The following is a 60,948-nucleotide window of genomic DNA, read 5'->3' on the forward strand; positions in this document are numbered from 1 at the left end:
AATGTTTGACGTAAACTATGGTCAGGTAGGATTTCTGTCTATTGCTTGCTTTGTGCAGATGGCATTGGCATCATCACGCTGCAAGCATCGCCACAGTAGCACTGATAGACCTACTTCTGAACAAATACTCCATATCCCACATAATTTACTGGTCTGTCAGTAAATTCATGGCATGAACTTGTTTCCGGTTCTTGTCTATTTTTGGCCACCCCTTTGTCTAGCAACACAGCCCTTTTTATGCATTAATCCATTTCCTCGCCTTATCTAGTAATGATTTTTTTTTCTATGTCCTGCTGCTTAAATTACTATTAATGGTAATTCTTTTCTAAAGGTAGGTTTATGAGCGTATGGAATACTGTGCAACATATTGATTTAGGCTTACTATTTCTGACCTGCTTATAGGCAGTTACAAATAGAGCAAGCATTATTTAGACATTTAGCTCAGATGGTTCCCTATGTGCCACCATGTCACTCCAGTTAAATAGATCATTATATTCATTTTTCCATTAAAATGAATTAACAGTGTGTTGCATGAAGTCAAAACTAAAGCTGCTCTGAGATATATGTATATGCATGTTACTGGTACGTCAGTGTCCCTTTTAAGTAATAGAAATTTCCAACCCAATATCTGTTGAGTAGGAATTCAGGGAGGGCCCGTACATGGGCAGATAAGCTGCCGACATAGTCTGAAAGGGTCTGATGGCTGGGTGCTTTATATTGGATTGGAAAAAAAATTCAGAATTTTCTTTTGTCTTTCCCTTATTGAACCTTAGGTGGTTGATATTATGAGAGTTAACGTGGACAAAGTCCTGGAGCGGGACCAGAAGTTGTCTGAACTTGATGATAGGGCAGATGCACTGCAAGCGGGTGCATCCCAGTTTGAGACCAGTGCCGCAAAGCTAAAAAGAAAGTACTGGTGGAAAAACTGCAAGGTATGAAACCGGGAAGATCAAAGATAATGTTTATTTGATAACGGGTGATGTCTCCTTTAGCCAGCTAATGGGGTTGCCTCTGCCTCATCTGAGGAGGAAATAGCAACATTGCTCGTGTTATCTTACATAACCCTTCTCCAGTGGGAAACTCATTAGCTGATTTTTATTTATAAACTCTACAAATTATTTATCTTTAAATGTTACTGATTTTTTTTTTTTATAGATGTGGGCAATACTGATAGCTGTAGTTGTGGTATTAATCATCATTATCATTGGTAAGTATGATTTCTTTGCAATGAATAGCAATCATACCCTTAGGTTGATGTCCCACGGAGCGGTTTAGTCAGCCATGTTAGATCTCTACTATTGCAGGCGACTAACTGCTCTGAAATTCCTTTGCACTGGCAACAATAGGAGTTGCAGGTGGAAAGCCCTTTGCATCGCTTCGGTTTTCCAAAGTTGCCTGCAAGAGAAAACTTTGCGTGACTTTAGAATACCAAAGCGATGCAATGGCTTTTCCACCGGCGACTCCTGTTGTTGCCGGTGGAAAGGCATTTTGGAGCGGTTAGTCCCCCGCAATTGATCTCTGAACTGCTCCATCGGACATCAGGGACACTTTCTGCATTTTGCCCATTAGTACCAGTGATTATTCCCTGAAAATGCCATAGCCATCAGGGCTCTGCTACATGGGCACAGGCATTCACCATGGTTTTTGGGTTTTTTTTTTCAAACTATGGATAGTTAGACATGCCAGACACCATCACAGGGATAGCTCAGTAAGTACTTGCTACAAGTAGAGACATAGTGGACATGCTCCAATATACCCCTTTACTCAGACACAATAACACTGGGTGGTTTGTGAACTATAACACGTGATTCGGACTTAAATGTATTGTATAATAGGAGAGCTCCTACAAGTCTAATCTGAGTGGTGAAATTCAATTAGAAAAAAAGTCACAATATTCTGGCTTAGTTCTTTGTGAAAGATGTAGAAATTCTTTAATATAGAAAATTTCTTGCAGTAAGACAGCTGCAGTTTGAGAGATTATTTGGGTAGCATGACTGTATAGTACAGCATGCGACACTCTGCCTGCTAAACATGTATGTTTCATGTTGTAGGCAAATCCAAAGGGGGTGGCTGCATCACTAAAAACCCTTAATTAATTTAGCATATTAGAAATGCATAAGACTATCTGAAAATAATAAGAGAAATTGCATTCTATAAATCTCAGTCAACTCTTCTACATGTTTATGTAAAATGAAATTAGCTCCTTGAATATATTAAAAGAAGCAAAACAACAACAGCAACAACCTAATGATGCCATTATATTCATGAGCAGCTGTGGTTAATGTGCTGCCCCTTAGTCTGCATTTTCTAATCCTGTTTTTGTTTTACAGTGTGGAGCGTTTCCTAATCCTTCGGGAACATGGATCCTAACTGAAGCCAAACCAGTTGCTGCAGTTTTTTTTTTTTGGGGGGGGATTTTTTTTTTTTTTTTTTGATCTCTGAACCTGCTGTATTCAAGAGTTTATATTCTAGCACAAGGAAAAATGTTAGTTTAGAGTTAGTGTTTCTTGTTTATAGTGTTAAGTGCCTTAAGTGAAACACAACCTATTTAATGCCAAACTAATGGGCACAATGAGCACTTCACACTGTGTCTTTAAACAAAGTTGAATTTGAGTTTATTAACTTTGCCCACTTAAATTCTTACATGACTTGTGGTGGCATTTATTTGTCATTTTAAATTGACTCAGCCCTGAGCAGAGAAAAGCATCAGATTGTGCGCTTAGCACATTGTCAACTTGTGGGGGATGCTGTGGTTTCTGACCTCCCAGCAACCTGATTAACTGGTATTGTTTTGAAGCAACTGGAGCCTCTTAAGATACAGTTCTATAAACTGTGTCAAAACCAAGCAAAAATCTAACCGTAAAAAATGAAATCATTTTATATCATTTAAATGGAGTGCCAGGTGATAAAGCATGCTCAGGTATTTGTAGAAACACACTCTACTAAAGGGAAAACCCGCCCTAGTTTTAATAGACAATAAAATCTAAGAACTTTGTTTTCTAAACTTTGCTCCTCTTCTTATATTTCTATTTTTCTATTTTTATGCTCTATTGCTTGCCTTGGTGGCCTTCATAATAATGTCCAAGGAGAGAAGAGGTGACCTGCATGTTTACAACCTGAGACAAAATAGAAGCTAATTTGTACTTTATTAATTGGGAATATTTCTACAAAGTTAACCTTTAAGTGAAACTGGGGTTGAATAATGCTGGTCATACATTGAAGGATCCTCTTAAACAAGTGGATCTTACCCCTGATCTGTCCACCTTGAGGTGGGCAATATCAGACTGATCAGACACTCCCTCACCTGTACTTAACTAACAGGTTGTGCCTTTGGTTTATGCAGCCAATCACAATTATTATATTTTATAGAGGTTAAAATACAGAGTATTTATAGTGTTTGTGCCTACTGCCTTTTAGGCTAGTGTCCCACGGAAAGAGTTGATCCCTGCGATAGATCTCTGCTACCACGGGCGACTAACCTTTCCACCGGGGTTGCTTTCTGAAGACACGTAAAGTTTCTTCCTGCAGAGATCTATCGCAGGCGACTAAATCGCTCCGTGGGACATTAGACATAGGGTAAAAATGTCCCAATCCCATCCTTTTATATTGGCTTATTGTTTAAAGAAAATTTATATTTCTTATATATTTTATATAAAACAATGAACATCTGTGCGCCCTCTTCCTGGACCATTTGGATAGGTTTGTCTATATAAGTGTATGCCAAAATTTGCCTTCTATTTGCAGCATTAAAACACAAATAATATCCTAGTGTCACAGTCTAAGGCTTTGCTTTGAATTTGCAAACACATTTAATTCACATGTAGTGGGTTCATTGGCCTACCCACAGCATTCATGATTATGTTCCTACTAATTCTTACTCTACACAGAATGGGGGGGGGGGGGGGGAGTTAAATTTCTGTGTGTACTATTACTATATTGTTAATTGCACCTTTTTGGAGGGTTTTAGAGTGTTCCTTTTAATAGCTACCCTTGTGTTCTAGAAGCTGTATTTGTTATTCTAAATCCATCTACCTCTGATGGAAAGAGGTGATGCATTGTATAGTCCAGAGCACTTTTCTGACTTTCAATTCAGTACCCCTGGTTAATTAGGGCTCCTCTTGGCTCATAACAATGTGACAGATAGAACAAGTGCTATTTCAGCCACAGTTTCATGAATTTATGTGGTAGAATATCTGTTAATCCCAGATTTTAATTATAATTGGAGTAAGTAAGAAAGCAAATAGGCCTTTTCCACTGTCAGCTCAAGTAGCCTTGATTCTGGGGTATCAAGGTACATAAACCCATCAGATTCTCCTAGTTGGAAAGTTGGAAATAACTTGCTGGGCAACTGATATTGTATGAAATTGGTGTGTACCTAAATGAGCCAATACTATTGCTTATAAATTTAGGAAGATAAAATGTCTTTGCCCCATTATGGGTCGAGCTGGTGCTGGTCTTAGTGTGTATTACGGAATTGGGTTCTATTATATGGTATTAGATTACAAAGCCTTAAGCTGCTTCTGCACTTTGTACTGGATTTGTGTTTTCTGGCTGTAAATATACATGGCAGCTTTAAGTGGTCTGTAGTGCTCTATAGTATATTACTTTAGATTGTGCCTTTTGGTTTAAGCAGGAATGTTAGATGCACTGCTGTCTAGGCATTGGGATCTTTTTGTGCCAGCATATTCAGGCTGAGGAACAATCTGTACTGTACAGAAGCCATATCCTTTCTGCTTGGCAATAGGCTAATTATATGTTGCACTAGAACTGGGAGTTCAAGGAAAACATATATGGATGGAGAGACTGGTTAATCCAGTTGTCGCATGCATTGTGGGAAAGCACCAGCCTGCCTCTTTTTGTAAACAGTGATACCATGTAGTGGTAGGTAGACTGCTAGATGAATGCTTTTTTGCTGTGGTCTTTCCATTTGCACCAGTCATTTTTACTATTTTGCCAAAGTTAGTTTTTTATTTAAAGCCTTCATGCAACAGCTATTTGTATTTTGCCGTTCCGTTTTTGTGCAGCTCATATCATTTTTTGATGGTTGTATGTAGTTGTTTTTTTGTTCCTATGGGGTAAAAGTGCCACAGAATATATTTATAGACAATATATCACCCCCCTATTGAAAACTGGGAACAAATAGCAGCTACAGGTTTCCATGATGCTTGTGTTGCCTATGGCCAGTAAGACATTATTGGATGCCTTTGTAATGGAGCTGGGTAGATATAAAGTTCAGGTGGCTGACATGGATTAGACCCAGTCTATATTCTCTCAGGGTACACAAGATCACAAGTTGTCAGATGCAAGTGTACCAGAACAAGTGATGCTGTTAGCTTCTTGATGCACTGTTATGGTCCTTGCTATGCACCCAACGTTATCAGGTTTAGTCCACCTAGGTTGAGTCCCCAACCATAAATATAACCCAGTAGATACACCAGCTATAATATTGCTTTGCCATGAGGGCTTTATTGCCCCATTACTCTACAATTTACCAAAGTGACCTTTCCAAATCTGCATTCCACAGAGATCCAACGTGCCAATTGCTATTAGTAAATACCACTGACTTGGGTGACAGTAATTAATTGATTTTTCAGTTTATATATGAAAGTACCATTGTTTTACCCAACCGTTAAAAATTCTTTAGGTTTTTTTTTTTTAAATTTTAAGCAGATTCTAAAATATGAATTTGAACATATATGCCATTACAAATGCTTGCACTGAACCAATTGACAGCCATAAACAGTAGTGAAAGGAAGTCTCAACTTGTTTTGATGTTGGAAGCTTTAATTCTGCAAAATCTGAAGCAGCAAAAGTGGCCAGCCAGTGGCCCACGGTTCCATATAACAGTGGAATCACCCTGCGCAGGTTGAGCAGCATCTGATAATGCAATTCTTGGCTTCAAGTGCCAGTCTTTCTCTATGTAGAGAACTTCAACCACATTTATTGATATTTATATCTAAGTCAACCTATATGATGGTTCTGTACTCTGTTTATTCTTTTGTGTGGTATTTGCCTACAGCATATCCTTGTTACTACCATTATTATCATTAAAGCTTTTTCTGTGGAACTAATCATTTTGTACACTGTGCACTAACATGAATTTACTGTACGGTTAAATAAAACTGTTTCTGTGAATGTGTTTCTTTACTTCTTTTTGACAGGATGGAGAAATAGCAGTACAGTGTGTGGCACTCATAACCCTCCTCTTGTGCGCAATGTGAGTCAAATCCCTGGGACAGTCATTGGTGCCCCTGACTGCCCAGAAATATTTCAATGTTAAATGCTTGAATAAAACAGAAATAGTTTGTAGGTTTGAATCTTTAACCCATCACTACTGAAGAGGTGATGTATCAGTCACAGTCACTTTCTTATAAACATCACCATTAAGGAAGTCATGTAGCAGCAGCACATACTTCCTCTTTAGCCAAATACTCATATAATAAAAAGGCAAAGTAGAACATTATGATTAATTGAGCTAATAGCTGTATTTGTGTGAATGTGAGAGCAGTAAAATATGCCACTTTTATTCAGATTTTTTTTCATTTCTAGTCATTAATTATGCAACGATGCTCTAGTTTCCCAGTGATTCTATGTAGGCTTAAATATGGGTCACTTTTTATTTTATATAAAATAGAGTTTGTATAACATTTTACAGTGAACTTTTGCTTTTAAAGGGTAAAAATTCCAAGTTTACAGGCAGGGTTTACACTCACCTTAATTGAAGCATTTTATATAGTTTGGTTAACCTAGACATTTTTAATATTTTTTATTTAAACCTCAGATTGGATTTTGTCATACTGTTATTTCAAATGCAGTCTGGTAGGGCAAATGGTAAAGGTTTGGATTTGGCATGGGGAGTCTAAGGCTTTAGGGCCCAGACAGATTCTTATCACCCATGGAAAATCTCCTCTCTCACAGGTGATAAAGCACCCAAAACACCTTCCCCTCTGGAAGCTTTTTTTCCACATTTTACTGTTATTGCTCAGGATTACCCAATTTTAGTAGATGTGGGTGGGTAGGTATTTTAGGGGCTTTGTGGCCCACCAGAGAGGAGATTTCCCAAGCATGTCTGTCTGTCATAGCCCTTACAGATGCTGTAGTTAACAGTACCTATAGTGCCAGCCGATACACCATATCAGACAGCGCATCAGTATGTAAGGAAGTGAAGAAGAATCAGAATAATAAAATGTGTCCTTTTTATGTGTGTGGCTGGCTATACAGTAACTTTCTCTTTGGCTCATGTTTGAATCGGTTGCATAATGTGGAGGGTTGACTAACGTGTCTGATAATATCATGAGGCAGTTTTTTTCAAAAGAGCCCATTCACCTTCTTTTCAACAGTGATTTTACCCCAGTGCGACCACAAGGCAGGTAGGGTGGGGTTGGTGGCATCCGTTCTGCCATCACAGGTATTGAGGACAGAAGAAGCTCTATTTTTTTTTCCATAGCAACCTATACATTTTCATTGATGTTTAGCCATATGTTAGCTTGCATAGATCTTTACAATGGGGGGAGTTTATGAATAAACCATTTATGACCCAAAGAACTTGGTTGCCAAGATAGGCTTTGTTCCATGGCTGTTCTACAAAGCTGCAGAAAGCTACTGACCATGCCTACAAAAAGAATATAAAATATAAGTGTGTGTAACCTGTAAGTGCATCTAGCCCTCTCCTGCTACTGTGCAGCTGGTGTTTGGAGAAGCATGTCAGTAAGCACACTCAGCATTAATACTCCTACTTGCCTAATAAGGATGTTCCAGAAAGCTCAGATTGAACAGATGACTAATGTCTGTCTTTACACAAAAGACTTCATATATTCGTTTTTCCAATTAGTTTTTCATTTTTCCGTACCTAGAGTGCTGAAGCACATGGATATCACGGGCAAAGTCCAAGTGTACATCTATTGCTCTTCTGAATAATGCAGGGATCCCTGGAGTACAAGATGGAACTTTACACAATTTGAACAGACAAGTTGAACCCCTTTGGGGGCTTAGACTTAAACCTATAACGGAAAGGCTGTTTTACAAAATTAAACAAAACAAGAATATCTAAAAATCCAACTGGGGGTTTAAATATATACACTTACCCTAAATTCAAATTGTATGCATTTATTTAGATGCTCACACAGGTCTTATGTACATAGAAATTACTTTATTTAAAGTGAACAAAAACGACTAACGTTTCGGCTGGTACCCCAGCCTTTGACAAAGGCTGGGGTACCAGCCGAAACGTTAGTCGTTTTTGTTCACTTTAAATAAAGTAATTTCTATGTACATAAGACCTGTGTGAGCAGTGCCTGAATTTGGGCTATAATTTGTTTATAATATGGTACTTGCACCCAGGCGAATTACTTCGTTTTTTACGTGAGTGCCGGCTTCCTATGACCAACATTTATTTAGATACAAATATGTAACAATATGATATCGCACTTTTGGTTGTCAGCTGAAATAAGAATCCCCAGCACATGCTTATAAGCAGCCAATCCGGGGAGGTGACACACTTTTCCTAAATACTGTGGGCTTTGCTGTACATGGGAATATGTGATAGCACAACATTAAATAAAATAAGGTTTAAAATCTGGGGTTCAGGGATTAACAGTAATTACACTTTTAACCCTTAGAAGGTTTGTGGCAGAAAATTGACAACATCCTGGCACTGGAAGGGTTAATCATGAATCCTGTAAGGCTTCCAGGTACCAGTTTGTCACAGTATATTTTTTGCACAGTATTTCAGTGAAGGCCTTGGTACGGACAGCAGAGTCATTCGATCACATCTGTTCCACTGTGTCAATATGAATTAAGTGTAGCATCTGGTAAATGTCAGGCCCTACATGTGATGCATATACATTCACAGGCAAGCAACTAAGGGACCATAGCACCCAGCAATAGTACCTGAAAGCATGCTTCTTCCAGCCCATTTTCATTTGGTAAAGCTGTACTAGTTGTTAACATGGGATAAATAAATTATTAGGCAGCTATTAAATCAGTTGGTTTTGTATTGTGTATATGCATTAAGGTTCATTTCTATAAAGTAAGAACTGAAGCCATGGAACATCCCTTGTCTGGGACTTAATTAACAAGTTACCCAGGAACATTATTAATATGCTAATTTGTGAGTTCAAATGGACTAGAGAGAAGGTCACTATAGCACAAGTGAATGGCAGGGTTTTTTGCATAATTGGCTGAAATAACGTAAGTCTTGCGCATTTCCCACTCTACTGATTAGGTTGGGCGAATTTCTGAATTAAAGTGACATTCTACTGTGGGCGGGGGGTCGCTGATGGCAAACAGTATTGGCAGCTCTGCACTATTCAAATAGCAGAAAAGAAAAAGTAAACCAAGTAGCTGGTAAAAGTTGAAGATGTGGGGCATCCCTGCTTTAGTAACTAGAAAACTGAGATGCATTGGTATCAATGAATAACATTGAAGTACAGCATTATATAATGAGCTTTTTTACATAGAAACACAATGTAAAGTAATGTGTTCTATTATGACACTCTGTGACAGATATACAGTAAGTAGGAATGACTCACCCAGGCTGCTGTCACTTATTTTCCCATCCCACCTACAGGCCACGCTTTGTGTCTCTGCAGCCCCACGTATTTTTGACCTTTTACTATTTCAAAGGAGCACTGTCGTTTCTTCCTTTATTATCAGTCACTCTCATAAACTCCTTACACACAATAAAAGGACACAAGTTTGCTACAATTCTACTTTTATATGGGTTGCCTTTGTTTCATAGTGAGACTGCCAGGAGGAGATGTTTTCCAGTGGTATTACCTATATGGAAGACCTTGGATTACAGGTATTTGCTGAGGAACCTGGTGTGTGTGTGTGTGTGTTAAAGGAGAACTAAACCCAAAAAATGAATATGGCTAATAATGAAATATTTTATGTACTGAACTTATTGCACCCAGCACTGCCTTAGGGGTCCTAGCCACCTACAGTGGCCAAGTCGATGCCACACCCCCCTCATTTAGCTTTTTCACATCAGAGGCCACTTGAGGCTAGTTTGTCGACTCGCCTCATGGTGGCAGTGTCCCTGATTGAACCAGACTAAAGTTTTACCATCTCAATTGCAGAAATGATCCAGGACTTCAAGCTTATCACAAGGGGTCACCATCATGGAAAGTGTCTGCGACACTCACATGCTCAATGTGCTCTGAGCAGCTATTGAGAAGCTATTGAGAAGGCCTGTAAAAAAAGCTGATGCAACAGGGCTGAATATTAATTTCTGATGCTAATTGCACTGATTTCAGAGCTGCCATGTAGTAATTAACTGTATTAATTAATCAACCTTAAAGGAACAGTAACACCAAAAAATGAAAGTGTATAAAAGTAACTAAAATATAATGTGCTGCTGCCCTGCACTGGTAAAAGTTGTGTATTTACTTCAGAAAGTCTACTATAATTTATATAAATAAGCTGCTGTGTAGCCATGGAGGCAGCCATTCAAAGGAGAAAAGGCACAGGCACATAGCAGATAACAGATAAAACACTATTGTATTCTACAGAACTTATCTGTTATCTGCTATGTAGCCTGTGCCTTTTCTCCTTTTTTCCAGCTTGAATGGCTGCCCCCGTGGCTACACAGCAGCTTATTATATAAATTATAGTAGTGTTACTGTAGCAAACACACCAGTTTTACCAGTGCAGGGCAACAGTGCATTATATTTTTATTACTTTAAAGCTCTTTCATTTTTTAGTGTTACTGTTCCTTTAAATTGTGACATATTCTGTATATACAGTATATTGAGAGTGGGTCCCTAAGCTCAGGTAAGTGACAGCGGCACAGAGAATGTGCAGGGAATCAGATGAAAAGAAGATGAGGGGCTACTGGGGCATCTTTGGGGGCACAGGGCACACCTGCTAAAGGGCTGTGGTTGCCATGGCTAGTACAAAAATCCAAAACATAATTTACAACAATTTTAGACTACTTCTTTAGTTAGGCTTTAGTTCTCTGTCTTGTCCGTGTCTTGGAAATCTACACTGAACATCTGGTATTAATAACCAAAATACCTAAATGTATTGACCAGTGGTTGAAAACATAAAAGCTATAAAAAAAAATAACAAAAGTTCCTTAGAATTGGCCATTCTATAACATACTGAACATTTACTTAAAGGTTAACCACCTCTTTAAATGGAGAGTTTGTTTAGTGTAGTGGTATTGGTGTCCACAGGAAATATTACAATAACAATAGGTGCAAGGTAATATCAGGTCTGGTTTATAAAAAATTAACTAATTGGCAAAACCCAGCAAAGCCGCTCCCTTACATAACTTTGTAATTAGTGGGTATTCTTTCAATGTGTAAATACAAATATAGGATCCTTTATCCAGAAACCTGTTATCTAGAAATCTTCAAATTATGCAATGACCCTCTCCCATAGACTCAATTTTAATTAAATAATTCAACATTTTTAAAAGGTTTTTCTTTTTCTCTGTTACAATAAAACTTAGATATAGAGCTTAGATGTAAGACAAGACAAGAACTAACAACAAACTTAAATAGGTTTTCCTGTACATTATGTACACATGCCAGCCTCTCTATTGTGCTCTATGGTATCTTGCAATAGGAAAACCCATTGCAGCCAGTCCTCAAACATATAAGGTGGTTTATTATATATCAGCATCATGTGTGTTAAAGAATAAATCAAATATTCAAAAAGCAAATATCCAATCTGAAAAAGCAAAGCCAAAAGTTCAAGTAATCTTAGATTACTAAAGTGATACTGTATGACATGCCTGCATAATTGCCTCATTTAAGTTGAGCATGTGAATCAGTTGGTGAGTCACTAACACTGCCGGCCTCACCTGAACTGAGCCAAGTACATCTTATGCTAAGGCCCCATGCGGTGCTGCTTTGGTGGATACAGCACTTGCTCATCCAAAGGAAAACACAAAAAATCACTGATGTTTGGGAAAGATTATGGTGTTGTTCCATGCTTTTCTCCTTTAGATACCTGCAAGTATATGTTCCTTGACTGTAAAATCAGTCCTCCTAACACCATTGTTTTCAATAGTTTGACTATAAAATAGTACTAGGCCGGCCTGCCGCCCTAGAACCTGGCCTTTCCACAAATCTGGGCCTGCCCTGGAAAATCCCAAAGGCCATGTGGGTGGGCACATTTGCATAGGCATTTATTGCTGCTGCCAGATCTAGACTGGAATTTAAAATACACCCTGGCATTTCATGTACAAAGAGGCCCAAACAGCCTCCTGCAGGCCCAATAAATAGTGACTGTCTATGGCATCTTTCAGCAGTCCCTCTGGCATTTGCCAGAATCCACAAATTTCCAGTCTGGGCCTGGTTGCTGATCTGCACATTTTATCATAGTTTACAGAGAATTCTCATAATTTTCCAACATTTCCTAAATGTAGTTTCACCAGTTAGGCCTGTGAAATACCATGTGACAACCCCATCCCTTCTTCGCTGAAGCTCACAGTCTAAGGCAGTTATCCCCAACCAGTAGCTCAGGAGCAACATGTCGCTCACAACCCCAAAGTTTTACTCCATGCAGAGCCTCCTGCAGGCCAGCAGTCCACATGAGGCTACCAATAGCCAATCACAGACCTTATTTGGCATCTCCGAATATTTTTTTTCATGCTTGTGTGGCTCCCCAACACATTTTACATCTGAATGTGGCTCATGAGTAAAAATAGGTTGGGGATCCCTGGTGTAAGGTCTCTATCACATTCATACACACACCATGGTCAATCTTATCAGGAGCCAATTAACCCAACTCTGTGTTTTTTTTTGCTAGAAATTCCCCAAAAGAGTTTATATTATATTAATGATCTCTGACTATTATTTACTACACTGATTACAATGAAGAGGTTTTAACTGCAAACTAAGGAACTTAGGCAAAGGTTTATAGATGAAGAATACAGGAGGACATCAATGGCTGGTAGGGAGACCTTATAATTTCTATATGCCCTCTATGTAATAAAAGACATAGGAGTAGTAACCGATAGCAACCAATAAGATGATAAGTGACCAGTAAATTCTTCCTGCTGATTGGTTGCTATGAGTTACTGCTCCTTGGCAAACTTAGTGCCTCTTAGTATGTAATTAAGAACATAGTGATGTGATGATACATCTCCACAACCATTGCTAACTGAAGTTCTATGGTGTTTATCATATTAAAAGCAATTGATTTAATTTAACATCTCTATGTCACACCATATATGGGTATCAGTCTGGCTGTATCATATTGCCTCTCTTCTTCTCTTTAAAGCAAAAATTTTCTTGCTGGCGTCATTGAGTTGTTATGAATGTAAAACTAACTATTGTCATTTGCCATGAATGGGAATAATTACACCATTGAGACTACACATGATAGGAAGCTGACAAGTGTTTATGAAAGGACAGGGGCAGCCCTTCAAATAGACATGTAAATCTACTTCTTTCAAAACAGAAGATAAACAGAACAACAATAAAATCTAGTGAAGAGCACAGTAGGGGTACTTATGAATAATTTCCCCTATAATGGAACAAATACATGGACAGGACAGAAGATAATATCCCAGAGAATAAGAGACATAATTTTACTATGTCATGAGTCAGATAATGAATCAGCATTGGCTTTGTGTAAGTGTAATAAGGTTTTTACAATGTCGGGAATGGATACTGGGCCATAACTTCAGAAGTTGCAGACTGCAGGGACCTTAAAATAAATTGGCTGTGGGGCCAATTAACTTCTAGTAGGGACTCTGAATGAGTCTAAGTACCAGGGGTATCAAAGAACTGATCTCTACTGGGGCTTAGAAGCAATAACTGGGAGCCCAAATAAACCAGTTCCCACAGGACATTCACAGGAATTATATACACAATTGCTTATAATGCACCATTATTCCACTGCAATATGAGGACTTACATGACTGAGGCCTGCTTTATTACCATGAAAGCCATTGCGGTGCGTAGCAAATAAGCTGCATTTAGCTACCAGGAGCAGACTTGGAAAACCACCATACTTTGGCATTCTCAAAAAATTAAACCAAAAATAACCAATGCTATATTGCATATTGCATATAATGCAAGATCAGTTTTAGTTAGACAGTTAAGTTGGCCATACACAGGCAGATTTAAGCTTCTGATTCTGGTCCTTTAAACTGATTTGTCAGCTTATCTGTCCATGTATGGGCAACCCCAACAGGCCCATCTGATCAACATCTGGCCTAAAATTGGCCAGATGACGATTGGGCAGGTTTGATTTTCCCATCACATTGGTTCACTGATACGTCCTCTCTCAGTCAGGTCCTATTCCCTTCCAACAAAAGTACTTTGGAGTGGAGTTTAGCCCCAATGTCGAATCACATATAAAGCCAAATGTTTTCTTTTGTTAATGCATCTACATCACACAGTCGATGTGTTTGTATTTTGTATGATGCTTTTTGTGTATCCAAAACCATCTGACAAAATATAATAGGACTGATACAAAAATCTGATGTGTAAACTTATGAATAATTTCCCCTATAATGGAACAAATACATGGACAGGACAAAAGATAATATCCCAGAGAGTAAAAGACATAATTTTACTCTATGTCATGAGTCAGATAATGAATCAGCAATGGCTTTGTGTAACTGTAATAAGGTTTTTACAAAGTCAGGAATGGATACTGGGCCATAACTTCAGAAGTTGCAGACACTGCATCTGCTGGGGGGAGCAGGAGGTATCAGATGAACAATGACTGATTTCAGTTAGTTTTAATATGTGTATTATGTCTTTTTCCTAAAGTTTAGGGGGACCTTAAAATAAATTGGCTGTGGGGCCCAGTAACTTCTAGTAGGGCCTCTGAATGAGTCTAAGTACCAGGGGTATCAAAGAACTGATCTCTACTGGGGCTTAGAAGCAATAACTGGGAGCCCAAATAAACCAGTGCCCAGAGGACATTCACAGGAATTATATTTGTATTTTGTCGGATGCTTTTTGTGTATCCAACACCATCTGACAAAATATAATGGGACTGATACAAAAATCTGATGTGTAAACTACATATAACATTTTGCCATCTGACACGATGCACCTGTCAGAATAGAACGCTGCATCTGCATCCAACAACATTAAACTGATGGTGACAGAAAGACTTTTATTCTCATTAAAATACATTGTCAGGTGTAGATGCATGAAGAAAAGAAAACATCCGACTTTATTGAAGCCAAATTCTGATTGGAAAACGAACATTTTGCGACTTTTTCGTATTTTTTGCGATTTTTTCATCGCCGTTACGACTTTTCGTAAATTATTGCGACTTTTTCGTAACCATTACGACTTGCGCGAATTGTCGTGACTTTTTCGTAGCCGTTACGATTTGCGCGTATCTTGTCGCAACTTTTTTGTATTGAGCGCTCGTAAACTGCGGGCAAAACTTTCAGACTTAGCATGATTTTGGAAGCCTCCCATAGGACTCAATGGCACTCTGCAGCTCCAACCCGGCCCAAGGAAAGTCTCCCATAGGGCTCAATGGCACTCTGCAGCTCCAACCCGGCCCAAGGAAAGTCTCCCATAGGGCTCAATGGCACTCTGCAGCTCCAACCCGGCCCAAGGAAAGTCTCCCATAGGGCTCAATGGCACTCTGCAGCTCCAACCCGGCCCAAGGAAAGTCTCCCATAGGGCTCAATGGCACTCTGCAGCTCCAACCCGGCCCAAGGAAAGTCTCCCATAGGGCTCAATGGCACTCTGCAGCTCCAACCCGGCCCAAGGAAAGTCTCCCATAGGGCTCAATGGCACTCTGCAGCTCCAACCCGGCCCAAGGAAAGTCTCCCATAGGGCTCAATGGCATTCTGCAGCGCCAACCTGGCCCAAGGAAAGTCTCCCATAGGGCTCAATGGCACTCTGCAGCTCCAACCTGGCCCAAGGAAAGTCTCCCATAGGGCTCAATGGCACTCTGCAGCTCCAACCTGGCCCAAGAAAAGTCTCCCATAGGGCTCAATGGCACTCTGCAGCTCCAACCCGGCCCAAGGAAAGTCTCCCATAGGGCTCAATGGCACTCTGCTGCTCCAACCTGGCCCAAGAAAAGTCACGATACTGAAGCTTGAATGAATCCGAAACTTTCGTACTCGGCGCGAAGGCTACGAAAAAGTCGCGACAATTCGCGCAAGTTGTGATGCTACGAAAAAGTCGCAACATTTTGCGAAACAGTTGTAACGGCTACGAAAAAGTCGCGACAATTTACGAAAAAATCGCAAAATACCGATCATTACGAAAAAAAAACGCATTCGGGCACCATCGGACCGTTCGTGGATTTGTAAATCAGCCCCCAAGGCTAAATTCCATGAGCGCTTTTGTCAGATGGTATTGGAGTTTAGCCCAACAGGCTACTGGAGGTTTAAGGTCCCCATACACGGGTCGACTATAGCTGCTGATATCGGTCCCTTGGACCGATTCGGCAGCTAATCGGCCCATGTATGGGCAGAACAGAGCTGCCTGGCCGGCCAATATCTGGCCTGAAATTGGCCAGATCTCGGTCGGCCAGGTTAGAAAATCCGGTCGGATCGGGGACCGCATTGGCTCGTTGATGCGGTCCCCGAACCGACTGCCCCATAACCACAAATGTAATCCGATCGTTTGGCCCCAGGGCCAAACGATCAGATTATTTTTTTTTAAAGTTACTTGCTACCCGATATCGCCCACCCGTTGGGCCAAGCGAGCGGATCTTATAATGTATGGGCACCTTTAGGTCCCATTTTATTTGATCTTGTCATGCAACACCATGCAACAGCATGCAACACCATGCAACAGCACGCAACAGCATGAGATTTTGTAGGATCATACAAAATGTGATCTCCACATTTGTAATGTAAAGTTGGATCAGATAAAGTCGAATGAAGTGTTTTGTTCCTGCATCTATGTTCGACAATCAATGTATAACAATGAGAAAAAAAAGTCAATCACAAACCATTAGATTTTATTTCAGGCATGCCTTGTTGGATGGCAATCCTTTAATGTAGTTTACACATCAGATTTTTGCATCAGTTCCATTTTTTGTTTTATTTTGACCCATGCGCTTTGTAGTTCCAACACCAGCCCTTAGAATCCGCTAGAAAATATTGCAACACATGTTTCAACAGAACAAGCAGGTTAATTAGTTACAGGAATCCGGTCAGAAATCTGTCCCTGCAAAGTATCTTGTGCCATGAAAAAAATGTAGAAGAAAATAATGACAATGTAGTTAAACTGAAAGATACTTTACTGCAACATTAGCGATAACAGGACACACTGAATTCCTCATTTCATCCTCAAAGCTTTTACTTGCACAAGTCACACCCATCCTTACCGTGCCTTTCTGTACTCCCCTCTGCTCCGGATAACAGATTTAGGTTCTATTAACCGCACCTTCATGGTTCTGCTAGCCAGGCCTGCCTATGTCAGCCCACAATAGCGTTTCATGCAATGTTACATTATGGCTATCACATGTATGGAATCTATTACAATGTGCTTCTTTTTAAAGGATGATGAACGTTGTAACCCTTAATGATCCCATTACAATGGCAGTCATTTTTAGAGCGGTAAGTAAAGGTCTGCCAATATGGTTCCAACGCATCGAATCCCGAAAATATAGTTCTAATTAGCGCATATTGTAACTGATAAATCGAGCAATGTATTAGAGGGCGCCGCTCAGTGGGCAGCTACTGTATTACAGGCAGCAAGGAATAATGTGGGTGCGTTCGCCCCGGACTAATACTGAGATGTAGCGCCTCAGGGCACTACTGTACTGTACCTGCCGTTCAGAGACAGGACACTGGGCGGCCGGTAGGGAGGGAACAGCTGAGTCTGTGTGGCCACAAGCTCCGCCCACTCCAGCCGCTCTGCGCTCTTATGTAACGTGCCCAGACAGGTGACTGGCCCCCGTCTCTCGGAAACAGCGCCAATTGTGGGATTCACCGTGCCTTGAAGCCACGCCTATTTCAAGAGGGAGGGCGGTGGGATGCCTCAGCGGGCCAATGGGAGGACAGGAGGCGGAGCATAGTCACGTTGAACGGGGAATGTGTGTTGTGTGTGAAAGAAGATGGGGAGTCAGTAGGGAGTCGGGAGCTGAGGGAAGTGTATGTTTTCTCTGACTGTTCATTCGAAAATCGGATACAGGTGCATTGGCCGCTATTCCTTGTAGCTCTGCCACCGTTGTGCTTTCAGGTGGAAGTTTTATCCATTTGCTCTTTTGTCGGGTGCGCCCAGCTGAGTCGGACTGTGGGGGGAGTCTGCCCGAGATATGGAGGCCGCCACCATCATCCTGAGCCACCATGGGGACTGGCAGCCAGGTACGGAACGCTTCTCATGCCGGCCTTGTGTGGCTCCGGGAACAATAGCAGTGACGGAGCTGGGCTTCTGGGAGTTGTAGTTTCATACAGCTCAAATGTTAGCTTCTCCTGTAAAATTGTCTGCATGTTGCTTGGGTAATTTTTGTATGTGATCTTGGCCAAGGCAGGATGGCACCTTCCTTCCTTACACTGCTATAATAACTTCTGTCTCTCAGGCTAAACTACTTTTCCCATCATGCCTCTCGCTTGGAGCTGTAGTTCCACATGAGAAGATCCCTGTAGCACCTCAAATTGTGTTACTGTATTTCTGGAAAAGGATGCTGGGACATGTAGTTCAACAGGTTTCTACTGAGTACACAGATAAAGTTGAGAAGCCAATGCCAGGGGCACAAGTGCTGGAGGAGCGCTTAGCACCCATGGGTGCTCCTGCTTTCAGTGTTTGTTGGAGAACAAGGAGCTGCACATATGTAAACTGGGTGCAGATTTGTATTTGGGGGTGCAAAAACATTCCATGCACCTTGCTACCCCCCAGTTGTAAGCCAGTCCTATATTGTGCATATTCTCCATTAGTAAATATATGGGAAAGCTAAGTGCAATTTGCCATGTAGTACAGTGGTGCCAGCCACAACAATGCACAAACTCAAGTGATTCAGTAGGTGCAAGCTGGTATACACAAAGGGGCACAACTTGCACCTGGGTGTAACAGGTATGTCACATGGGTAGAAGGTGCACTTACGCGTTCCATTATCAAACCCCTATTGGTGCAACACTCAGGGAGCCCTATACTTGCCACCTCTCCGGGGCAGGTGTTGGGCACAGGTATCCCTTGTGCTTCAGCTTGTAGCCCACAGGCTTCAAATTATCTACTGGTAGTTCTGGAGTGCAAGTAGGTACTTATAAAGGGGCCCACACTTGGACTGTGAATGATAGCAACCAATCAAATGGTTACTTTCTTTGTTCTGCCTGCAGCTGCTTGGTTGCTATGGGTTACTGCCCAGGTGCAAATTTGCCCAGTGTTGGTAAATGAGTGCCATTGTCTTTGGGTGACCCAGGCCTAAATATGACCCAATATGATTGCATTGCATGAATGATACCCTTACTGACTGGACTTACTGCAAAATGATTGTATTGTGTTTTTGTGGTCTTTTAGCAACTGCACTATCTAGTACAGGGATCCCCAACCTTTTTTACCTGGGTGCCACACACAAATGTAAAAAGTTCGGGAGCAACACAAGCATGAATGGTTATGGGGGTGCCAGATAAGGGCTGTGATTGGCTGTTTGGTAGCCCCTACCCTATGTGTACTGGCAGTCTACAGGAGGCCCTGTTTGGCAGTATAACTGGTTTTTATGCAGCCAAAACCTGCCCAAAAGCCTGTAATTCAAAAATAAGCACCTGCTTTAAGGCCAATGGGAGCAACATCCAAGGGGTTGGGGTGCAACATGTTGCTCAAGAGCCACTGGTTGGGGATCACTGCTCTAGTGGAACCCCTGTGCTCCTTTGCATATTGTCATGAATTCAGATCAGTAGTTGTGACGTTTGCTTGTATAGCCAGCTTTCCACTATCATAATGTTAGCTGTGATTGGGTTCAGTCCTGGTGGTGGGATTCTGTAACACTGGCTCCTTGCTGCATGGGGCCCTACATGTGCAGAGGTGAGATGTGTCACTTTATGATATGGGTATATAAGCAGTTTGAATAAAGGCAGAGCATTACGATGACCACTACAGAACTTTCTGAAGACGCCTATGTCTTCCAGTAAGTGCAAGCACAGGGCCATTATAATTTCTGTGCAGTCCTTTTTGTTTGAATATTATCCCCACCTTATTGATGGGTGAGTCAAGTCTGCAGAGCCACAGGGACTCTGTCTGTAACGTGTCATGTGGATTTCCTGGTAGAGACACATGACAAAATACCTCAGAGCTCCTTAAACTACCCCTGCTGCGCCTTAACCCATGAGGATGACAATCTGTTGCTAATGTTCTGTATATGCAGTACATATATACATCTAATAGTATGCCAATGCTTCACCTGTGCATATGTGGCCTGGTAATGGTTGCAGGGTGATGGCTTTGTTGCACATGAGAATTGGGGAAGATAATCTAATAGTTTGTCCCTGGTTTCCCAAAGCTGAAGCTTGTATAATGCAGGAGCAGTTGCTTGTACCTGATACTGTGTAATAGTGTTAGCTCCTACTGTTAGTTATGGCTTGCACATACTTTTAAGATGAGTAAATAAACTGTATGTGTTTCTTATGGCTCGGACTGATCAGGGGAATGTATATATTCATGTGCGTAGGGCTTTGCGAAGGGGCAGGATCAGGCACATGCAACAGACTGGTACTGAGTGCTAGAGCCAATGAGAGTCTCCCTCCAGATTCAGCGCTGCTCATTGGCCCTGTGCAGACAGAAACCCTTCAGCTCTTACATTCACGTGAATCAGACATGCTTTCTGCTCGACAGCAGTGGTTTGTTTTCTTGTAATTGGCATGTACATATGCTAACTTGTATCCAGAGGCTACATTTCCCTGTGCTGACTAATGCATTCAGATGCTGCATTTGGAGAGAGATTACACAAAGGCTTTCTGGATAATGGATTTTCAAATAATAGATCCCATACCTGTACTTCTTTCAACAAGTCTTAATATATATAAATATAATATTATACCCATTTTGGAAATATATTTAAATAATTATGGCCAGAATTCTTATGACTTGGGTATTTTGGCTATTTTATAAATCATTTAAACATTAAATAAACCCAGTATGATTGTTGTGCCACCAGTATGGATTCATGCAGCTTAGTTACCACCAAATTATATATTGTAATTGTCAGAAAGCCCAATTTAAAGGGATTACATACTAAATAAATAATATTAAATAATGACTTGTAGAGCCTTTTGACTGTTTAAAGTGATCTTGCTAGTGACCAGAGGAAATGAACCTTGTTAAAAATTTAGGACTGATATACAGGTTTTGGACCTGTTATCCAGAATGCTCCGGGCCCAGGCTTTCCGGATAAGGGGTTGTACTGTAATTTGAATCTCCATACCTTAAGTCTTCTAAAAAATAATTTAAACCCAGCAGGATTGTTTTGCATCAAATAAGGATTAATTATTAGGGATGCACCAAACCCACTTTTTTTGGCTTTGGCGAACCCTCAAACCCACCCCGACGGATTAGCATATGGTATTTAGGATTGGGAAGGGTTAAAAATTGCCGCGTGCGTGGTGAAATTTCTTTCCCCCACCCTCTTCCGAAGAATATGCTAATTAGGATTCAGAATCAGTTCGGCCGGGACCCTGGATTCTGCCAAAACTGAATCCTTCAAAATCCTGCAAATCGCGAACGTGCATCCCCATTAATCATATCTTTGTTGGTATTTTATTACAGAGAAAAAGGAAATAATTTTTTAAAAATTAAGAATTATTTTCTTACATATAAAATTATGTGTATGTATGTATATATATATACATATTATATCTATTTGTACCAGCACCTCTTGTGACTGCTTCTCATGTACTGAGGGGCTGCAGTATGCACCAACTTCATATTGTCTTAGAATTCTGCAGTCTGTGTTATACCAAAACCTAATTATAGGCAAATTGTCCCATTTAATGTGTATGCCACCTTGACACATTTTAGTGTGCCTTTTCTATGTACTCTGCTGCCCTGTATGAACCGGGTTATGGAAAACACTAAAGAAAATATCTCCTTGCAGGAAGTATGAAATACATCTTTAAGAGCCATTGCTTTCTACCCTCTCCTCCTATGCTGATCCTCTTAAGTAAAGGCAAGGGTACATGTTGACATTTTACCAATGAACTAACATGTAAAAAGAAAATGGTATTACATAAAATGCCTTTTTAAGATGCCACAATCCATTCAGTTGAGACTACCAGCTCTATGGTCCTTGCAGGTAATGAGGTATTTAAGAACAAACTGATGTTCTTTATTGCCATTTTGGATTATGTTCTTTTATCTTGTAAATTTTAGAATTCTGTTTACCGTTTTAATGCAAGGTCCTTGGTGTTCTAGGCATAGTTATGAATCACTTTCTGTTGTTAAACAAATTGATCCTGTGCTGTACATAGCAGAGTAAAGATGAGGGGAAAAGGCTTATGGTCTTACAAGCTCCCTCACATGGATAGAAATGTGTTTCAGTGGTTTCTGTTTTGTCAGTAGAAAGTACAACAGGAGTTGGCTGATGTTCAACTGTACAGCGTGTTCAGGTAATGGGTGTGTCAGTGGAACAAATTCTGGAATGAGATGTACTATGAATGTTAATTAAAGCCTTCATTAAAGATATTACAGCGGAATTGGGGAAAAGTATTTATAAATAATACAGCCAGAAGCAACTGGGAAACATAGTGGTAATTCTCTTTTCTTTTAGCACTATTCCCCAGAAAAACACTTTTTGTTTCTCCTACCCCCAAAAGAAATTCTGATGTTCTATGATGCAGTGACGTTCATTTTTTTTTTTTTTGTTTTGCAAACCATTTTACACATTGGTGATTTAAGTCATTTTCTTTTACATTTCTCACCTACTCTTGCTGTGTTGTAGAAAATGGATTAGGAAACCAAAATTGCTATGCTCGCCTACGTACTGTGTCAAAAGTTACGACAATTTGTTAAATATAGTAACTGTGAAAAGCAGATGTCTTTGGATTTCTTTTTGCTTTTAAAGTGCTCGTTAATATTGAGATAATTATGATCATTACCTTGCTTCTCTGGCAATCCCACTGCATATCCTCTTTTCCAACATTAACGTCACTAAATCTTTGTACAGCAGATAATAACAGAAGGCTCATTGCTACAATGACGGCTTATATAGCCTAAATAAACAGTGGTGGATTTATATTATCATGATCTGTACTATTGGGGGGGGCACATTATGTAATATACTACATTTCAAAGCAGATGAAAGAGGAGATCGTTCAAGCATATGTTCTGTACAAAATATAATGTAGAACAAATTTGCAGTCTATTTTAATTATCTATTTTTAGTTGTAGTGTGAACTGTGGTCACAGGCAACCAGGAAACTAATATTCACAAAAGCTGTACTTAATTGTGTTATTCTATTTAACCCCCTTTTGTTTGTCATTTGAGGTTTTTTTGTTGTTTTTTTAGTAGAGTGTTGTACCGTGTTAGCCATGGTTTAGAAAAAACAATATTTTGTGGTAAGGTGATACTGTTTATTGGCTAACTAATATGTATAAAAATGCAAGCTTTCAAGGAAAAAAACTCTCTTCATCAGACATCTTGATGATGTTACAATTTCTGAAACTGTAACTGAAGATATATACAAACAGAGACACAATAGTTACATCAAAGTAACTATGTACTTTTAACTAGCATATGTACTATTTCCTAGGCACAATGAAATTTTTATTTTTGTCTGTATAAAATCTGTCTATATAATAATCTATATAATGTATTTAGCTAAAAAACTATCTATCTATACTATATCTAAACCAGTTATGGATGGTTTCCAGGGCTATAGAATTTGCAAAACTACAGCTTCTCAGTGGCATGTTGGGGGTCATGCTGGGAGCTGTAGTTCAACTCTCGCATATTTCCTCAACCCACACTGCTGACATTTATACCAGTCATCACTCCCTGGCTCCTCACGTTGCTTAGAATGTGCTCGGTGTAAAGTTTTTCACCCCACATTGACATCTCTCCGTATAGATGTTTGTCACTTAATAGTTTCATTCTCTTTTATTCTTAATTAAGGAGACATTTATTTACTGCCTTTTAAGATAAACAGCATTTTGTAAAGCAAAAATGTCATGTTATTGTTCAAGTCTATCATTCTTACAAGGCTACTAATTCTAGTTGAACTAGTTTTATATCTCCAGAGCACTGACGTGTGTATGTATGATTTTTTTTTTTTCTTTAATAAAAATCTGTGTTGTGTCAGGCAAATTTAAAATGGGACAGAAATCCTATCAGTGTATAATCCACATCTGCGCTTGCTAATTGTGTGCTTCAGCCTCATACAGCAGCATTAATCACTTCCTCTTCAGATTTGCAGCACATCGAAGGTCTGCCTGGGACTTTCACTTGTCAAATATAAATAGGGCCACAGTCTGATCCCTCTTTTATATATGGGAGATACGTTTAAAAGTGCCTTAGACAGAAACAAGAGATCCTCAGCACTTACTTGCTTTCAATGCTAAAGCTTGTATTGGCCACCACTGGGATCACCTGAGTGTAGCTGTGGGAGGGTGGGAGCTACAACATGGAACTGGCCCTGCTGCTCTTTAAACTATAGGATAAAAGGGAAAGTTGTGCTCACCGCTAAATTTTAAGCCATTAGGCAGGGGTGGTGAGGGTGTGACCAATACTTGCTGGCAAGTATATTAAGGGCTCTGGTACACGGGGAGATTAGTCGCCCGCGGCAAAACTCCCTGCTCGCGGGCGACTAATCTCCCCGAGTTGCCTTCCCTCTGCCATCCCACTCGCGAGTCTTTTTCGGCGATTTCCCGAAATCGCGCCGCCGCGTCTGCCATCCCGCCGGCGACTTACATGTTCGCCGGTGGGATGGCAGAGGGAAGGCAACTCGGGGAGATTAGTCGCCCGCAAGCAGGGAGTTTTGCCGCGGGCGACTAATCTCCCCGTGTACCAGAGCCCTAAGGCCACACAGTTGTACAATTGCTATATACAAATCTCACATATATTGCTTTTCTCCACATTGCATTGTTTTGCTAATTTGGATTTTTTTTTTGTTTTAGGCACATACTGTTAACGTGGTCTCTGCAGAACATTACAATTTCAAGTTTTATTTGTGGAGATTCGAATGCCTGCCAACGTCACAAATGTGGCATTTTCCACTAAATTTTACTTCATCCATATTTCACTGTGAAAGATTATTATACTTTTCAAAAGTACCTGTGCAGACCTGAGCAGCACGAGTCTGACTTACTATAAGTGCTTACTTGTTGGGCACAGACTCTTCATTGGTTTTGGGGGCCATGTTAAGCAGCACATACACCATATAGCTTTTCATCACAACAATGAGCGTTGAGCCTCAGGACAATACCTTGATCCAAAATGAGGACTGGTCTGCAGCCACAAGGACTGAAAGTGAAAAACCTTTAGAAAAAACATTTGACTGTGAAGCCCTGGAGGATCAAAACTCCCAGCATCATGAGGACATGGAGATGCACTCAAATGGCTCTAATGGAAATGACTCAAGTGGAAATGACTGCAATGGGCATGAGTCCAGTGGGACAGATTCACATGGTAATGAGCCCAGTAGAAGAGCTAACTGTGCTTTTAGAAGACCAAGCAAATCCACGGGAAGCAGCAACAACAGGTAATACATTCATATTCTAAACACAATTAAAAAAAAATATATATAGGGTAATATAGGGGCAAGTAAACATGGTAATAGCACACAGCATTGTAAACATGACATGCAAATACCATTTGGTCAGTTACTGCCTGAGTTGTACATCTGTTAATAAATGGGCCCCACAAAAGATATTTTTGCTGATAAACCTCTTGATGAATGTTGATTAAATAACAAGGGTCCGTGTTTCTCCAGAACTGCACAGCCCACATATCTAAAAAAGCAAACTGGTTGAACTGGATGCATTTAGCTGCACAACTCACATTTTTGCCCAGCAAACTGGTTGCATTCCCTCTATGACCGTTCTGTTACAGATCTTTAAATTTGTCTCATTTGTTTCCAGCATAAGGAAGCAATTCTGTTAAAAATCATCCTACTCCTTCTTTGGGCAAATATTGACTTATAATAGTACCTAACTGACATGTACATATCCGTTTTAGTTTAGATATCCTGAGAAGTGAGTACCCTTCTTTAGGGTATGTACTCCTGTTTACAGATGCTCAAAGTTTCAGCCCTATAGAATTAACTGGTTCCATTTGTTGTTCTGTGAGGGATGCTGCTGCCAGGAAGGTAAGTTGAGGATTCTGCCTCAGTCAGCAGCTGCCCCCAGTTTACCAGGGGTGGCAATAAGCTGCTCCTGGTAACTTTGAGAGCCAAAATGATGGTTGTTAAACTCTGATTTTGGCTTTTCTGGTGCAGAGAGAGCTATTGTGATGCTTCCTGAAACACCCCTGGTTCTGAATACCCTCAGTAGGAACTGTAAAATAGACCAGTGAAAAATCTTACATGTAGAATTTTCATAGAAGTATAAAACTATTAGGGGTTCTCCAAATCCATAATTTTTGGCTTTGTTCAGATTATCCACAGAGGATTTACTACATAAAAATACCTGGATTCAAAGTAACCCAGAAGCAAATAGTAAATACAAAGTATTACTAATTATAAGTAAATAAGATTGTCATATACGCCATCATTATGGCAGGAGTCAAAGGTACTAGGGGAAATTATGGAACAATTAATATTGTTGCAGTTACTGAGCTTTTTTGCCAAATATTTTGGATAGGAAAACTAGACAATAAGGGGTCCCATATACAGAAATGAAAAAGTAATGCAAAGGTGGCTACCACAGTTTTGTCCTAGCATGTGTGGTAATTTTGAAGATAAAACAATCCTTGTTACTCACTTTGTAATTATGTTTGAACAAAACAAACATTCACTCACCACTTCCTTTTGTAGCGACCAAATGGACAGAACTCGGTCTCACAAGGAATTAATGAGCATGGTGCAGGAAATGAAGAGAAGGCTGCCGCATGAAAAATTTAATCGTAACAAGCCCAGCACTGTTGATGCCCTGAACTACGCATTGAAATGCGTTAGACAAGTTCAAGGTAAGTAATATTCCAGAAATATATCAAATATTTTATTATTACCATATTTCAGCCCTTTCTGTGAACTCTTATGTTAAACAAGCAACTCTTGAGGTGTTTATTCACCAAAAAAACACAAATCCATAACCTTCATGCTACTAGAAACATGAACATTTTCATTTAGGGTAATGGCACACACACATATGACCCGCTTCTCTCCACCTGCATTTTGTAGCCCGGTGAGAAGAAAAGGTAAACGCTTCTGGCCTGATGCAGCTACACCAAGAATAACTGAGCAGATATTGACCTAAAAACACAAAACATTAGTTTTTTGGGCCAATCTCTGGTTCACGCCATTCTGTGTTGCTGCACTGATAGGCCAAAGCTGTGCCTGTCAGTGCAGCTAAGCTTGGAAACTTATATGAGTGGATCAGCTTCTCTCCACTTGGCCACAGAATGGAAGTGTCCAACCAACTGCATCTGCAAAACAAGTTACCTGAATTTAAGGTTGAGTGGACCACATATTAATTCTTTACCACAAGGTTTATAAAGATCAGCCCTGGTGAATGGTGAGTGTTGTAGTTCCAGCAGAATGCTATTGCAGAAGGTCGGCCACATAACTAGTGACTTTCCTTTTTTCCCTCTTTTATAAATTAAATCTGCAAACTAAAATGTAAATTTTCTACCTTTTTATTTTGTAGCCAACAGTGCATTTTTCCAGGTCCTCAGTGACAGTGGGACATGTCGAATGGATTCAGCTGTACATACAATTGAGGACTTGGAGACAATAACATCTGAGCACCCACCAAAGAACACAGTAAGTGGAAAACTTTGAAAAATCCCAATAAACACTGTACATCTATTATTTCTTTTTAATTATTGTATAAAACATATATAAAGGCTATAATGGTGGGGCAGGGTACAAAAAACCTAGAGCAAACTGTGCCTTATAGATTGTGTAGTATAATAAATAATGCTCTGCCAGATATGGCAAACCTAACACATATATGAATTTTGAGGTAAGTTTATAAAAAATATATATATATAATCCAGGTAAAAAAAAAAACAGTTAATTGTGAATTAATGTAATTAGGGGGTACACTAATTCCTACTAAAACATTTTCTTGAATAATTGTTAATTGGGGGGAAACTTTTTTTTTTTTTTTTTACCTTGGCCCTCAGAGGGCCAAGGTAGACAGGGCTAAAGCAACTCTCTTCCATGTTATTATCTATTTTAGGGTCTTTTGTGGTGTGTGTTATATGTGTCATGCTTAATTAGACATACAACTTATATAAACATGTATAATATAACAAACATAGTATAACAAAACAAACCCTTTTTAATTACATTTCCATTTCAGATGTGTTATGTTGTTAACTTTGTTTATGAAATGTAATAATTCCATAGAACCAAAGTAGAGAAGTACCCGATAGAGTCTGATATTTTGAAAAATGCTGAATTGTGAATTCAGTGCTAGAACCTCTTTCATGCAAGGTGTTGATTAGTAGTTTTCAAGCTGTGATAGTGCTGCTCAGTGCATATATTGGTTACTTACATAATTTCTAAAGGATACTTGTTTCATGTTTATTTGATTTTAAAACTTCAGACTTCATGTCATTCAGTTTCTCCGTATTTTAAGGTAGACACCCTTTGAACTTTTTTATGATGTAGATCAGGGCTGTCCAACTGGAGGCCCAGGGACTGGATGTGGGTCTAGGGAATGCTGCCCCCTCACCACTCCACATGTAGGGGGGACCATGTTGTAAAAACTATAATTTCATTTAAACATTATAAACACAATAGGATTGTTTTGCTACCAGTCTGGCTTTATGCAGCAAACTTCCATTTTGTTATTACAGAGAAAACAGAAATCATTTTTAAAAATTTGAATTGTTGTCTTATAATGGGCTCTTCCCGTAGCACTTTCTGAATAACAGGTCTCCAGACAAAGGATCCCATACCCTTGTATATAGACATGTTTATATTTAAAAATGCTAACGTAAATATTCTTTTAATTAACATGTATTTAGCTATTATCTTCCCTTCAAAAAAAAAAAATGTTGGATTGTTTTAGCTTGTGTTTATTCTCATACGGTATAACAAATATGGATGCCTAGGCCTAGCAGGTCCATTGAATTACTTAATAATGTTTAGTAATGCCCAATAAATCCTCTGACATTTTTAACTTGCATTTTTTTTTAATTCTCAGGATACCTTTGTAATAGTATTTTCATTAACCTCTGGGAAAATGGTGTATATCTCCGAACAAGCAGCTTACATCCTGAATTGTAAGAAGAAGCTGCTGGACTCCTCTAGGTTTGTGGAACTCCTGGCCCCTCAGGATGTCAGTGTATTTTACAAGCACACAACTCAGTCGCATCTACTACCTTGGAATATAGGAGCAGAGACAGGTAAATCCTCCCTGCCAGGAAACGGCTACTATAAAATGACAAGTGCAAAGGATTCTTTTTGGCATTGATTAAAAGAAAACTATACCCCCAGAATAAATACTTAACCAACAGTTGGTTTATATAAGCCACCATTTAGTGACGGGCTGTGTGTTCCCTCAGAGATCACCTGTCCGGAAATAATGCAGCTCTAATTGTAACAGGAAGTAGTGTGGAAGCAAAAGGAAGAACTCTGTCCATTAATTGGCTGATGTAGCCTAGCATGTATGTGTGCCTTGGCTTGTTTGTGTGCTCTGTGAATCCTATGATCCCAGGGGGCGGCCCTTAATTTAGGATTAACCAATGGCACATACTACTAAAAAAGTATATTTTTATAAAAATTGCTTATTTAGATGAAGCAGGATTTTACATATGAGTTTGTTTATGTAATATATTTTTATAGACCAACTTTACTTGGGGGGTATAGTTTTCCTTTAAGTAGCCTTAATAAAATGGGCACTTGTTGAGGAACTTTGCATTTTAATTTGTTAAAAAAAACCTGTAGATGATTAGTGTGATTTTTGTGGAAAATTCAGACAGAAGCTACTGTAAGTTAAAAACAATAAAGTTTGGATTAAATGAGAGAGATTTCAGATATTCTGGTCCAGTTTTTCTCTAATTCTGTTTTGCCATTGGGAGGTGGTTGGAGATGATGGGAAAAAAATGGCTTTCAGCTTTCTTTCCTTCCACACAACATAATAAAAATGATCATTATGTAACTCAATTCACGTCATCGGAGAAAATTAAATACATTATTATATTTCTCTTTAATATTTGCAAGGTATCTAATATGTTTGTGCTTTCTTGCAGCCTCACTATATGAATACACTCAAGTTAAATCATTTTTCTGCAGAATAAGGTAAGCTTAATGTGTATATAATGTGTAAGTTTATTTGATATTTTTTTGATTTCCCCCACCACCACTTCTGACTAATCAAAACATGTGTTTTTTGTTGCTATAGCTTTAGACCAGTAAAACATAAAACAGGTTTAGCAATTGATGCATTCTGTTGTATTGGTCCGTAAGAAGACTTCTACCTGCTGCACTTCTATCGTGTTTAGATTTCATCATTTTTCTTTATGCTTCTATTGATCATTTTAATTATTGGTGTGTTCTGATTTCACAGAATCATTTCAGTTTTTACAGCTTAAAGCATAAAATGCTTTCAAAATGCATTTAATTAAAGCACTTTCCTGATCAGCAAGCGCAGAAACTATGATCAGATCAGATTTGACCTGCTTGGAATCCCACAGGAACCCCCAATTGCAGTTTTCGTTAATTACATGTATTTCTCATAATAATTTGCCGGTTTTGCATCTGTGTATATTTGTTTTGTTGAATAGTTATTTTAAATGAATTTCTTCATGAATGTGTTAAACAATATGGGAAGTCTATCTTTAAAGGGATGCACAACATTGTTTTACTGCCTACAGACACCTGAACATCTCTAACGCCAGACAGGCCATTGTGATTCAGCTCTGACTCATTTCTAGCTTGCCTTCTAGAGAGCAATTCATTAACCCTGTAAATTAGTGAACCTGCAGCGAAGATAAAGTAGTGGTATACAACATGTATGGGGTTAAGTGAACTGTTCTGAGGGATGATTGACCTATATACCAGGTATGGGACCTGTTACCCAGAATGCTCAGGACCCGGGGTTCTTTCTGTAATTTGGATCTCCATATTTTAATTCTACTTAAAAATGATTCAAAAAGCCCGACAGGGTTGTTTTGCCACCAGTAAGGATTAAGTAATAATTAATATCTTAGTTTGGATCAAATACAAGGTACTGTTTTGTTATTATAGAGTAATTACATTTTAAAATTTGAATTATTTGCTTACAATAGAGTTTATGAAAGATAGCTTTCCCGTAATTCAGAGCTTTCTAGATGAGGGTTTCCAGATAACTGGTCCAATACCTTTATAGGTAAGGGTACCTATATATAATAGATGAGGGCTGTCTAGCAGGAGGGCCAAGTGGTTTTCTGGCCCCAGCCTGCCCAAGCACTCCATACACCTCTGTGTGGGACTTCCTTGTCAATTAATTATATTGTGGCCCTTGAAAGTGTGGTATATTGGATAATTTGCCAGAATATACCAGCCCTACGAGGCGGATTGTCAGCCTAAGTAGAAACGCAGGCTGACAATCCATCGATACACTTGATAAATCTAATTGTGCCTGCACCTGGAAGCACTGAATCCATCTGGGTGGCCGTTTTTTTTTTTTTGTTTGTTTTGGCGGATATCGGCTGCATGTGCCTGCACTGGGGCAGGATTAATGCTTTGTTTATACGCAGGCTGACAATCTGCCTCATGGGGCCTTACCCTAAATACCATATTAAAGGAAAAGTAACACTAACATTTTTTAAGTAAAAAAGCTATTCTACCCTGCACCGATAACTGCCCTATCCTGCAAACCACTTAGTATTTTGAATGCTGTAATATAAAATACCTGCTAAAACTTGGCTTCCTGTCAATTGAAATACGGCGAAGGAAGGAGCAGCATCCACTATGCGACGATCGCTTGATCGAGCCTAGCCTTCCTTCTGTATAGTAGTATTTACATAGGGTAATGATATATCTATCATAGGATGCTTGTACTCCTGTAATTTAAGGCAATAACTTATGTGCTATTAATAATGTCAGAGGATTGTTTTAGTAGCCTGAACTTGTGGTTCCTTACTGAAATAACCCTTATCTGGAAAATCACTGGTCCAGAACATACAGGGTAATAGGCAGCATACCTGTAATTTAAAGAATACAAACAAAATCAAACTAAACTACACTCAGGTTGAGACAAATTTTGTGAGCAATAATTTGATTTTGTGGGGGGAGGCGTATATATATATATATATATATATATAATACACACAGTATATCTTATTGCTGTTGCTGTGCATTCTATTTTCTGTATTATCTTCTGATTGGTATAGTCTAGCCGCTCTTGGTTCTAAAGAGGCAGAACATTGCTTACAAAAGGTTATAATGATCTTTTTTCCCTGAAGTGCACAAAAGAAGATTCTGTTCTAAAAGTTGACACTCACCAGCTATCATTTTATTACATAAAGCATTTCATTAGAGCATAGCAACCAGGCCAGCAAGGAATACTGCATGTATTATAGTGGTAATTAAGCCTTTCGTTCAAAAAGATTATAAATAAGCAATATGTTTATGCAAGTACAGTAATTGGCTCTCACGTGTTTGACCATGATTATTTTGCTCAGAAATGCTTGACAGTGTGCTTTATACAGCCTTACATGCTGTATTGACTTTTCCCTTTTAATGAGCTTTGCGGGTTTGTTTCATAGAAACAGATGTCTGTATTAAATAACAGGCTGCTAAGCTTCTAACCAATTTGCTATGAAGGCATACATAGCATTGTTCTAAAACCTAAATCATGTACAGGTATGCAACCTGTTATCCAGAATGCTCAGGACCTGGGGTTTTCTGGATAAGGGATCTTTCCATAATTTGGATCACCCTACTTTCTCTACTAAAAAATTATTTAAACATGAATTAAACCCAAAAGGATTGTTTTGCCTCCAGTAAGGATTAATATGTTAGTTAAGATCAATTACAAGATACTGTTTCATTATTACAGAAAAAAGTTATTTTTAAAAATTAGAATTACTTGTTTAAAATGGAGTCTATGCATGATGGGAATTCCATAATAAAGGTTGTCTTTTTTTTTTTTTTGTTATTGCCAGCCTGTAGGTTGGGCAGGCAGGCAGGAAAATTGGTGGATGGGGGGGGGGGGGGGGGGTGTTGAGTAGGACAGAAGCTGTAAGAAGGAAGTGATCTGCCCCAGAGTCTGGGAAGGGAGTGACTATAGGTAGGGTTGCCACCCATACAAATTTACTGGAAGCTATATTGCCAGTAAATTAAATTAATTAAATATGTTTGCTAGATACCTCAATATGGAAATACTATAATTAAAGGTATAGATACGTGATTTATTATCCAGAATTATTGGGGCCTGGGGTTTTTTGGATTTTTATGTAATTTGGATTACCAAACCTGCGGTCTACTAAAAATATGTAAACATTACATAAATCCAGTAGAATTGTTTTCCATCAGTATGGATATGTTCATGCTTTCTCAACATCACGTAAAACGTACTATTTTATCATTACAGAGAATAAGAAAATCATTAAAAAAAATGTAATTGTTTGCCAGAACCCATGTGTTGTCACATGTATATGTTCTGTCTCACCAATTCCTGGAAGCTGTTGAGATTTGTATGGCAATGGAGCTTGTTAATTAGCTCCTCTTCATGGAAGAAAATTGTATGGCTCAGACTGATTGTTATTACCAGTCTGGATAGCAGAACCAATAAAAATATTAAATCCTGCAACATTTCAGCAGAACTGTTTAATGTCTTTGTTCTAGCATCTAAGAACTACAACAGTATGCTAGGCATGATTGTTTGAATGCTGGTATCATTTTTTTTAACCATATACCTATATGATAAACTAAAATAATTAAAATCCATATGTTTTTCTGTAGAGGAGGAAAGGATCGGGAACATGAAATCCGGTATAATCCATACAGAATGACCCCCTATTCTGTCAAAGTGCGCAGTTCTGATAATGCTGAGCCAGAGCCATGCTGCCTTGCCTTGGTAGAAAAAATCCATTCAGGATATGAAGGTAAGATACTAGCAGCTCAGCATTTAATGTAAATGCAATCAGTGGAGCCCTATAACATGCATTTATTAGTTGTGTCCCTGAATTTTCAAGTGATCTGGTAACCCTAAGTTACAGGCATTTATGTGCAGTTCCCTACAGTGTCACCCTGTGTATAAAAGGGATTATGGTGAACCACCATAAACATGTATAACGTATGTGTTTAACCAAGCCATATAATACATATATGTCTGTACCAGAGTTATGCACACTGTCTCACAGAAAATGCCTTGACCGTTGTGAATGTGATTGTTACTGTGCTGGAGTACTGAGTCAAGTTTTTAACCAGAAACCTTAAGGGTATCATATACTTATATTATATTATACATTTTTCCTATTTATTGTACATTTTAGCTCCCAGGATACCTTTGGATAAAAGAATATTTACAACTACACACACACCGGGCTGTGTTTTTCTTGAAGTTGATGACAGGTAAGCATGCTTTACAGTTGAGCCTTTTGAGTTTACTTGTTCTGCAGTATTTTTAGCACATCTGACCAATAGGAGGCCCATGGGATGAATGTGACCATGTCAGAGATAGCAGTGCAGCAGTGTTAGCAAGATTGCACCTCTAGTATTACATCTTTTTATTGGCCTTAGTCTTTTAGTAGTTTGTTCAAATTGAGGGCATTTATTTTCATAACTGAAGGGTAATGGGGTATCCCCAAAACAGGCAATCTTATAAAATACACACACATAGATGGTTAATAAGCCAGAACATTCTGCAACGTTCCCACTAAATTGTCTTGATTTATATAAGTCATGCAAGAGTAGTGTCATTTCTCAATAATGGGAAGATCTACAGCTTTGTTTAAATTTGAGATAACAGAAAGATAAGAGAAAATTAAAATGTCATAACCTATACATATATTTCAGAGCTGCACCTTTATTGGGATACTTGCCTCAAGATTTAGTTGGAACCTCTGTCCTGATGTATCTGCACCCAGAGGACCGTCCTTTAATGCTAGCAATGCATAAAAAAGGTAGGTACTTGCCAACCTCTACAACTGTTTATTTCAGTCTAGGCAGACATACAAAGTAAAATACATTTTTTCTTTTTTTATTATTTGTATCATCTCAAGTCACTAAATCATTGGTGTTCAATGAATACTATTGGTTGTTATAGGGGGTATTTCACCTTTTAAATTGACTTTTAGTGTTATGTCAATTAGTGTTTCATGTTATGTTTTAGTGATATCCTGAGGTAATGAGCACCTATATAGCTGCTAGGGACTAGTTCACCATAGCAACCAGGCAATGGTTTGAATGAGAGATTGGAAGATAATTAGGAGAGGGCCTAAATAGAAAGCAAAAAGAGGGCTAGAAAGATCAATGGAAACATTTCTAAGAATAGGATATGCTATAACATTCTAAAATTTAACTTAATGCACTGAAGGGGTCATTCACCTTTGTTATAAAGTCCTTGATATACAAGGGCAACTATATATTTTTTTGTTTGTTTGTTAAGTGTACTAAGTATAAAGGAATACCAGTACCTTCACTTTTAGCCTACTATACCTCCAGGTTGCTTCTTGTACTTGGATAACAACCAATTAAGAGGGCCATAGGGCAGGGGTCCCCAAACTTTTTTACCCATGAGCCATATTTAAATGTAAAAAGTGTTTGGGAGCAACACAAGCATGAAAAAGGTTCCTGGGGTGCCAATAAGAGCTATAACTGGCTATTTGGTAGCCCCTATGTGGACTGGCAGCCTACAGAAGTCTCTGTTTGGCAGTACACTTGGTTTTTATGCAACCAAAACTTGCCTCCTTACCATAAATTCAAAAGCGAGCACCTGCTTTGAGTCCATGGGGAGCAAAATCCAAGGGGTTGGGAAGCAGCATGTTGCTCACGAGTCACTGGTTGGGGATCACTGCCATAGAGGGTTATTAGAAGGGTGCTGGCAGTTTACACAAGGCTTAAACTACAAAAATAGTCATTTATTTTTAAATAAATTGTGGATTGAGAAAGAAAAACATTAACCTCTTAATATTTTAGAATGATGTATATAAAGGAAACCTTCAAAGTAAAAGCAGTCTCTTAGGTAATTTTTTTGAAAAGAGTATGAATTTAGCCTTTAGACATACAATTATATCTGCATTAAGGTTGCAATTTTGAATTTTCTTTAACTTCTGAACAAACTCACTATCATTTATCTGTCATTCTGGCCAAATTACAGATATTTCATACAATTAAATTCCACCTAATTGTATGGTCACTGGTGTATTTATTTTATTGGGCTCTTATTTAAAAGAGCTTGACCACGTTTTTAGTGTACAGAATAGTATCTTATACTGTATAATTTGTGTGCTACATCTTTGCATTTCTCTCTGTATCAGGATATGGTGCAAGTTATAGTCCTAAATAAATCTGAATTGGGGTGTAGTCAGCATATTTAAAGCTCTTTTTTTTTTTTTTTTTTTTTTTGCTTTTTAGTTTTGAAGTATGCTGGACAGCCTCCATTTGAGCACTCTCCTATCAGGTTTTGTACTCAAAATGGAGACTACATAACATTGGATACTAGCTGGTCAAGCTTTGTCAATCCGTGGAGCAGAAAGGTGGCATTTATTATCGGTCGACATAAAGTCAGAACGTGAGTTAATTTCATGTATTCATTGTTTTAATTCTTCTCTTGGCATTTAATAGTAATAGTTTATTGTGTTAAACCAAATATTGTGTTAAACCATATCGTGTTGTTGTATTATAGGGGACCTCTTAATGAAGATGTTTTTTCTGCACCAAGCCGAGAAATTCTTAGCACTGATAAAGAGATCAAAGAATTGCAAGGACAGATATACAAGGTCCTTTTGCAGGTAAGAAACATCATTGATTGCTTTTACCAAAGGGAAAATATGCCACTTTTAAATTAGTTGGGGGTTTTTTCTGCCATAATTAAAATGTAATTCTTTGTAAATCCCTGCTGATTAACAAATTTGTGAAACATGCAAGGTATTGTGGATTTTGAGCCTTGGTTAAGGGAGAGCTGGCAATTCCTAAATTGTCTCAAGGATCAGGAAGGGACAGTTTAAATATATATTGCTTTTTACCAAGCTTGATTCGGTTCTTATACTAGTTTTTCATATTTACCTTTTTGTTACTATTTTTCCCCACTATGCTAGCCTGTTCATAATAATGGATCCAGTGGTTATGGAAGCTTGGGAAGCAATGGCTCTTATGAACATTACATCAGCATAGCATCATCCAGTGATTCAAATGGAAACTGTGTGGATGAAACACAAAAAGAACCGGTAAATTATTTTATTTTTATCTTAAAATGGCACTTTGTATTTTAATAAACCCTCGTCATTAGTGTGCCTTTAACACATCACTACCAAACAATCAATAACTTTTCACTAACAGGGAATTTACAGTATAGTAAAGGAGGACATTTTACGACAGTGTACATGCAGCGGTCCTGAACACCCTCAGGGATACATGGAACTAAGTGTAGTGCGCATGCATGACGCAAGAAATCACTGCAACTTTTAGGAAAGATGGAGGCACAGCGCTTTCTTAAGAGTCCAGGTTTGCAACAGCTGCCTCCTACAAAATATTTACAGATGTTTTTCTGTTTTTTTTTTTCTTATATTTTTTTCTGACATACAGAAAATCACATTAAGTTTAGGTGCTTTAAATATAAAATTACCACTAAGAACCTTACTTGCATGTAGGATTTGGATTTAGTAATAACCAAGAATTGGTTGAGGGTCTGAATAATTTTGCAAGGCAGCAAAGTAAAGTATTGTTTTGATTTTAATAGTTGGTAATAAACATTCCCAAAATCCCCCAGAAAAAAAGTCAGCTTTGCAAGCATAATATGATGCAATCTATTCCTCTTTCCACATTTTGCTTGGCTTCTCCTCTCTTTTTCTTTATTTTTACTATAGATGACTTTGAAACAAGTCTGTACGGATATTAATCGTATTAAAAATATTGGTCAGCAAGTGTATATTGACACAAGAAGCAAGCCACAGCCCAAGAAAAGGGACCCCCCAAGAAAAGAGCTACACAGAGGTGAGAAGGTTAATGGGGATGGTTTATGAAGATGTGAATTCAGAACTAGATTGATGGACTTTCCATCAACACAATAAACAGCTAAAACATAGCCTTAATTCATTACGCGTTTATTAGTCTAGTGGTAAGTTTGCAGGCTAGGCTTTCAAGTTTATGTGCAGAATATAGGAGAGCAAATAAGAACTCTTCCCCAAACCAACCTTCCGGCTGTGCTCCTTATTTGTTTGTTTTTCAGCGTTTTAGGCCACAGTACTGTTAAATCTTATAAATATAGGAAATCACAATTTTTTCAAAACTTTTTTTTCCAACAGGAAAGCCAAATACAAATACATTTGTAAAGCCACAGCTAGAAAATACAATGGAAGGACAAACAACATCCACTTGTGATACATCAAGGAAGGGGCAACACATTCCATCATACCAGCAAATCAACTGTGTGGATAGCATAATTAGGTAATGATTAATTACCTAATGTAATGATTTTTTTTTAATGGAAAAGTCCATTTCTAATGTCTGTCTTTTGTAGATTTGGAATAATAACTATAACACACGTGAGATTGAAATGCAGAGACCAATTTTCAGGTGGTTTGATGGATCCATTGCTACAAATGTCAAATATTGTGTGTTTCATACACATATTTATTGCCAGATTGCACAGGGAAAGAGTCCTATTACTGTGGAGCTAGAGAGTGACCGTGAACTGGCATTAGTTTTAATGGTAACAGATAGGAATGCAATCTTTTAGATTTCATACAATATCAAGCTGTTTGATAATACCTAAAAAAGACTAAATACTTCTTTTACAGGTATCTAGAGAGCTACAACATCCCAGCACTGAAGAGAAAATGTGAATCCTCTACAAACACAACGTCTTCATCTTCTGAAGATGATAGGCAGGTTCTGCAAGGGCCAATTGAGCTGGAGGTTTTGAAAGGTAACGGACAAAAGAATACATGGAAAGCTGAAAATATTTTATACAGATAGCTATTTAAAACAGCAGTGTCAATTCCCACAATATTTTAAACAAATAGCTTTTTGTTTCTTAATTGCTTATATGATTTTTATGGTAATAAGATAGTACCATATATATCATGCTAAAGGCAAGAAAAGTTATGTTCACTGGTGATGTGAAGGGATGCTGGGCAACCCCAGTAACGTACTATTTACATAGGTTCCTGTTCTATAAAGAATTAAGTACTAACTATGGGAGTTCCATGCCAACATCTTATGTTATTTTCCATCGATTCCTTGCATACCCTAGGACAAAATATGCACACTAGTAAGTTTTGAAAATTTGCAACAGGAAAAGAGCAAACCCTATAAAAGATTTGGTCAGATTGCTCTGTCTACTCAGGGACTTAGCTTTACATTGACTTTTATAAACATTAAGGGGCACATTTACTTATCCACGAACGCTCTGAGCGTCTGTTCGATTGGTCCAATCGTATTTTCCGTGACTTTTCCGGCGCTTTTGCAACTTTTTCATAGTTTTTGCGTGAAAAAATCGGATCGGTTTTGCCGCTGTTTACAATCGTTCGGTACGAATATTTCGTGACTTTCACATCGCCAATACGATATTATCGTGACTAATACAATTTTTTCGTAAGCATTTTCGTGATATTTGCGATCTTCAGAAATTTTCGTTTCCAATCCGAATTTTTCCCATTTGGGATTCAAACTCGTGTTTTCATAAATCTGCCCCTAAGTCTAGATCCTATATATGTTATACAGTGAGGGGCACAAGTATTACCACCCAAAATACATTAAATACAGTGAGGAAAAAGTGGGAACTTTAGCCCCAGAGGCATTAAATACAATAAGAGGCAATGATTTCTGACACCCCAGACCACCTTACTCTTGCAAAAAGCAGGTTTCAAATCTTTGAGAAGATTAAAATAAGCACAGAAATCATTTGCATTGCTAAACGTGCTCACATGCCCCACCTAGTGGTAGATGTGAGAACAGCCCCAAGAAGGAGAAAATGTTATGCTATCATGCAACTTGGTTCCCATTGACGGAACATTGAGTAGGAGAAAAAAAGCACTCCTCAAAAGCAGTTTTTTTTTTTTTTTTAGTAGCGCTGGCTCCTTCTGAAAGCTCAGAGTCAGGCACAAGGCACTGAGATGGCTGCTGTTGGTTCAAGAATAAAGATTTTTAATAGAGTGAATTATTTGCTATGTAAATAAAAATCATGACCATATTCCTGTAAACTTATTGTTGTCACCGGTCTTTTACCTTTGCAAGATGTTCGTGAATTAACAGTGCCAATTGACACAAGCCAGTTATCCGCCGAATCAATGGTGACAACAGATGCTCAGACAACAGCAGCCGTGGTTGGAGCTCCTCTGACAGATTTGACACTTTCTATCAAGGCAATGAGTGTGGTCTCTGTCACCAGTCAATGTAGCTACAGCAGTACCATTGTTCATGTTCCACAGCCTGAGTCAGGTATCTATTAGGATAAATACTTCTAAGACCTGATTGTTACATATACAATTATTAGTTTGCGAAGTATGGTACAAGTTAAGGTGGCCACACACGTGGCGATTTGCGATCTTTCGTACGACCATCGGTCACACAAAAGATTGTTCAATCCGCCACTAACCATTCAGGGCTGAAATGGCAGATAAGGAGGTAGAAACAATAGGATTTCTACCTCCTTCTGCCGATTCAGCCCTGAAGGCAGATTTTACTCAGGCACCTTCTATGACGCCCGATCAAAATCTTTTAACCTGGCCGATCGGTGAGTCCACCGATATCAGCAGCCTCCTGCGATCTCGGTCAACTCGTCGAATTGGCATACACGCACCGAACATCGTACGAAACGAGGTTTCGTACAATATTATCGGTGTGTGTATGGCCAGCTTTACACTGTAATCTGTACTATCAGATAACATCTTTTAACTTGTTATTTTACACTAAACAATTAAAATTGTTTATGTGTGTAGCTTTTTCATTAAAGCATCCTCTCATCAAAATTTTACATTTAGATATCTGGGCATGGACATCTTGCGAGACAAATGTCACTGTTATAAATAATGCATACTGATTTTACTAAGAGTTCCGAAATTCTTGGATAATGAAAATTTTATCCAATCAAATATTTATGGCCATGCCATGCCCAGAAAGAATCTAAACAATAATGCATTGCTGTTATTTGCTGTGATGATTGCAAATTGTGTTCAGAGCTTCCCTTTGTACGCAATAATAGGATATATTAAATGTATTATTATTTTCCGTTTTTAATGATACGTGGTTGAGTAGTGGACATGTGTAAATGATGTCTTATTCTTTTCTTTCTATGAAGAAGTCACTGCCATAGAAGATGCTGCTGGTGGGAGTGAGCAAATAGAAATAAAGTCTTCACAAGCACCTGGTTCTGCTGTAGCTCCTGAGGAATTTAAGCAGATTGGTTTAACAAAGGAAGTTTTATCCGCACACACACAGAAAGAAGAGCAGGAATATGTCGATAGATTTCGGCAAAGGATTCTCCAGTCTCCGTATAGCAGCTACCTCCAGCAAGACAGCAGAAGTAAAGGCTGTTCTCATGAGCAAGGTATGCTAGGCAAATCATATAATCGTTCATTTCTGTCTTTACTGTGGGCTGATGTCCATAATCTCTTTTCTTGAACTTATATCCGTTTAAACAAACTTTAAAGACATATTGACACCAGAAGTCAAGTCTATCATAACCTTGTCTTTGCATTCTGTTTATAAATGTTTCCATAAAAGTATTTGTCCGATGCTATTAAATTACCTATCCAGACCTCCGATGTTCCTCTGAGGGGGCCGCCATATTTGTGTCCAGTAGCATTAGAAGCTATAACTGATAGGTTGAGAAGGTTGGCAAAACAGTCAGGTTTAGGAACTTCGAGTGACAATTACTTACATAAGCAGAGCTATCAGTGAAAAAATGACCTATAGGTAACTTTTTACATGCATTGATATTTTTTAATAGTTTAGTGTTAGTATCACTTAAAAGAAATATTGCTTCCCCCACAATCGTAAAAAATTAAATAGCAAATCAATTTAAAAACAAGTAAAGTGTCTACCATTGTGCCATATACATGAGAAAATAAAGTACACAAACCATAGCGAAGGGCACTCAGATTGCTAACATTTAATTACACTAATGTTGCATTTGAGCAACAGGAACTAAAATCCTTGGACTTTCTCACCGAGTTGCTGCTCTACCATTCTGCTCTTTTTCATACATTATAGGTAGTGCTATATTGAATTTAATGATTTCTAATAACCCAGAAACAATTAAAAGATGTAAGTACTAGAGCACCAGGGTAATAGTGTTCATAATATTATGTCATGTAATGTTTGTTGCAAAAAAAATAAAATAACCACAACAAATATTCTACATTTCAGGAAAGCAAACGTTTGCATTCTAAAAACACTGTATAAAAACACTATAATGCCACTGTACAGAGTGGTGGAAGCTGGGGTTGTTTAAGAAAGGTGTCTGTATAGAAAGGAAAGCCATACATTATTTTATTTTTCCCTTTCGTGTTTGACCAGTGGTAATTTTAAATAAAAGAGTGAAACCGTTTAGTGTTAATCTATCAAGTTCAACCCTTACAAATAAATTCTATGTAATAATTAGAATTTTTTTAGCTGCTATGCAGGCGTTACAGACTCTGCTTGCATATAAGGTGCTTCTGATTTTCAGATTCTCTGGCCACAACCTTGTTTATCAGATCCCATAGCTCTCCTATAATTTTGGAAAACCCTAACAGGCACCAGTGGCCTCCATCTATAATAGAGATTTTATAGTTTTTTTTCTAAAGCCATTGACTACATTGCTGGTTTGCCTTATTACTGTGAACAATGTTCTTCAGTTACTGAGTATTCTTCTACTTTGGGCTAGGCATACCTGCATGACTACTGCACCTAATAATCATGTACATTGTTGCAGGTGAACATTCTTCTCAACCGACTACTCCTGCTGCTTTTAAAAAGGGAAAGAAACAAGGTAAACACAAGCGTCAGAAACCCATGGAATCCTCAGACAGTAATGGCTCTCATCCAAATTTGCCCCCTCGGCCAAGAAGGCCAGGGGCGCCTCCACAGTCTTGGCCACCATCTGAAGTATCTCATCCAAGTCCATCAAGTATGGGCTTCCCCCCTCCAGTGATGATTCCTATCCAGCCAGCGTATCATATGCCTGGATTTCCGCTTCCACAGATGCCGCCAGTAACAGGCAACAATGCAGCTTCTGCCATAGCCTCTGAATCTTCTCCTCAGCAATCAAATATGTCTTACAATCTACCTGCTTTTCCAGGATTTGCATCTCCGTATATGGGAACATTTATGGCAGTTTTACTCCCTAATTACAATATGTATCCCCAAATGAATCCACAGATACCTCCACCTTTTTTCCCCACTCAGTTTCCATTATCATCTTCCTATCCATATGCTGGAATGTCCAGTGCTCCACAAAGCATGCCTTCTCAGGTACCCACAGACTTTGTTGACCCAACATCCCGAGCATCTTCTCCGATGTCAGCAGATGGGCTAGAAGTTCAAAGTGAAGATCCACAAATGTTTAGCAATTCAAGAAGCAGCTCTCCACTTCAGCTTGTTCTTCTTCAGGAAGAGTTACCCAAGGCTATGGAGCAAGCAGAGGGAACCAATGAAGAGAGCCAGGTGGATATAAAATGTGTAAGTTACATATTTGGTAATAGCGGTGACTGTTTACTACAGTAATATAGGTATAGGAGCTATACCGGAGGTTTTCTGGATAAGAAATCTTTTTGTAATTTGGATCGCCGTAAAGCCAATAGGAATGTTTTGCCACAAATATGGGACCATGCAGTTTAGTTACCATCAAGTACTTCTTTATTATTACAGCAAAAAGGGAAATTATTTTATAAATTAGAATTATTTGCTTAATATGAAATCTATGGGAGATAAGGGCTTTCTAAAATTTAGAGCTCTCTGGATAATGAGTTTCCGGAAAAGGGATCCCATATCTGTAGTAGACACAACTAATAGTTTTGTATATAGTTTTTTCCCCCTAATCTGTGGTTGCTATTTCCTGCAGTGTGGCATTGGACTTAGGGCTCTGGCACACGGGGGAGATTAGTCGCCCGCGATTAACTCCCTGTTCGCGGGCGACTAATCTCCCCCGTGTGCCAGAGCCCTTAGGGATTCATCAAAGCTGAGTAAATTGTTGGTGTTTATCTTTTAGGCAGCAGAAGATAGTGGGAACAATGACAGCCACTCTGCTTCTAGTGAACTTTTTGACCTATTACTCCAAGAAGATTCACAGTCTGGCACTGGATCTGCAGCATCTGGAAGTGGATCGGCAAACTCCAGTTCTTTAAGATCTGGTTCCAACGGTTCTACCTCAAACGGGACCTCTGGAAGTGGTATAGGTAGGAAATGCCTTCTAAAATATTGCTTTAATATTTTAGCTTGTAGATGTCTCTCAGAACTCTTTTAACAAGAAGCTTTTCTTTCTTACTAAAATTGTTACCTGAGTTTTTGTATATATATATATAATATAAAATATATAATATATATATATATATATATATGAAACAAAACATATAATATAACTGCTTTTTGTTCTTTACAGGAAGTAGCAACAGCAGCAACTATTTTGCCAGCAAGTCCTCTGATACCTCCAAGAAGGGCCATAAACGTCAGGATGTTGTAGATGCTGATAATTTCTCCAAAGCTCCCAGGGACTCTATTTGGAGTATGATTGAGCGCACGCCCACACCTATTATGATGACCTATCAGTTGCCTGAGAGGTAGGAAAGCTTGCCCTTATTCCCAACAAAGCTTTTAGACCTGATAGCCGTGCTCACCCAAATATTGAAATCACTGTGGTTCCCAAGCATGTCTGCTGGGTGATCACTGCTGTCAGGTCTTGGCTTGAAGCATACAGAGCATCCAGTCTTATTGTTCCTGAATTATTCTGATTCCCATGCATAATTGGCTATGTGGTTCAAGCCAGCGGTGTAACAACATAGAAGTAGACTCAGCAGCTGGAGCCTAAAAAGTATGAGGGGGGGTCCCAGGTGGATGTGTAAGATTTATTAGCAAAGCTGCCACTCACTCTTGGTCCCTTGAAAATGCCAGCTTCTTGTTGTGGAGTAATAGGTTTTATATTATGGAGCTCCAGAAGAGGAGTTTATTATTGCCTGTGAGAACTGGTATCTTTCTTTGGGTCAAAAATTTACTTTTTGTTTCTGGTTTGCTTTGTAGGGATAAAGAAACTTTATTGAAAGAGGACTTGGAAAAGCTGACTGCCATGCGGAACAAACAGCCTTGGTTCACTGAAGAGCAGAAGGAAGAACTTGCTGAAGTGCATTCTTGGATTCGGAATCGAACAATTCCTCAAGAAATTGATACTCAAGTAAGCAAAAAAAAAAGTCAGAGTAGATTAAAGAAGAGATAAATAATTAAGTTATGTCAGGGTTTTTCATATTAATATATTTATTGGGGTTTTTTTGGCCCCTTTGTACCTCAACATCGTTTGGGAATTTGTGGGGATTATTTGCACACTTGCTTTTGTTTTGAAGGGAGGGCATAGAAGTTGGCAATTAGTGCATAATTGTGCACCAGACATGACAATAAAGTGAGTATTTGTACAGCAGGACAGAGGGATAATGAAATATGAAAAACCAGCTCTGAGACTTTGTACAAAAAAATGGCTTTATAAATATAATTAGCAAAAAAACTGTTGGTGCTTGGCCTTAGAGCCTCCTACATGTTTAGTCTCGCCTGAAATGTATTTTGCCTGATTGGTTCTACATAAACAGAGAGGCTCTGGTTACCAAGAAAAATCCACCAAACTCCAGTGGATGTTAAAAGGAATACTGTCACAGGAAAAGATGTTAAAAATACATCCGTTAATAGCACTGCTCCTGCAGAATCCTGCACTGAAATCTGTTTTTCAAAAGAGCAAACAGATTTTTGTTTATATTTAATGTTGAAGTTTCACATGGGGCTAGCCATATTCTTTATTTCCCAGGGTGCCACAGCCATGTGACATGTGCTCTGATAATCTTCAGTCACACTTTACTGCTGAGCTTCATGTTGGAGTGATATCCCCTCTCTCCCAGCAGCCAATCAGCAGAACAATGGAAATGTAGCAAGAGAGCAGTTCCCTGTAGATATCGGAATAGCACTGAATAGTAAGAGATCCAAGTCTGGCCTGGGACTCCTCCAGTTATATAGGAGTAAGAGAAACAATAGGTTATCTAAAAGCAGTTCTAGTGTGTAGTGCTCCTCCAAAAGGAGGAAGGAATGAAAGCAAATGTAAGTCTAATACTGCTACATTATCTATAACAATTTTCAATGGTTAAACCTGCAGGGATGTGTCATGTGTTTAAAAAGCTCCACCAAGGATGAAAAACACGTACAGCGGAAAGATGGGGACCCAAAAGAGGATGCAGCCAAAACCAATGACCAGCTGCCGTGCCCTAACAGCCCGTGTGTCTCAGAAGACGCCCCAAACTTAGAATCATGACTTTCGTATAAAATACTTTTGCTATGAATTTGCTCAGAAAGGATTTGCTTTTCTTTGTACAAACCGAGGCAGAAACATTCTCTCTCCTGATACCTGGAGCACATTCTTCTCTGTTGTTTTGAAAGAGACGCTTTGTGTCAGGACTAAAAATCGCTTTCCTGAAGGATTATTTGTTCCTGGGACCTCTGGAGTGTTTGTTGCAATACATGTAACTTTCTGTGACATGGACAGCAGTCACAGCTCTATAACATCCGCCTCCTTGTGCCCATCACTGTTTCTCCCACCTGTAAATATGACCAATGTGAAATACGTAATAGAAATGAATTGTTTAAATACGATTGTTTTTGTAAATTTATTGGTTGATAAAATGAATTCTTTAGAAATAAACTTGTGTTCTTGTGTTTTTCTGTTGAAAGTTGAGACGGCCCAATAGCTGAAGTTGTGCAAAAAGTGTCTGCTGATTGGATAAAACCTGGGTTCCCTGGTCAGAACTTACTAAAAACCCTTTGCCCTTCTGCTCCATGGGAGGTTTCTGTCTTCCCTGAGCTCGCCTTAGGACTTACGGTTTGACAGGTGTACCGCCCCAGTCAAACTCCCCACCTGCCACTGTCCTCGGAGCGGGGCCAGATGCTTGGGTCCAGAAGCGAGAGCCCCTTGGGGCTTGCCCCCCGCCCCACTGGGTAAGTGAAAAAACTATAAGAGTAGTGGTATTTCCCCGGCGGCGCCCCTTTGCGGTGAGCGCGGGGGCCTCCCACTTATCCTACACCTCTCATGTCTCTTCACAGTTGCAGCCTAGAGTCAAGCTCAACAGAGGCTTGAAAGATGAATTGGGATCTCTGTGTATTAATTTGATGCCCTTATGTTCCAGGTACTTAATGGGGAAATTCTCCAAACATGAACAATTGATCTAAGGAGCATTTGGTAAAAGGAGGCTGAGTACCCCTAAACACCACAGTTGCCTCCTTTTGCATTCACTTTCCTTACTGATCCGTGTGTCACTACCTACTCCCCTATGGTATAAACAGCCAGAGGAACATGCTAACCTGCTACAACTTTTAAGAACTTACACAAAACTGACAAATAATATGAAGTACACATGTTGTTATTATTGCTTGTAATCACAGCAGATAGACAAGCGCTCCTTTCATTATCTGGGCAGATTGATAGAGGACCGTGGCCATTTGTTTTCGGCTCTCTGTCACCTAGCATTAGAAGCTGTGATTTACTGCCATTATGGGAATTCTGAATCTAGTGGGAAATATATTGATTTCTGCCTCAGGCATGTAGAAAGTCATCTCTCTAGCTCTTGGTGTCTCATTGCAAAGCAGGCAACTTCCATGGGCAATACAGGTTAGTCCGTTCAGAAACAAAGGGACACAGAGTTCAATAACTGGAATTATTATACAATGACAATGAGTCTTCACTGTGCCTGCAGGGAGGGGAGCTGGCCTAAACTCGAAGAATAACGATCAATGTCTGTAGAAGTGAATCCTGTAATGAACAGTACCCTATAATGGCATGGGTATTAGCACAAGAACATAAAAGTTTCCAACAAATCTGGTACTTCCCTGTACCGTGGGTGTCAGGATCTTAGTAGGTAAAGCAGCCCCAAAAACTCTAAATTCTGCCAGAAATTTTCAGAAGATTTTTGGACAGTACTGTGTATGCAACAAGATGGATGCTGTGGATGAATGTACCACAGTCCGTGGCTTTTTAACGAAAAGGAGCGCTAGTCTGGGGTAGGGTAAATATTAAAGTCAAGGGCAGCTTCTAGGGATTTACACAAATTAGAAAGCAGAAAGCAAACTGATTAGTGTCCTTATTAAATTAAATGTGAGTTATCTGAAACATCTCAAAACCTGGTTCAATGCAATATAGACTGACATATACAGTCACAGGTTATTAAGTACATTATATGTTTATTATATGTTCTATGACACCTGCATTGCTCATGGCTCTGAAGTGGCAACCTGGTCTAATGGTAAGTGCCCTCCTGTGGCAGGAAAGATTTCACCTTCACAAACTGTCAGACATAGCTGTGCTGTTTTTGGCCAGAAACGAGCCTTACAATGTATTGTTTGTAAATCCACATATAATCAGTATAATATTTATTTAATTCAGTGGTGCCCAAATTGTGGGGCTAACCCAGCCTTCCTAACCTGGCTGGTGGTCCAGCCTGATTGCCATAGTGGAGTTTTAGTTGAATGCTTATTTCTTCTCATATATATACACTGCATGCCTGTAAACTGGAAGGCAATCCCTGTACAGCAGCTGCAAATGAAAGTGGATTATAGACCCTCCAAAGTATGGTTGCTGCTATTTAGCAAGCTGTTTTTAGTTTCCGGCAGTGCAAAGATCGTCCATCTCTGTGGTGCAGCCTTGCAGTTTGCCACATCTCACACCCTGTGCATCTCCCCTCCCTTCTCATATAGTTGTATGTATTTATTAATCTACATATTATTAAATGCAACTATTGCCTGCAATTACACACACAACTGATTGGTAACCCTGTACTCCAAACAGCTGCCCATTGTCATACTGTGCCATTGTGCCTGTGTCCTTTAATGTAGTGGATGCTGGAAGGCTGGATCAGCTTCCTGTAGGCCCAAATACGCACAGTGAAGCCCTCCTGCCTTACAGTGTTAGCTCATAAAGCAATTACACAATGATCTGATACTCTCTCTGTTACACTGAGATGTGCACTGAATCACACCAATGTCTGCTCTGCTCTCCCATAGCCGCCCCCATCCGAATTCATCACTCACCGGTCACTCTGACAAGGTCCATCTCAGTGAGACCAGAGGCAACCAAAAGTGGCAATGTTTACTGCTAGACTTTACATAGAGATATAATAAAACTAGCCTACATTCCTCTGTACTAAACACAAAGTTTTTCCTATCGCAATTCCCAATGAACCAATTGTAACAAACCTGCCACCCATATGATGCCTGTGCTTTTGGTACCTCAGCCTGCAAAGGGTGCAGTTATGAGTTTGCGCCTACTTACGCCAACCTTTACATGGGTTGGTGGGAGGAGTCCCACATCCTTGGAGATAAATCGCTTTTTTCACAGCACATAGTTTTATATAAGAGATATATGGATGATCTCCTTTTTATATGAAAGGGAATGCACTTTTTCACAGTTCATTGAGGAATTGAACAATAATGATTTAAGTCTCAAATTTACTAGTGATTTTTATGGAACACAAATTACTTTTCTGGATCTTGAATTGAGAGGCATTGATCTGTCCATAGAAATGGATATATATAGGAAATCCTGTGCAGGGAATTCCGTTTTAAGGGCTGACTCTTGCCATCCTAATCATCTTTTTAAAGGGATTCCCACTGGGCAGTTCCTGAGAGTACGTAGAAATTGCACCGATGAGGCATTTGTGAGGCAGGCATGTGTTTTGAGAGATCAGTTCTTGAACCGGGGATATACCATGAAATTGCTCTTACCAGCATTTATGAAGGCTTTACGTGCTGATAGGCAACTTCTGTTGGATAAGAAATCAGGTAGGGATCTAGTTAAGGACCAACAGGTTCCCATTTTTGTGACTTCCTATAGTAGGCAATTTTATAGGGTTAAAAACATTATTCAGAATTTATTGCCCATCCTTCATAATGATCCCCAACTCTCCCCAATTGTGGCTGATGGATGTAAGTTTGTTTCCCGTTGGGCCCCTACCTTGGGAAACTATTTGTCTCCAGCTGTTCTAACTCCTAGACTGACTAAATCAACATGGCTCACTACTTGGGGTACATATCCCTGTGGGGCACAGAGATGCATTATGTGTACATACAGTATATTAAAGGAACAGTAACATCAAAAAATTAAAGTGTTTTAAAGTAATTAAAATATAATGTGCTGTTGCTCTGCAAAAAACTGGTGTTTTTGCTACAGAAAAGCTACTATATAAATAAGCTGCTGTGAAGCCATGGGGGCAGCCATCAAGCTGGAAAAAAGGAGAAAAGGCACAGGTTCTATAGCAGATAACTAGTTGATAAGCCCCATATAATGGGGGTTTATCTGGTATCTGCTAAGTAACCTGTGCCTTTTCTCCTTTGAATGGCTGCCCCCATGGGGGCACAAGCACTGTAACAAATAGACAATTCGAAATGCGGTTTTATGCCAATTGTAGTACGCATCATGTGGTATACTTATTGACTTGTGATGCTTGTCAGTTTCAGTATGTGGGCTGCACAATTCGTCCCATATAATAGGATGCGAGAACATATAGGGCACATTGTTGCAAAAAAGACACAATCCTGTCTCTAGACACTTCCTTGAATGTTGCAAGGGTGAAGTAACTATGTTGCAAATCCAGGTAATTGATAGAGTATTTCCGGACGAGCGATGCAGTGATATGTGGACTAAGCTTTTCCGTAAGGAGGTTAAATGGATTTTTGTACTAGGCACACGCCAACCGAATGGGTTAAATTCTATCTTTGACATTAGTTGCTATATTCCCTCCAAGTAAGCTTGCTAGGAATGTTCAGTATACTTTGTTTTTTTCATTTTCGTTTGCCTTTTCTTCCTTTTTTTCTTTTTTACTTGATTGTGCTTTTATATCATGTGATTAATTAAGGGGCTAATATTTAAACCCCGTGTGTATGTTGAGAAGTAAGCCTATGAGTAAGTGCGCATGCACGAAAAGCGTCAGATGCAAAGGGTTTTATGAATATGAATAAAGACTAAGTTTTTATTTATTTATTTACTGTCCGAGGTGTTTTGCTAGCCTCTTTGAAAATTTCGTTTGATCTCCTAAGGCTACGGGTTCGGGGCACTGAGCACCCCGACCACACAGCGACGGCGGTGAGTTATACTGCTCATTCTGACTTGTTATCTGAAATTGCAGTTAGATGCACCCAGCGGCAGGCCCGGGGTATACACACCCGGGTCTGTATAATCTTTAGGTACTATATTCTGTTAATACATTTAGTTATTTGCTTAAGAGCTTCCCAATTAACGTTTGGGTGCCGTATGTGCACGCCTTAGTTTGACACGTGTGCATATCTATTTACTTATTTTTATTTTTAGCATTATTTACCGTATGTTAGTTTTGGTGTTATTGCAGTTATGAATGGAGCAAATGTCCTTTACTAATATGTGAGTAGGAGCCATTGACTGTCTGAGAGCTATGCAGGGTATCATTATACCCACACACATTACTTAGGCTCAAGAACACTTGGGATTTTGCCTTAGGGATGTTTATGTCACAAATTATAAACGGCCTTCTGTTGCTTTCAGAATAAAACTGTCATCTTCAGAATGTTTTCAGATAATCCTTAGATATTGCAAACAAAAGAGTACAGGAAATTATACTTCCATCATAACATATACAAGTACATATACAACACATACAAGTTTTATATGGCAATAGCCACGACAACAGTCATAGTCCTGTGACTTCTTTATTGTTCATATAAAGAATTTTTGTTGCATAAATGAATGTCCAGTTTATTAGTTTAGCTGCCTATGCACCTCCCCCTGCGCACCCTTTTAAATCTAGCACAGCCTAGCGCAGGCCACATTAGATTCAAAGAACAGTCCACCACGGGTGGGCCAAGCTGACCGGGCACCCTAAGCAACCCAGTCGGCCACCTTGCCCCTACAACCTGCCTTCCCTGCAATGACAACTGGTAGGGGCAATGACAAGCAGATTAGGATTAGGCAGGAGAGTTACCTGCCCGGCACCCCCTCATCATTACGCCCTAGCCAGGTGCCTCTTGTGCCTACCCCTAGTTCCTGCGTTTTTTGCATTTTGCACACTGTGTGGGGTATAGTAAATGAGCCCAAGAGGGTAAAAAAAAATGTTGTAGCTGAGGGCTAAGTATGAGCAGGCACCCAACAGCTACATCACCTCAAACCTGGGGTTGTATAATAAAAGGCACTAAATTTGCCCAGACGCAGTAACTAATCAGCAAGTAGCATTTACTGGTCACCTGTTCAAAAGCAAACATCTTATTGGTTACTATGACTATGGCAAACTTTGTGCGCTTTATTACATATGGGTATGCATTAGAGAAAATGTAGCATTAGTTTAAGCACATTTTGCATTTATTTCCAGCTAGCAGAGGGGCCCATGAAATAATGTTGCAGTCATGTTTGTTTGTTTTTTTTTTTATTATTCTTATTAAATAGCTATCTTGGAGAGCAGGAAAAATATACGAGATATTTAGCAAACCATAATATATTCAAATGAAAAATAAAACTATACTTCATAATTCAGCTTGGCATTTATTAGATCATTTCCGCATTTTCATGTCCGGCTTCCCAAGCCAAGCAGCTTTTATAAAAAATAAGCGCTAATAACGTGTATACGCTGTCGGCTCTCAGACGCAGTACTTCCAGAAGCATTCGGATAAATTCCCACGTTTTTTGTACTGTTTCTTGTCTTTTGACTGCAGGAGACTCAATAATGATATCCGTGGGTGTTTGCCAAACAGCATCTGAAAAATAAGAATGATAACATTTGTATAAAATCTTTACTTTTCTTGCAAGGAAATGATGCTAGCCGGACTTCCATGCAATTGCCTTTACTTTGCAATGCAGAGGAGGCAATTTTGATAATTTGGAAGCAATTATGGAAGGCTCAATCGCATCAAGTGCATCCTGTCCCATCCCCCCCCCCCGTGACCGGAATGATCCCAAAACTCTGGGAAAAAATGCTGCACTGTGGGAAAAACATCTTTGAAATTGCACTTTGCTCCCTGCACTTGCAGATGTAAATGTGTCCTATTTTGTCTGTTCTGAACCATGTGTTATCAATAGAATAATTACAGGTATGGGACCCATTATCCAGAATGTTCGGGACTCAGGGTTTTCCAGATAAGGGGTCTTTCCGTAATTCGGATCTTCTACCTTAAGTCTACTAAAAAAAATATTTAAACAGTAATTAAACCAAGTAGGATTGTTTTGGCTCCAATAAGGATTCATTATATTTTTAGTTAGGATCAAATACAAGGTACTATTTTATTATTACAGAGAAAAAGGAAATAATTTTTAAAAATGTGAATTATTTGATTACAATGGAGTCTATGGGAGATGGCCTTTCCGTAATTTGGAGCTTTCTGGATAACGGGTTTCCGGATAAGGGGTCTGATACCTGTATTATTATTTATATAAGTATTTATATAAGTATTATTACTTACCTCTTTAATGTTCTCTCCAACATTGTGATTGCCGTCAATAAGTTCTAAGAAAGTAAATTAAAAAACGTACAGAGATCAACCTATGCGTTCACCGTTTTTTGTTTTTTTTTAGAAAAAATGGAAGTCATCTTGATTAATCATGAGCTTGGTTCTGGCCAGTGGGAAATCAGAAAGAGCTCTCTAGTGCAATGCTTTATACATCCGGCAGTCATTGGAATAAATTATGTGTAGAGTTCCCCGTGTATTTCACATTCACTTAAGTCTGCCACATTCTACCACATCAGTGATCATTAGCTGGGGAATCCCTAACCAAATATTTTTGGTCAAGGCATGGATTTTAGTATTTCCAGTAAGTTCTGAATAGGGTACTGGGCGCAGAATCATTAACTCTAATCCAGGGGTCCCCAATTTTTTTTACCCATGAGCCCACAGGAGACTCTGTTTAGCAGTACACATGGTTCTGGTGCAACTAAAACTTGCCTTTAAGCCAAAAATTCAAAAATAAGCACCTGCTTTGAGGCCATTGGGAGCAACATCTAAGGGCGAGCAACAGTTGCTCCTGAGCCAGGGGTTGGGGATCACTGTTCTAATCTAACCTATGGCTTATTTACCTTCCTTGCTGAGCAGTGCATCTGTATCCCCAATCAGGTTATGTTTGGCCAGGACTGCAGGTAAGTTGTGCAGTAAGTCGTCCTCATCCAGGCTGCTTAACTCTCCAAAATTCATCTTGCCATCTGCAAAATCATAATGAAAAAATATTGCAGTGTAACTTAATAGATGTTGATTAAACTGCTTCATCTTCTTAAGGTCACAGAATCTGCTTGTGCCTAGGCAACTATAAATTGTAGAGTCAGTGGTGCCATTTTCCCCCTTTATGTCGAGTACAGACCTTACCCACGACTTACATTTCTGCCTACACACTGCTTTGTTTTCAGGAGAGAAGAGGCGCTTATGGATGGTTCTCATAGTAAAATACCCAGGGTCACCCTGTGGTGCACATCAAGATTAGAGCACACTACAGAAAAACTCACCCGCTTTCCATGTATTCCTATGGGATGTTTAGAAGTGTATTTATGAAAGGGTGAAAGTTAGAGTTCACCATTTATATAAATACGCTTCTAAACATCCCATAGGAATGATAGAAAGTGGGGTTTTCTGTAGTGGCCTCTAATCTCACACTTTGACAAATCTGCCCCTGTCTGTCATTGACCTTATATTTCTTTGCAAAGTTGTGCAGTTACCAGCGGTGTCTATAGGGGGTTCATAAAGATTTACTGCTGGTGGGCCCATGTATAATGGGGTCCTACAAATGTAGCAGTAGTAGAGGTAATACATGCAGTAGTGCAACATGGCAGGTTGGTAATCCATTGGCTGGATAGTATAAATGTTTATAATGGATCTACATCCTGCCACAGGATGACAAAGCAATAGTCTGCTGTGCTAAAATGGTAATGCAAATCTTTATTTATTGGACAGTGCATGAAGTTTGGGGCCTGTATTTCCCTGGTGCATTTGTGCTCCAAGTATTTAGCTTGGATTAGTGTATTATACAGGGCCAGGGTTTTCTCTGCCATTGCAGGAAGTTTGGGTCCCCTGTGGGAAAGAAAGGAATTACATACAGCAAGAATGTCCAACCTGTGATGTTAAACTACAACTCTTGACATTTCCATTATAATTAAAGGTCAAGTTACAGAAGGACCCTTTAACCCAGGGGTGCCCAGACTTTGTCACCCTGTGATCTACTCTTGCCACCTGGCCTCCATCATGAGATCTACCACAGTTAAAATAGTGCGACGTCTATCATTTGGCGCAATAAGCAAAAAAAAGTATCAATCCATGTTTAACAAATACACATAGCAATATATATAAATGCAGTGCCAAATTCACATTTAATGCCCACATAACATTATTCAAGTGCCAACTTCAAGTTTACTGTGAAAGGATTGTGGCCCACTTTGTAGTCTGCACATAGAAACATATGTAAAGTGGAAACAAGTATATATATATATTTGATGTCTCCGGTGTGAAATCTCCTGTGAGTGCCGTTCTTCTCCTCTTTTCTATACATTGTTATACTGTCCAGGCACCCAGGTAGTGTCCCAGACTTTTGGTGTGCAGCTTAAGAACTGTTTATATATATATATATATATAAATATATACAGTGGCCCAATGGGGACAATCTTCTATACTGGGATGAAACTACAAAGCCGCACAGGCTCACTCAGTGCAGAGTGTATGACAATGATCATTTATTTACTGTGATTTATGTGCAGTGATCATTTATTTACTGTGAGCTGATGATTACTGCAGACTTATTATGGACACCCTCTCCTTAAAATTGATTTCCACTTAAATAAATCATTTCTTGTATTCTTTGATTTTATTGGACTATGGGTCAAATTGATGGGCTGCAGAATTATTTGACCCTTGAGTGACCTTAAGCAATAATCAATTTGAAAGTGCTAAATTATTTGTGGTGCTTAATTATTACACCAGGAAAATAAAATTGTTTATTCCATGGATGTCCACCAGTATGAAATATCATCCTTTGTACAGGTACGGGACCCGTTATCTAACATTTTCGGGACCTGGGGTTTTCCGGATAAGGGGTCTTTCCGTAATTCGGATCTCCTACCTTAAGTCTGCTAATAAAATTATTTAAACAGTAATTATACCCAAAAGGACTGTTTTGGCTCCAGAAAGGATTAATTATATCTTAGTTGGGATCAACTACAAGGTACTGTTTTATTATTAAAGAGAAAAAGGAAATCGTTTGATTATTTGATTAAAATGGAGTCTATGGGAGATGGCCTTTCTGTAATTCTGGATAATGGGTTTCCGGATAAGGGGTCCGATACCTGTATATGTTATATATGTATATGGGCAGGGCATCCCCATGGGAGGTGCAGGATGCCAGAACTGCACTCTGGGTGAGAGAAACAATAAATTGTTTTCAAAATACACCTGTCATGGCAGCTATGTTGGGCAAGCACATTCATAATGAGCAACTGCCCCAGCATACTCATATGCACATGCATGTGCTGTAGTAATGGGGAACACATAACACACGTGTGCATAAAGAGTGAGATGGAGCAATTGCGTGTGCTGGAGGCGGGCCAAGCCGGCTGGGTGCCCTAGGAAACCTAGTGGGCCACCTCCCCCACGCGGTGATGTCACGGGTGAGGGCACAGAGGTGACAAGTGGCGAGGGGGGTAAGAGGTCCCAGAATAGGGGGCTCTAGGCAGGTGCATCTTCTACATACCCCTAGTCTTGGCCCTGGCATGTGTCCCAACATGGCTGCCTGCAGTAGCTTTGTTAGCCCACACCTCAGGGGGAAACGGGTTTTAGGGGGGGATCCTTTAAGTGCCACATTAAAAGTATGTTTGTGTTAAAAATGTAATGCATGTTGTCTTATTTCCATCAGGAGCAGTAACTCTATTCTCCTTTAAAAAATTGTTCTTTTTATAGGAACACTTTATTCCCATATAAATAGTTGGAAGTGTAAATTAATAGGTAGGACATTAAAAAAAATAATAAAACTTACGATAGACAGATACATAGTGACAGATAGCTGACTAGATGGATAATAGATTGGACCATAGGATAGATGGTTAGATAATTAGATACACTAGATAGATAGATAGATAGATAGATAGATAGATAGACAAACGGGAAGTAAGAAAGATAGACAGATGTAGAATGACAAAACAAACAGAAAGTTAGATAGACAACAGATAGATTGATAGATAGATATTAGGTAGACATTAGGAAGATATTAGATAGATGATAGATAGATAGATAGATAGGTAGATAGATAGAAGATAGATCTATAGAACAACAGGGATATGTTGATAGATGGGAGGATAGGATAAAATATAGCTAGTGACAGATAGATCGCTATATGGATAATAAATGGGACCATAGGAAAGAAATATAGACAAGATACATGAATAGACAGACAAACAGAGAGATAGAAAGATAGACAGGTATAGAATGACAAAACAAACAGATAGATAGATAATAGGTAGAGATAATAGAGATAGATGATAGATACACATATAGATAGATAGATGATAGATAGATAGATGATAGATAGACAGATAATAGAGAAAGATAGATAGATGGATAGATAGATAGATATAGATAGATAGATAATAGGTATTTAGATAATAGAGATAGATGATGATGATAGATAGATAGATAGATAGATGATAGATACATGTACATGTAGATAATATGTACAACATAAAATACCCACTACAAAATTTGAAAAGATACAAATACTCATTTTAAATCAAGCCATGAAAGGGCTCTAAAGTCAATTAAAATTTCAAAATGAAATGTATAGTTTTGAAAGAAGAATCAGAATTTATCATCAAACACAAGGGGCTGGTCCCTCACTTGCATCTGCCTTGAGTGCCAGGGGAGAGCCGTCTCCCCAGGGGCTGTTTACCAGGCACCAACTGCAGTTCTAGAGATCCGGGTGTGTGCGTGTGAAACATTTGTGCTTCAGACCTAATCATTACTGTTATGCTAGATCATATATCTCTCAAAGTGCTCTTTGTAAGAAATGATTCTCTGTTATTTATATAGTGCTAACATATTCCACTGTATGTGTGTATGTAAAGTCCCTATCACATTCACACACACACACACTATGGGCAGTTTTATTAGGAGCCCATTACCCTGCCTGTGTTTTAGGAGATTGAGAGGAAACCCATGCAAGCAGATGAAGAACAAACAAACTCCTAGTAATTAGTTCCCTGGCTGCAATCAGACATAGGACCCGGTGCTACCCGGCAGCAATGCTACACCCTGCACCACTGTTCTGCCTATGGGTAAAGAGGACAACATAATGGCATTATACATTAACATTGGCAATTCAATATTTCTCTTTTACTTCTACATGTGAATTTCATTTCTAATAAACATTCAGCGACAGTAGGACAATGCAATTTAATCATTTAAACTGTGAAATTCAACCTCTACTTCTCCTTATAGTTCAAGAATATTGTAATTATTTTTTAAAAAATGAACAATTAAAAAAAAATAAGGTTTTTCTTACCCGGAAACTGATATGGAATTTCTCTGGAATCAATTAATGGAAGCGACAAAAGAGGATCGGTGAAGCTGGCAAGAATCAAACTTAATAGAAGCTTCTGCATGGTCATGGACAAAGGAAAAATCTTCTCTCTCTTTCTCTCTCCCTCCACTGACTCTTTGTCGCTCAGAGGTGTCTCCTAATTTGCTCTACCTGCTTATATATCATTTAGTGGCGTCATAACAGGCATCACTCACATAGACAAGAATAAGACCGAGCCAATGGATTCTCTCCTTGCTAATTGTACATTCAAGGCACTTTGCATTTAGGTAATACTTCAGGGCCCATAGACAATAAATTTACTGTCTCGTGGACCATTCTTCGAACTGGATACAGTATTGCAGCAAATGTGGCATAGCCCAGCTGACGCGAATAAACAAGGAACTTCTTCTTATAAATCACGAGTTTGGAAAGGGTCAAGTCATGTTTGAGATGGCCAGCGAATGAGACAACTGATTTATGAGCCTTTACCTGGTTTGACGTAGGACAACAGACATGAAATGTGGATTTTTAGCGAGGTGAATAGATGGCGTGTCAGAGTCTGTGGGGGTGTCAATGGCAAAGATTTAGAACATTAAGTGAGTCTTAATTAAATACAGTATGTCTGATTCCCTTGTGTTGAAAGGGCAGCTCGTTGCATTTTATTAATTAAACCATTTCCATATTGCCTTTAAACCAAACACTCAACCCTTCTTGATTCGGCATCATTTAACCTCTCAGTAGCTGAACAAAACATGAGCAATTAATTTGTCTTTTACTAATTTTACATGCAGGTAGACAGCTACTAGTGATTGTTATGATTAGTAAAGAATACACATTCACTAGTATTTTATCATTCATTAACAGTACATTGCCATGTTAGAATTAGCTCAAAGATATTTGGGTTTAGTGGTCTAGGATTTTTTCCCAGTCTTTAATTTAAACCAAGTGCATTGCTGTTGGAATGTTAAGGTTCTGTTGCAACTACAATACTCTGGTCTCCAGTATAACAACATCTTTACCTACTACCACCACTAAATTTGTCAGCAGTAGTGTAGGGGGATCTAAAGGTGCCCTCAGTCTGCCCAAACCCGCTTGCCAGTGACATCACTAGAAACTGTCACCAACAGGGGGGGCAATCAGCAGGACATCAACTTTGGGGTTGCTGGGAGCTGCAAAGGACCTACAAGTAGCTTGGATGTGGTGTCTAGCACAAAATAAGTACCACTATAAATGGTAAATGGACCCCAACAGCCATTCTCAAGAGATGCTATCCAGGTAGACAGGGAAAAATATGCCACTTCTGAGCTCAACCAGGTGAATGGACAAGTTCACTTACTACCAAGCTGCAAAATTCCCAGCACCACTGTTGAGAGAGCCAGCACCATGATCTCCAGTGAGACAGCCCATAAGGGCACTTTAGTAAGTAAGATGCCATTGAGAGGATATTAGCAGAACTACAAAGAAAAGCTCTTTGGGGAAGAAAACAAGTTGGTCTGTGTTGACCCATAGTCAGGTTTTGCTCCTCCTGTTAGATGCCCATTGGCGTATTCTTTTGTATATAAAGTTTACTGTTATTGCTTATTGGCTGCCAATTACTCATTACTGGCCCATACATGGCATCAAAAACTTATCCTCCTCAACTGAGATCTAACTGGGGCACACTCAGATATTTATCTGTGACACAGCCAGCACTGGGTCTGGACTTGGGAGGCCAAATCATGTAATCCCTTGTATGCTCAGCATGTATAGACTGAATAGACAGTTTTCAGTTTGCATCTAGAAGAAAAATATGGATGCTTTAGATTTCGTTTTTTAATAAAAGCAGAAACAAAGTTGCCCAGGTGCAGTAACCAATAAGATATTTGCTTTTAAACAGGTGACCAATAAATGCTACCTGACAAATATATATGTCTAACAAACTTTGCACCTAGTATTACATAACCCCAATTACAAATTGTAGTCATATGTAGGGCTGCCACTGTTTCATCTAAAATGTACCAATGGGGGGCAGGGTGATGATTCAAGGTGGCAGACATTGGGTTAAATCTGGATGTAACTTGATAGAAGGCAGGGGTGCTGGGTTGAAAGAAGA

The 60,948-nt window shown here is 39.1% G+C and overlaps 3 protein-coding genes across 5 annotated transcripts in view; 2 read left to right on the forward strand and 1 right to left on the reverse strand.

The window, feature by feature from the left end:
- Positions 1 to 3,004, forward strand: part of vamp3 (vesicle associated membrane protein 3) — a 28,964-nt gene extending 25,960 nt beyond the window's left edge. Inside the window, 3 exon segments of the mRNA NM_001016972.2 lie at positions 774 to 932; positions 1,156 to 1,207; positions 2,331 to 3,004. Coding sequence (NP_001016972.1) covers positions 774 to 932; positions 1,156 to 1,207; positions 2,331 to 2,347 — 228 coding nt within the window. The 3' untranslated portion in view covers positions 2,348 to 3,004.
- Positions 3,005 to 17,807: 14,803 nt separating this feature from the next.
- Positions 17,808 to 47,006, forward strand: per3 (period circadian regulator 3). 3 transcript variants are annotated; one of them, XM_031905194.1, is made up of 22 exons: positions 17,808 to 18,256; positions 24,993 to 25,576; positions 26,849 to 27,000; positions 27,681 to 27,796; positions 29,190 to 29,391; positions 30,238 to 30,286; positions 33,935 to 34,077; positions 34,468 to 34,546; positions 34,991 to 35,097; positions 36,551 to 36,707; positions 36,822 to 36,927; positions 37,234 to 37,362; positions 38,002 to 38,128; positions 38,440 to 38,581; positions 38,935 to 39,062; positions 40,373 to 40,576; positions 41,436 to 41,684; positions 43,053 to 43,798; positions 44,328 to 44,514; positions 44,718 to 44,895; positions 45,353 to 45,503; positions 46,464 to 47,006. In XM_031905194.1, exons 2-22 carry the CDS (start codon positions 25,275 to 25,277, stop codon positions 46,617 to 46,619), a joined length of 3,810 nt encoding a protein of 1,269 aa, XP_031761054.1. In that variant the 5' UTR covers positions 17,808 to 18,256; positions 24,993 to 25,274; the 3' UTR covers positions 46,620 to 47,006.
- A 5,833-nt stretch (positions 47,007 to 52,839) lies between these two features.
- On the reverse strand, positions 52,840 to 59,107 carry uts2 (urotensin 2). Its single transcript, XM_002933853.5, has 4 exons — positions 58,839 to 59,107; positions 54,385 to 54,507; positions 53,774 to 53,817; positions 52,840 to 53,071 (listed from the first exon to the last, which is right to left on the reverse strand). Exons 1-4 carry the CDS (start codon positions 58,942 to 58,944, stop codon positions 52,955 to 52,957), a joined length of 390 nt encoding a protein of 129 aa, XP_002933899.1. The 5' UTR covers positions 58,945 to 59,107; the 3' UTR covers positions 52,840 to 52,954.
- Between the last annotated feature and the right edge of the window lie 1,841 nt (positions 59,108 to 60,948).

This window comes from Xenopus tropicalis, chromosome 7 (genome assembly GCF_000004195.4).
Source record: "Xenopus tropicalis strain Nigerian chromosome 7, UCB_Xtro_10.0, whole genome shotgun sequence".
NCBI classification, from domain to species: Eukaryota; Metazoa; Chordata; class Amphibia; order Anura; family Pipidae; genus Xenopus; species Xenopus tropicalis.

Excerpts from the sequence above, each read along its gene's own strand:
- per3 (XM_031905194.1), top strand. The coding sequence starts at position 25,275 with ATGAGCGTTGAGCCTCAGGACAATACCTTGATCCAAAATGAGGACTGG. Across the intron at positions 27,797-29,189 it reads AGCACCCACCAAAGAACACA|GATACCTTTGTAATAGTATT; the intron begins GTAAGTGGAAAA and ends TTTAATTCTCAG. Across the intron at positions 29,392-30,237 it reads GAATATAGGAGCAGAGACAG|CCTCACTATATGAATACACT; the intron begins GTAAATCCTCCC and ends GCTTTCTTGCAG.
- uts2 (XM_002933853.5), bottom strand. The coding sequence starts at position 58,944 with ATGACCATGCAGAAGCTTCTATTAAGTTTGATTCTTGCCAGCTTCACC. Across the intron at positions 54,508-58,838 it reads AATTCCATATCAGTTTCCGG|ATGGCAAGATGAATTTTGGA; the intron begins GTAAGAAAAACC and ends ATGATTTTGCAG. Across the intron at positions 53,818-54,384 it reads TGCACTGCTCAGCAAGGAAG|AACTTATTGACGGCAATCAC; the intron begins GTAAATAAGCCA and ends TTACTTTCTTAG.